The following is a 72,089-nucleotide window of genomic DNA, read 5'->3' as shown; positions in this document are numbered from 1 at the left end:
GCCATTCCTGCCCTATGAAGCCTGAAATACTTAACACACGGATCACGACATCGAATGGTGTAAAGGAGAATTAAAATATGTAATTAAAAGATCTCTAGGAAGCAAGTTTTCAACCATAGAACAACTTTGTGAAGGAATTGTAATATCATGCTAATCATATGAAAATAAGTGGGTAAAGACTTGATAAAACCACTCAATTAAACACAATATAAATCATAAAATAATGGTTTATCAGAATCCAATGCCATTGTACTCGAAGGAGCCCAGGCTCGAGAAGAACTCCGTCCACAACCAGAAGGGGAGACAGAAAAGGTGCAAATCGGAGACTCCCAAGAAAAAATAACAAATATTGGTGCAAACCTAAAAGGAGACCTAAAGGAGTTGTTGACAAAATTCCTAAGGGAGAATTCCGACCTATTCGCATGGAAGGCCGCAGACATGCCCGGCATTGATCCTGGACCAATGTGCCACAAACTAGCAGTGTACCTCGGATCTAGACTAGTGCAACAGAAGCGCAGAAAGCTTGGCCCAGAGAGGTTGCAAGCCATGGAAGAACCGATACAAGCCTTACTAGAGGCAAGGTTCATAAGGGAGGTCAAGTACCCATTATGGCTGGCCAATGTCGTATTGGTCAAAAAGTCAAATTGAAAGTGGCGGGTGTGCACTGATTACACCGACCTCAACAAAGCCTGCCCAAAAGATCCCTATCCACTCCCGAATATAGACACCCTAGTCGACGCCTCATCAGGATATAAGTACCTTTCCTTCATGGATGCCTACTCAGGGTACAACCAAATCCCAATGTATCAACCTGACCAAGAGAAAACCTCGTTTCTAACCCCAAGGGCAAACTACTGCTACATAGTCATGCCATTTGTACTTAAAAATACAGGAGCTACATACCAGATGATTGATGAACAAAGTTTTTGCCAACCACATCAGAAAGCTGATGGAGGTCTATATAGACGACATGTTGATAAAGACACTAAGAGAAGAAGCGCTATTACCCGACCTTGCCGGAGTCTTCGACACCATAAGAAAACACGGGATGAGGTTAAACCCCTTCAAGTGCACTTTCACGGTAGAAGCTGGCAAATTCTGAGGCCTCATGCTCACCTAGAGAGGGATTGAAGCAATCCCAGATAAATGCGAGGCCATATTCAGCATGAAAAGCCCGACCTGTGTCAAAGAGGTACAACAGCTCAATGGAAGACTAGCGGCTCTGTCTAGATTCCTAGCCGGATCAGCCTTAAGATCTCTCCCTTTCTACGCAACACTAAGGAAAGGAAAGAGGTTCAAATGGACCCCAGAATGTGAACAAGCTTTCCAAGACTTCAAGACATTCCTGGGATAACCACCCATCCTAACCCGACCCCGGCAAGGAGAGGAACTGATCCTATACCTCGCCGTGGGAAGCCGGACGATAGCCTCAACCCTAGTCAGGGAAGACAAGAATGGACAATAGCCCATTTACTTTATCAGTAAGGCTTTACGAGGGGCTGAACTAAATTACCAAAAAATAGAGAAGTTCGCCTACGCCCTTATACTCACCTCGTGACGACTCAGGCCCACACCATCCGAATACGGTCCAACCAACTCAAAAAAAGTATCCTGCAGAAAACCGACCTAGCTGGCAGAATCCTACAATGGGTAATTGAGTTGTCCGAATTCAACCTTAAATACGAAGCTCAGACAGCATCAAGTCTTAGTACCTAGCTGACTTCATATCTGAATACACTGATACCCCAGGTACCCCCATTGGCTGGAACCTCTACGTTGACGGCTCATCCAACAAAGCCGGAAGTGGAGCAGGCGTCATCCTAGAAAGTGACCAGAGAACCCAACTCGAACTCTCCTTAAAGTTCAAATTTCCCACCTCAAATAATCAAGCTGAGTACGAAGCCCTACTAGCTGGTTTGAAGCTGGCTAGAGAAGTCGGAGCCCAAAAGCTTACTATCTTCAGTGATTCACAAGTAGTCACCTCACAAATAGAAGGAAGCTACCAGGCAAAGGATCCCACCATAAAAAAATACCTCGACAAGAGCATAAAATAGCTCAGAAACTTCATGGGGTACAAGATCCCACATATACCTCAGGAACAAAACGTCCGAGCCGATGCACTTTCGAATCTAGGCTGCACCAAACCAGGGGGCAACAATAGAAGCCTCATCCAAGAAACATTACAGAACCTGTCAACCTCGAAAGAAGAAAAGGTCCTAAGTATATTGAACCAGGACCAAGGGTGGATGACTCCCATAATCAACTACCTCATGTCCGAAACACTCCCCACAGAAGAGAAGGAGGCAAAAAGGCTAGTACGAGAAGCACAGTACTACACCATAGTGCACGACGTCTTATATAGGAGAGGGATCTCAACACCCCTTGATGAGTCCATATTTGATGACATATTTTGACTCAATTTGGATGGATTCTACCACATAAACTCTCACTTAAGCCCCCAAATAGCATACTTTTGTGTTTTGTCCCTAATTTGAGCCTTATTGTGAAAACATGCTATTTTGTGCTTAATTTAATCAATTTTATCCCACTTTCATCCCATTCGATGCCTTGATGGTTTTGATGAGTAATTTCAGGTGTAATAGGTTGGAATAGTTTGATAAGAGTGGAAGAAAAGCATGCAAGAGGGAGAAAACATGAAGAAATCAAAAGAGAAGCACACACAGACGTGTGCGTACACACAACCTACTGTGCGTACACACAAGAAGGACATCAGCATGCGTGCGTACGCACAACATCCTGTGCGTACGCACATAAGGAAAATCAGCATGTGTGCATACGCACACATACCTATGCGTACACATAGGTCCCAGCGCATGACTCATTTAATGCAAATTGCTGGGGGCGATTTTTGGGCCTCCAGAGCCCAATTTTGGACATTCTGAAGTTGATTGAGTGCTATATCAAAGAGGGCCTCCTTCCATGTGAAGAAGGGAGCAATTAGAGTTAGTTTAGCTTCATGTAGTTCATTTTCTAGAGAGAGAAGCTCTCCCTTCTCTCTAGAGCCTAGGGTTTTTAGTTTAATTTCTTTGTAATTTCTCTTTTTAATTTTTGTTTTCATCTAGTCTCTTCTACCTTTCTTTATTCTATTGTCTTAATTTCCTTATTTTTATCTTGTTAATTTCTCATTTTGTTTACTTTTTATGTTTATGAGCACTCTTGTTATTTTGATTTCCCTTTAATGCCAATTTATGTTTTATGTTCATTTAGTGCTTTCTTTAGTTGTTGTTGTAATTTTCTTACTTTTGGTAGTTAGCTTTTATTTTTAATGCAATTTAATATTATTTTCTTTTAATGCACACCAAGTGTTTGATAAAATGGTTGGCTTAGTTTTTACATAGTTTTTTTTCACTCTTGGCTCGAAATTAATGACTTTGGTGACCCTTGAGCTATTGATGTCTGATAAATGATGAGCGGATAATTTATACGCTTTTTGGCATTGTTTTTATATAGTTTTTAGTAAGTTTGAGCTACTTTTAGGGATGTTTTCATTAGTTTTTATGTTAAATTCACATTTCTGGACTTTACTATGAGTTTGTGTGTTTTTCTGTGATTTCAGGTAAATTCTGGCTGAAATTGAGGGACTTGAGCAAAACTCTGAAGAAGGCTGACAAAAGGACTGCTGATGCTGTTGGAATCTGACCTCCCTTCACTCGAAATGGATTTTCTGGAGCTACAGAACTCCAATTGGCGCGCTCTCAACGGCGTTGGAAAGTACACATCCAGGGCTTTCCAGAAATATATAATAGTCCATACTTTATTCGAAGATTGACGACGTAACTTGGCGTTGAACGCCAAGTTCATGCTGCTGTCTGGAGTTAAACGCCAGAAAAACGTCATGATCCGGAGTTGAACGCCCAAAACACGTCATAACTCGAAGTTCAACTCCAAGAGAAGCCTTAGCTCGTGGATTGATCAAGCTCAGCCCAAACATACACCAAGTGGGCCCCGGAAGTGGATTTATGCATCAAGTACTTACTCATGTAAACCCTAGGAGCTAGTTTATTATAAATAGAACATTTATCTATTGTATTAGACATCTTTTGACAGTTTAATCTTTTGACCACTTTAAGTCTTTGATCATTCGGTCACTTGATCATGGAGAGGGCTGGCCATTCGGCCATGCCTGAACCTTTTACTTATGTATTTTCAACGGTGGAGTTTCTGCACACCATAGATTAAGGGTGTGGAGCTCTGCTGTACCTCAAGTATTAATGCAATTCTATTTTCTTTTATTCAAATCTCTCTTATTCTTATTCCAAGATATTCATTCGTACCCAAGAACATGACGAGTGTAATGATGAAAGTAACCCTCATTATCATTCTCACTTATGAACGCACGTGATTGACAACCACTTCCGTTCTACATGCAACAGAGCTTGAATGTGTATCTCTTAGATTCCCCAACAGAATCTTCGTGGTATAAGCTAGATAGATGGCGGCATTTATGAGGATCCGGAAAGTCTCACCTTGTCTGTGGTATTCCGAGTAGGATCCTGGGAATCCGGAAAGTCTCACCTTGTCTGTGGTATTCCGAGTAGGATTCCGGTAATGAATGACTGTGACGTACTTCAAACTTGCAAGTGCTGGGCGTTAGTGACAGACGTAAAAGAATCAAGGGATTCTATTCCAGTAGGCGCAGGAACCAACCAGTGATTAGCCGTGCTGTGACAGAGTGCGTGAGCGTAGTTTTCACTGCGAGGATGGGATGTAGCCATCAACCATGGGTGATGCCTCCAGACGATTAGCCGTGCGAGTGACAGCCGCATAGGATCATTTTCCCGAGAGGATTGAAAGTAGCCACCGCTGATGGTGAACCCCTATACACAGCTTGCCATGGAAAGGAGTAAGAAAGATTGAGTTGAAGCAGTGGGAGAGCAGGCGTCCTTGAGCCATATAGTATCTCCATTCGCTTATCTGAAATTCTCACCAATGAATCTGCATAAGTATTCTATCCCTTTTATTATTTCTTTTTTTTATTATTAATTTTTGAAACCATAAATCAATTTAATCTGCCTAACTGAGATTTACAAGGTGACCATAGCTTGCTTCATACCAACAATCTCTGTGGGATCGACCCTTACTCACGTAAGGTTTATTACTTGGACGACCCAGTACACTTGCTGGTTAGTTGAACGGAGTTGTGTCCACTCGTGCCAATTTCTAAATTCCATAATTTTACAATGAGTGCAACTCAAAGAATAGTGATCACAATTTCGTCCACCAATAAACCATTATTTTATGGTTTATATTGTGTTTAATTGAGTGGTTTTATCAAGTCTTACCCACTTATTCATATGATTAGCATGATATTATAATTCCTTCCCAAATTTGTTCTATGGTTGAAAACTTGCTTCCTAGAAGTCTTTACATTGTATATTTTACTTCTCCTTTATACCATTGGATGCCGTGATCCGTGAGTTAAGTGTTTCAGGCTTTATAGGGCAGGAATGGCTTAGAGGATGGAAAGGAAGCTTGCAAAAATGGAAGGAGCACAAGAAATAAAGGAGACAATCAGCGAGCAGTGACGCGCACGCATGGCTTACACGTGCGCGTGATTTGGACAAAAGCACAGCGACGCGTGCGTGTGCCTGACGCGAACACGTGGATTGGAGTTCTGCAAGATGATGAATGTGTGTGCTTGACGCGAACGTGTGACACGCCAAAAAGACCAGCAACGCAAACGCGTGACTAACGCGTATGCGTGATGGTGCACGAAATTGTGATCTCTAATAATGGAATTCAACTTGGTATGCGCGTTTATAACTCAGCACTTTCTGCACAACCTCGCACAACTAACCAGCAAGTGCACTGGGTCATCTAAGTAATAAACCTTACGTGAGTAAGGGTCGATCCCACGGAGATTATTGGTATGAAGCAAGCTATGGTCATCTTGAAATTCTCAGTTAGGCGGGTAATAAATGGTTATGGAGTTTTCGAATAATAATAATAAATAAACAGAAAATAAAGATAGAAATACTTATGTAGATCATTGATGGGAATTTCAGATAGGTGTATGAAGATGTTGTGCTCCTTCTGAATCTCTGCTTTCCTACTACCTTCATCCAATCCTTTTTACTCCTTTCCATGGCAAGCTGTATGTAGGGCATCACCGTTGTCAATGGCTACATCCCATTGGTGCACGAAATTGTGATCATCAATGGCGCCATCAACATGGTACGCACAATTGTAATCTCAACTCTTTATCACAACTTCGCACAACTAACCAGTAAGTGCACTGGGTCGTCCAAGTAATAAACCTTACGCGAGTAAGGGTCGATCCCACGGAGATTGTTGGTATGAAGCAAGCTATGGTCACCTTGTAAATCTTAGTCAGGCAGATTCAAATGGTTATGGATGATATATGAATAAAGCATAAAGATAGAGATACTTATGTAATTCATTGGTGAGAATTTTAGATAAGCGAATGGAGATGCTTTGTCCCTTCCGTCTCTCTGCTTTCCTACTGTCTTCATCCAATCCTTCTTACTCCTTTCCATGGCAAGCTGTATGTAGGGTTTCACCGTTGTCAGTGGCTACCTCCCATCCTCTCAGTGAAAATGTTCTACGCACCCTGTCACGGCACGGCTAATCATCTGTCGGTTCTCAATCAGGTTGGAATAGAATCCAGTGATTCTTTTGCGTCTGTCACTAACGCCCAGCCTTCAGGAGTTTGAAGCTCGTCACAGTCATTCAATCATTGAATCCTACTCAGAATACCACAGACAAGGTTTAGACCTTCCGGATTCTCTTGAATGCCGCCATCAATTCTAGCTTATACCACGAAGATTCCGATTAAGGGATCCAAGAGATAAACATTCAAGCCTTGTTTGCTTGTAGAACAGAAGTGGTTGTCAGGCACTCGTTCATAAGTGAGAATGATGATGAGTGTCATATAATCATCACATTCATCATGTTCTTGGGTGCAAATGAATATCTTAGAACAAGAATAAGCTGAATTGAATAGAAGAACAATAGTAATTGCATTAATACTCGAGGTACAGCTGAGCTCCACACCTTAATCTATGGTGTGTAGAAACTCCACCATTGAAAATACATAAGAACAAGGTCTAGGCATTGCTGTGAGGCCAGCCCCCATGATCTAAGATAGCATAAGACTAAAGATAGCTACCAAGATAAGAATACAATAGTAAAAGGTCCTATTTGTAGAGAACTAGTAGCCTAGGGTTTACAAGGATGAGTAAATGACATAAAAATCCACTTTCGGGCCCACTTGGTGTGTGCTTGGGCTGAGCATTGAAGCATTTTCGTGTAGAGACTTCTCTTGGAGTTAAACGCCAGCTTTTGTACCAGTTTGGGCGTTTAACTCCCATTCTTGTGCCAGTTCCGGCGTTTAACGCCGGGCAGTTTTGAGCTGATTTGGAACGCCAGTTTGGGCCATCAAATCTCAGGCAAAGTATAGACTATTATATATTTCTGGAAAGCCCAGGATGTCTACTTCCCAACTCAGGTGAGAGCGCGCCAATTGGGCTTCTTTAGCTCCAGAAAATCTACTTCGAGTGCAGGGAGGTCAGAATCCAACAGCATCTGCGGTCCTTTTCAGCCTCTGAATCAGATTTTTGCTCAGGTCCTTCAATTTCAGCCAGAAAATACACGAAATCACAAAAAAACACACAAACTCATAGTAAAGTCCAGAAAAGTGAATTTTAACTAAAAACTAATAAAACTATACTAAAAACTAGCTAAAACATACTAAAAACATACTAAAAACAATGCCAAAAAGCATATAAATTATCCGCTCATCACAACACCAAACTTAAATTGTTGCTTGTCCCCAAGCAACTGAAAATCAAATAAGATTAAAAGAAGAGAATATGCAATGAACTCCAAAAAAATCTATGAAGATCAGTATTAATTAGATGAGCGGGGCTTTAGCTTTTTGCCTCTGAATAGTTTTGGCATCTCACTCTATCCTTTGAAATTTAGAATGATTGGCTTCTATAGGAACTCAGAATCCAGATAGTGTTATTGATTCTCCTAGTTAAGTATGATGATTCTTGAACACAGCTACTTTATGAGTCTTGGCCGTGGCCCAAAGCACTCTGTCTTCCAGTATTACCACCGGATACATACATGCCACAGACACATAACTGGGTGAACCTTTTCAGATTGTGACTCAGCTTTGCTAGAGTCCCCAGTTAGAGGTGTCCAGGGTTCTTAAGCACACTCTTTTTGCTTTGGATCACAACTTTATTTTTTTTCTCTTTTTTTTGTTTTTCTCTCTCTTTTTTTGTATTCATTGCTTTTTCTTGCTTCAAGAATCATTTTTATGATTTTTCAGATCCTCAGTAACATGTCTCCTTTTTCATCATTCTTTCAAGAGCCAACATTCATGAACAACAAATTCAAAAGATTTATGCACTATTCAAGCATACATTCAGAAACCAAAATATTGCCACCACATCAAAATAATTAATCTGTTATAAAATTTAAAATTCATGCAATTCTTCTCTTTTTCAATTAAGAACATTTTTCATTCAGGAAAGGTGATGGATTCATAGGACATTCATAACTTTAAGGCATAGACACTAAAACACTAATGATCATAAGACACAAACATGAATAGACATAAGCATGATTTTTCGAAAAACAGAAAAATAAAGAACAAGGAGATTAAAGAACGGGTCCACCTTAGTGATAGCGGCTTGTTCTTCCTCTTGAAGATCTTATGGAGTGCTTGAGCTCCTTAATGTCTCTTCCTTGCCTTTGTTGCTCCTCTCTCATGATTCTTTGATCTTCTCTAATTTCATGGAGGAAGATGGAATGTTCTTGGTGCTCCACCCTTAGTTGTCCCATGTTGGAACTCAATTCTCCTAGGGAGGTATTGATTTGCTCCCAATAGTTTTGTGGAGGAAAGTGCATCCCTTGAGGCATCTCAGGGATTTCATGATGAGAGGGGTCTCTTGTTTGCTCCATCCTTTTCTTAGTGATGGGCTTGTCCTCATCAATGAGGGTGTCTCCCTCTATGTCAACTCCAACTGAATAACAAAGGTGACAAATGAGATCAGGAAAGGCTAACCTTGCCAAGGTAGAGGACTTGTCCGCCACCTTATAAAGTTTTTGGGATATAACCTCATGAACTTCTACTTCCTCTCCAATCATGATGCTATGAATCATGATAGCCCGATCTATAGTAACTTCGGACCGGTTGCTAGTCGGAATGATTGAGCGTTGGATAAACTCTAACCATCCTCTAGCCACGGGCTTGAGGTCATGCCTTCTCAGTTGAATCGGCTTCCCTCTTGAATCTCTCTTCCATTGAGTGCCCTCTTCACAGATGTCTATGAGGACATGGTCCAACCTTTGATCAAAGTTGAACCTTCTAGTGTAAGGGTGTTCATCTCCTTGCATCATGGGCAAGTTGAATGCCAACCTTATATTTTCCGGACTAAAATCTAAGTATTTCCCCCGAACCATTGTAAGCCAATTCTTTGGGTCCGGGTTCACACTTTGATCATGGTTCTTGGTGATCTATGCATTGGCATAGAACTCTTGAACCATTAAGATTCCGACTTGTTGAATGGGGTTGGTAAGAACTTCCCAACCTCTTCTTCAGATCTCATGTCGGATCTCCGAATATTCACTCTTTTTGAGTTTGAAAGGGACCTCGGGGATCACCTTCTTCATGGCCACAACTTCATAGAAGTGGTCTTGATGCACCCTTGAGATGAATCTCTCCATCTCCCATGACTCGGAGGTGGAAGCTTTTTCCTTCCCTTTCCTCTTTCTAGAGGTTTCTCCGGCCTTGGATGCCATAAATGGTTATGGAAAAACAAAAAGCAATGCTTTTACCACACCAAACTTAAAAGGTTTGCTCGTCCTCGAGCAAAAGAAGAAAGAAGAGACTAGAAGAAGAAGAAATGAAGGAGATGGATGAAGCTTTGTGGTTCGGCTAAGGGGAAGAAGTAGTGTTTAGGTTGTGTAAAAATGAAGGAGTGAAGATGGGTTTTGATAGGTGAGAGGTTTTTGGAGAAGAGGTATTGAGGTGATTGGTGAATGGGTGAAGAAGAGAGAGAGCGGTGGGGTAGGTGGGGATCCTGTGGGGTCCACAGATCCGGAGGTGTCAAGGAAAATTCATCCCTGCACCAAGTGGCGAGCAAAAATGCTCTTTATGCCAATTCTGGCGTTAAACACCGGGCTAGTGCCCATTTCTGGCATTTAACGCCAGCTTCTTGCCCTTTCCTGGCGTTTAACGCCAGTCTGGTGCCCCTTTCTGGCGTTAAACGCCCAGAATGGTGCCAGACTGGGCGTTAAACGCCCATTTGCTGCCCTTACTAGCGTTTAAACGCCAGCAAGGTCTTCCTCCAGGGTGTGCTGTTTTTCTTTCTGTTTTTCATTCTGTTTTTGCTTTTTCAATTGATTTTGTGACTTCCCATGATCATCAACCTACAGAAAACATAAAATAACAAAGGAAAAATAGATAAATATAACATTGAGTTGCCTCCCAACAAGTGCTTCCTTAATGTCAGTAGCTTGACAGTGGGCTCTCATGGAGCCTCACATATGCTCAGAGCAATGTTGGAACCTCCCAACACCAAACTTAGAGTTTGAATGTGGGGGTTCAACACCAAACTTAGAAGTTGGTTGTGGCCTCCCAACACCAAACTTAGAGTTTGATTGTGGGGGCTCTGTTTGGCTCTGTTTTGAGAGAAGCTCTTCATGCTTCCTCTCCATGGTTACAGAGGGATATCCTTGAGCCTTAAACACAAGGGATTCTTCATTCACTTGAATGATCAATTCTCCTCTGTCAACATCAATCACAGCCTATGCTGTGGCTAGGAAGGGTCTGCCAAGGATGATGGATTCATCCATGCACTTCCCAGTCTCTAGGACTATGAAATCAGCAGGGATGTAATGGTCTTTAACTTTTACCAGAACATCCTCTACAAGTCCATAAGCTTGTTTTCTTGAATTGTCTGCCATCTCTAGTGAGATTCTTGCAGCTTGCACCTCAAAGATCCCTAGCTTCTTCATTACAGAGAGAGGCATGAGGTTTATGCTTGACCCTAGGTCAGACAAAGCCTTCTTAAAGGTCATGGTGCCTATGGTACAAGGTATTGAAAACTTCCCAGGATCTCGTCCCTTTTGAGGTAATTTCTGCCTAGTCAAGTTATCCAGCTCTTTGGTGAGCAAAGGGGGTTCATCCTCCCAAGTCTCATTACCAAATAACTTGTCATTTAGCTTCATGATTGCTCCAAGGTACTTGGCAACTTGCTCTTCAGTGACATCTTCATCCTCTTCAGAGGAAGAATACTCATCAGAGCTCATGAATGGCAGAAGTAAATTCAATGGAATCTCTATAGTCTCAGTGTGAGCCTCAGATTCCCATGGTTCCTCATTAGGGAACTCATTGGAGGCCAGTGAACGTCCATTGAGGTCTTCCTCAGTGGCGATCTCTGCCTCTTCCTCCTCTCCAAGTTTGGCCATGTGGGTCATGTTAATGGCCTTGCATTCTCCTTTTGGATTCTCTTCTGTATTGCTTGGAAGAGTACTAGGAGGGAGTTCAGTAATTTTCTTGCTCAGCTGTCCCACTTGTGCCTCCAAATTTCTAATGGAGGACCTTGTTTCAGTCATGAAACTTTGAGTGGTTTTGATTAGATCAGAGACTATGGTTGCTAAGTCAGAGTTGCTCTGCTTAGAATTCTCTGTCTATTGCTGAGAAGATGATGGAAAAGGCTTGCCATTGCTAAACCTGTTTCTTCCACCATTATTGTTGTTGAAACCTTGTTGAGGTCTCTGTTGATCCTTCCATGAAAGATTTGGATGATTTCTCCATGAAGGATTATAGGTGTTTCCATAGGGTTCTCCCATGTAATTCACCTCTTCCATTGAAGGGTTCTCAGGATCATAAGCTTCTTCTTCAGATGAAGCATCCTTAGTACTGCCTGGTGCAGCTTGCATTCCAGACAGACTTTGAGAAATCATATTGACTTGCTGAGTCAATATTTTGTTCTGAGCCAATATGGCATTCAGAGTATCAATCTCAAGAACTCCTTTCTTCTGATTCGTCCCATTGTTCACAGGATTCCTTTTAGAAGTGTACATGAATTGGTTATTTTCAACCATTTCAATGAGTTCTTGAGTTTCTGTAGGCGTCTTCTTCAAATGAAGAGATCCTCCAGCAGAGCTGTCCAATGACATCTTGGACAGTTCAGACAGACCATCATAGAAGATACCTATGATGCTCCATTCAGAAAGCATGTCAGAAGGACACTTTCTGATCAATTGTTTGTATCTTTCCCAAGCTTCATAGAGGGATTCACCTTCCTTCTGTCTGAAGGTTTGGACTTCCACTCTAAGCTTACTCAATTTTTGAGGTGGAAAGAACTTTGCCAAGAAGGCATTGACTAGCTTTTCCCAAGAGTTCAAGCTTTCTTTAGGTTGTGAGTCCAACCATATCCTAGCTCTGTCTCTTATAGCAAAAGGGAATAGCATAAGTCTGTAGACCTCAGGGTCAACCCCATTGGTCTTGACAGTGTCGCAGATTTGCAAGAATTCAGCTAAAAACTGATGAGGATCTTCTAATGGAAGTGCATGGAACTTGCAATTCTGTTGCATTAGAGAAACTAATTGAGGCTTAAGCTCAAAGTTGTTTGCTCCAATGGCAGGGATAGAGATGCTTCTCCCATAGAAGTCGGGAGTAGGTGCAGTAAAGTCACCCAACACCTTCCTTGTATTGTTGGCATTGTTGTTATTTTCAGCTGCCATGGGTTCTTCTTCTTTGAAGATTTCTGTTAGGTCCTCTACAGAGAGTTGTGCCTTAGCTTCTCTTAGCTTTCGCTTCAAGGTCCTTTCAGGTTTAGGGTCAGCCTCAACAAGAATGCTTTTGTCTTTGCTCCTGCTCATATGAAAGAGAAGAGAACAAGAAAATATGGAATCCTCTATGTCACAGTATAGAGATTCCTTGAGGTGTCAGAAGAAAAGAAAAATAGAAGGAAGAGGTAGAAGAATTCGAACTTATCAAGAAAGATAGAGTTCGAATTGTGCATTAAGGAGGAGTGTTAGTCCATAAATAGAAGGATGTGAGAAGAGGGGAAGAAATTTTTGAAAATTAATTAAAAAGATTTTAAAAATATTTTGAAAAAGATTAATTGATTTTCGAAAACTAAGAGTGGGAAAGAAATCAAGTGATTTTTGAAAAAGATTTTGAAATAAGAAATTAAAAAGATATGATTGAAAACTATTTTGAAAAAGATGTGATTTAAGAAGATATGATTGAAAAAGATATAGTTTTAAAAAGACATGATTGAGAAGATATGATTTGAAAAACAATTTAAAAAGATTTGATTTTGAAAATTAATGACTTGGCTAACAAGAAAAGATATGATTCAAACATTAAACCTTTCTCAACAGAAAAGGCAACATACTTGAAATGTTGAATCAAATCATTAATTGATAGCAAGTATCTTTGAAAATGGAAAGGAATTGATTTTGAAAAAGATTTGATTGAAAAGATTTGATTTGAAAAAGATTTGATTTTGAAAAATTTTGAAAACTTGAAAAAAATTGGCATTAAAAACAAAATCTTCCCTCTTGTGCCGTCCTGGCGTTAAACGCCCAGAATGGTGCACATTCTGGCATTTAACGCCCAAAACTCACCCCTTTTAGGCGTTTAACGCCCAGCCAGGCACCCTGGCTGGCGTTTAAACGCCAGTTTTCCTTCTTCACTGGGCATTTTGGACGCCCAGCTTTTTTCTGTGTAATTCCTCTGTAGTATGTTTTGAATCTTCAATTCTCTGTATTATTGACTTGAAAAGACACAAATTAAAAATTTTTTGGATTTTTAATAATGAGGAATAATCAAAATGCAACTGAAATCAAATAAACAATGCATGCAAGACACCAAACTTATAAGTTTGTATACTATTGACAATAACAAGTTGAGAATGCATATGAGAAACAACAAAACACTCAAGACAAGAGAATTTAAAGATCAGAGCAAGTAAATCATCAAGAACAACTTGAAGATCACTGAAGACACATGATAAATGCAAGAAGAACGGAAACATGCAATTGACACCAAACTTAAAATGAGACTAGTGTCTCAATAAGAAACATAAAATATTTTTGGTTTTTTTTATGATTTTGTAATTTTTTTGGTTTTTTCGAAAATTAAGTGGAAAAGAAAATAAAGATATCAAAATTCTTAATGAGAATTTCAGGAATCATGCAATGTTAGTCTAAAGCTTCAGTCTAAAGGAATTAGACATGGCTAGCCAAGCTTCAGCAGGACATTGCATTCAAGAGCTAAATTGATGAAAATCAATCAGCTTTGGTGATGATAAGAACATCACCTTGAAACACTAGAATTCATTCTTAAGAACTCTGAAGAAAAATACCTAATCTAAGAAAAAAGATGAACCGTCAGTTGTCCAAACTCGAACAATCCCCGGCAACGGCACCAAAAACTTGGTGCACGAAATTGTGATCATCAATGGCGCCATCAACATGGTACGCACAATTGTAATCTCAACTCATTATCACAACTTCGCACAACTAACCAGCAAGTGCACTGGGTCGTCCAAGTAATAAACCTTACGCGAGTAAGGGTCGATCCCACGGAGATTGTTGGTATGAAGCAAGCTATGGTCACCTTGTAAATCTTAGTCAGACAGATTCAAATGGTTATGGATGATATATGAATAAAGCATAAAGATAGAGATACTTATGTAATTCATTGGTGAGAATTTCAGATAAGCGAATGGAGATGCTTTGTCCCTTCCGTCTCTCTACTTTCCTACTGTCTTCATCCAATCCTTCTTACTCCTTTCCATGGAAAGCTATATGTAGGGTTTCACCGTTGTCAGTGGCTACCTCCCATCCTCTCAGTGAAAATGTTCTACGCACCCTGTCACGGCACGGCTAATCATCTGTCGGTTCTCAATCAGGTTGGAATAGAATCCAGTGATTCTTTTGCGTCTGTCACTAACGCCCAGCCTTCAGGAGTTTGAAGCTTGTTACAGTCATTCAATCATTGAATCCTACTCAGAATACCACAAACAAGGTTTAGACCTTCCAGATTCACTTGAATGCCGCCATCAATTCTAGCTTATACCACGAAGATTCCGATCAAGGGATCCAAGAGATAAACATTCAAGCCTTGTTTGCTTGTAGAACAGATGTGGTTGTCAGGCACTCGTTCATAAGTGAGAATGATGATGAGTGTCACATAATCATCACATTCATCATGTTCTTGGGTGCAAATGAATATCTTAGAACAAGAATAAGCTGAATTGAATCGAAGAACAATAGTAATTGCATTAATACTCGAGGTACAGCAGAGCTCCACACCTTAATCTATGGTGTGTAGAAACTCTACCATTGAAAATACATAAAAACAAGGTCTAGGCATGGCCGTGAGGCCAGCCCCCATGATCTAAGATAGCATAAGACTAAAGATAGCTACCAAGATAAGAATACAATAGTAAAAGGTCCTATGTGTAGAGAACTAGTAGCCTAGGGTTTACAAGGATGAGTAAATGACATAAAAATCCACTTCCGGGCCCACTTGGTGTGTGCCTGGGCTGAGCATTGAAGCATTTTCGTGTAGAGACTACTCTTGGAGTTAAACGCCAGCTTTTGTGCCAGTTTGGGCGTTTAACCCCCATTCTTGTGCCAGTTCCGGCGTTTAACGCCGGGCAGTTTTGAGCTGATTTGGAACGCCGGTTTGGGCCATCAAATCTCGGGCAAAGTATGGACTATTATATATTGCTGGAAAGACCAGGATGTCTAATTTCCAACACAATTAAGAGCGCGCCAATTGGGCTTTTGTAGCTCCAGAAAATCTACTTCGAGTGCAGGGAGGTCAGAATCCAACAGCATCTGCGGTCCTTTTCAGCCTCTGAATCAGATTTTTGCTCAGGTCCCTCAATTTCAGCCAGAAAATACCTGAAATCACAGAAAAACACACAAAATCATAGTAAAGTCTAGAAAAGTGAATTTTAACTAAAAACTAATAAAACTATACTAAAAACTAACTAAAACATACTAAAAACAATGCCAAAAAGTGTATAAATTATCCGCTCATCACAACACCAAACTTAAATTGTTACTTGTCCCCAAGCAACTAAAAATCAAATAAGATAAAAAGAAGAGAATATGCAATGAACTCCAAAAACATCTATGAAGATCAGTATTAATTAGATGAGCGGGGCTTTAGCTTTTTGCCTCTGAATAGTTTTGGCATCTCACTCTATCCTTTGAAATTCAGAATGATTGGCTTCTATAGGAACTCAGAATCCAGATAGTGTTATTGATTCTCCTAGTTAAGTATGATGATTCTTGAACACAGCTACTTTATGAGTCTTGGCCGTGGCCCAAAGCACTCTGTCTTCCAGTATTACCACCGGATACATACATGCCACAGACACATAACTGGGTGAACCTTTTCAGATTGTGATTCAGCTTTGCTAGAGTCCCCAATTAGAGGTGTCCAGGGTTCTTAAGCACACTCTTTTTGCTTTGGATCACAACTTTATTTTTTTTCTCTCTTTTTTTTGTTTTTCTCTCTCTTTTTTTTGTATTCATTGCTTTTTATTGCTTCAAGAATCATTTTTATGATTTTTCAGATCCTCAGTAACATGTCTCCTTTTTCATCATTCTTTCAAGAGCCAACATTCATGAACAACAAATTCAAAAGATTTATGCACTGGTCAAGCATACATTCAGAAACCAAAATATTGCCACCACATCAAAATAATTAATCTGTTATAAAATTTAAAATCATGCAATTCTTCTCTTTTTCAATTAAGAACATTTTTCATTCAAGAAAGGTGATGGATTCATAGGACATTCATAACTTTAAGGCATAGACACTAAGACACTAATGATCATAAAACACAAACATGAATAGACATAAGCATGATTTTTCGAAAAACAGAAAAATAAAGAACAAGGAGATTAAAGAACGGGTCCACCTTAGTGATGGCGGCTTGTTCTTCCTCTTGAAGATCTTATGGAGTGCTTGAGCTCCTCAATGTCTCTTCCTTGCCTTTGTTGCTCCTCTCTCATGATTCTTTGATCTTCTCTAATTTCATGGAGGAGGATGGAATGTTCTTGGTGCTCCACCTTTAGTTGTCCCATGTTGGAACTCAATTCTCCTAGGGAGGTATTGATTTGCTCCCAATAGTTTTGTGGAGGAAAGTGCATCCCTTGAGGCATCTCAGGGATTTCATGATGAGAGGGGTCTCTTGTTTGCTCCATCCTTTTCTTAGTGATGGACTTGTCCTCATCAATGAGGGTGTCTCCCTCTATGTCAACTCCAACTGAATAACAGAGGTGACAAATGAGATGAGGAAAGGCTAACCTTGCCAAGGTAGAGGACTTGTCCGCCACCTTATAAAGTTCTTGGGATATAACCTCATGAACTTCTACTTCCTCTCCAATCATGATGCTATGAATCATGATAGCCCGGTCTATAGTAACTTCGGACCGGTTGCTAGTCAGAATGATTGAGCATTGGATAAACTCCAACCATCCTCTAGCCACGGGCTTGAGGTCATGCCTTCTCAGTTGAACCGGCTTCCCTCTTGAATCTCTCTTCCATTGAGTGCCCTCTTCACAGATGTCTATGAGGACATGGTCCAACCTTTGATCAAAGTTGACCCTTCTAGTGTAAGGGTGTTCATCTCCTTGCATCATGGGCAAGTTGAATGCCAACCTTACATTTTCCGGACTAAAATCTAAGTATTTCCCCCGAACCATTGTAAGCCAATTCTTTGGGTCCGGGTTCACACTTTGATCATGGTTCTTGGTGATCCATGCATTGGCATAGAACTCTTGAACCATTAAGATTCCGACTTGTTGAATGGGGTTGGTAAGAACTTCCCAACCTCTTCTTCAGATCTCATGTCGGATCTCCGAATATTCACTCTTTTTGAGTTTGAAAGGGACCTCCGGGATCACCTTCTTCATGGCCACAACTTCATAGAAGTGGTCTTGATGCACCCTTGAGATGAATCTCTCCATCTCCCATGACTCGGAGGTGGAAGCTTTTGCCTTCCCTTTCCTCTTTCTAGAGGTTTCTCCGGCCTTGGATGCCATAAATGGTTATGGAAAAATAAAAAGCAATGCTTTTACCACACCAAACTTAAAAGGTTTGCTCGTCCTCGAGCAAAAGAAGAAAGAAGAGAGTAGAAGAAGAAGAAATGAAGGAGATGGATGAAGCTTTGTGGTTCGGCTAAGGGGAAGAAGTAGTGTTTAGGTTGTGTAAAAATGAAGGAGTGAAGATGGGTTTTGATAGGTGAGAGGTTTTTGGAGAAGAGGTATTGAGGTGATTGGTGAATGGGAGAAGAAGAGAGAGAGTGGTGGGTAGGTGGGGATCCTGTGGGGTCCACAGATCCGGAGGTGTCAAGGAAAATTCGTCCCTGCACCAAGTGGCGAGCAAAAATGCTCTTTATGCCAATTCTGGCGTTAAACACCGGGCTAGTGCCCATTTCTGGCGTTTAACGCCAGCTTCTTGCCCTTTCCTGGCGTTTAACGCCAGTCTGGTGTCCCTTTCCGGCGTTAAACGCCCAGAATGGTGCCAGACTGGGCGTTAAACGCCCATTTGCTGCCCTTACTAGCGTTTAAACGCCAGCAAGGTCTTCTTCCAGGGTGTGCTGTTTTTCTTTCTGTTTTTCATTCTGTTTTATCTTTTTCAATTGATTTTCTGACTTCCCATGATCATCAACCTACAGAAAACATAAAATAACAAAGGAAAAATAGATAAATATAACATTGGGTTGCCTCCCAACAAGCGCTTCTTTAATGTCAGTAGCTTGACAGTGGGCTCTCATGGAGCCTCACATATGCTCAGAGCAATGTTGGAACCTCCCAACACCAAACTTAGAGTTTGAATGTAGGGGTTCAACACCAAACTTAGAAGTTGGTTGTGGCCTCCCAACACCAAACTTAGAGTTTGATTGTGGGGGCTCTGTTTGGCTCTATTTTGAGAGAAGCTCTTCATGCTTCCTCTCCATGGTTACAGAGGGATATCCTTGAGCCTTAAACACAAGGGATTCTTCATTCACTTGAATGATCAATTCTCCTCTGTCAACATCAATCACAGCCTTTGCTGTGGCTAGGAAGGGTCTGCCAAGGATGATGGATTCATCCATGCACTTCCCAGTCTCTAGGACTATGAAATCAGCAGGGATGTAATGGTCTTCAACTTTTACCAGAACATCCTCTACAAGTCCATAAGCTTGTTTTCTTGAATTGTCTACCATTTCTAGTGAGATTCTTGCAGCTTGCACCTCAAAGATCCCTAGCTTCTCCATTACATAGAGAGGCATGAGGTTTATGCTTGACCCTAGGTCACACAAAGCCTTCTTAAAGGTCATGGTGCCTATGGTACAAGGTATTGAAAACTTCCCAGGATCTTGTCTCTTTTGAGGTAATTTCTACCTAGTCAAGTTATCCAGCTCTTTGGTGAGCAAAGGGGGTTCATCCTCCCAAGTCTCATTACCAAATAACTTGTCATTTAGCTTCATGATTGTTCCAAGGTACTTTGCAACTTGCTCTTCAGTGACATCTTCATCCTCTTCAGAGGAAGAATACTCATCAGAGCTCATGAATGCCAGAAGTAAATTCAATGGAATCTCTAAGGTCTCAGTGTGTGCCTCAGATTCCCATGGTTCCTCATTAGGGAACTCATTGGAGGCCAGTGAACGTCCATTGAGGTCTTCCTCAGTGGCGATCTCTGCCTCTTCCTCCTCTCCAAGTTCGGCCATGTGGGTCATGTTAATGGCCTTGTATTCTCCTTTTGGATTCTCTTCTGTATTGCTTGGAAGAGTACTAGGAGGGAGTTCAGTAATTTTCTTGCTCAGCTGTCCCACTTGTGCCTCCAAGTTTCTAATGGAGGACCTTGTTTCAGTCATGAAACTTTGAGTGGTTTGATTAGATCAGAGACCATGGTTGCTAAGTCAGAGTTGCTCTGCTTAGAATTCTCTGTCTGTTGCTGAGAAGATGATGGAAAAGGCTTGCCATTGCTAAACCTGTTTCTTCCACCATTATTGTTGTTGAAACCTTGTTGAGGTCTCTGTTGATCCTTCCATGAAAGATTTGGATGATTTCTCCATGAAGGATTATAGGTGTTTCCATAGGGTTCTCCCATGTAATTCACCTCTTCCATTGAAGGGTTCTCAGGATCATAAGCTTCTTCTTCAGATGAAGCATCCTTAGTACTGCCTGGTGCAGCTTGCATTCCAGACAGACTTTGAGAAATCATATTGACTTGCTGAGTCAATATTTTGTTCTGAGCCAATATCGCATTCAGAGTATCAATCTCAAGAACTCCTTTCTTCTGATTCGTCCCATTGTTCATAGGATTCCTTTTAGAAGTGTACATGAATTGGTTATTGATGAGCGGATAATTTATACGCTTTTTGGCATTGTTTTTAGGTAGTTTTTAGTAAGTTTGAGCTACTTTTAGGGATGTTTTCATTAGTTTTTATGTTAAATTCACATTTCTGGACTTTACTATGAGTTTGTGTGTTTTTCTGTGATTTCAGGTAAATTCTGGCTGAAATTGAGGGACTTGAGCAAAATTCTGAAGAAGGCTGACAAAAGGACTGCTGATGCTGTTGGAATCTGACCTCCCTGCACTCGAAATGGATTTTCTGGAGTTACAGAACTCCAATTGGCGCGCTCTCAACGGCGTTGGAAATTAGACATCCAGGGCTTTCCAGCAATATATAATAGTCCATACTTTATTCGGGAATTGACGACGTAACATGGCGTTGAACGCCAAGTACATGCTGCTGTCTGGAGTTAAACGCCAGAAAAACGTCATGATCCGGAGTTGAACGCCCAAAACACGTCATAACTTGGAGTTCAACTCCAAGAGAAGCCTCAGCTCGTGGATAGATCAAGCTCAGCCCAAGCATACACCAAGTGGGCCCCGGAAGTGGATTTATGCATCAATTACTTACTCATGTAAACCCTAGTAGCTAGTTTATTATAAATAGGACTTTTTATCAGTGTATTAGACATCTTGGGACGATTAGTTCTCAGATCATGGGGGCTGGCCATTCGGCCATGCCTGAACCTTTTACTTATGTATTTTCAACGGTGGAGTTTCTGCACACCATAGATTAAGGGTGTGGAGCTCTGCTGTACCTCAAGTATTAATGCAATTCTATTCTCTTTTATTCAAATCTCTCTTATTCTTATTCCAAGATATTCATTCGTACCCAAGAACATGATGAATGTGATGATTAAGTAACCCTCATTATCATTCTCACTTATGAACGCACGTGATTGACAACCACTTCCGTTCTACATGCAACAGAGCTTGAAGGTGTATCTCTTAGATTCCCCAACAGAATCTTCGTGGTATAAGCTAGATAGATGGCGGCATTTATGAGGATCCGGAAAGTCTCACCTTGTCTGTGGTATTCCGAGTAGGATCCTGGGAATCCGGAAAGTCTCACCTTGTCTGTGGTATTCCGAGTAGGATTCCGGTAATGAATGACTGTGACGTGCTTCAGACTCGCAAGTGCTGGGCGTTAGTGACAGACGCAAAAGAATCAAGGGATTCTATTCCAGTAGGAGCGGGAACCAACCAGTGATTAGCCGTGCTGTGACAGAGCGCGTGAGCGTAGTTTTCACTGCGAGGATGGGATGTAGCTTTCGGCCAGGTGATGCCTCCAAACGATTAGCCATGCGAGTGACAGCCGCAGAGGACCATTTTCCCGAGAGGATTCAAAGTAGCCATCGTCGAACAGTGAACCCCTATACACAGCTTGCCATGGAAAGGAGTAAGAAGGATTGAGTTGAAGCAGTAGGAAAGCAGGCGTCCGTGAGCCATGCAGTATCTCCATATGCTTATCTGAAATTCCCACCAATGAATCTGCATAAGTGCTCTATCCCTTTTATTATTTCTATTTTCTTATTTCTATTTTCAAAAACCCATAAACCAATTTAATCTGCCTAACTGAGATTTACAAGGTGACCATAGTTTGATTCATACCAACAATCTCTGTGGGATCGACCCTTACTCACGTAAGGTTTATTACTTGGACGACCCAGTACACTTGCTGGTTAGTTGAACGGAGTTGTGTCCACTCGTGCCAATTTCAAATTCCATAAAAGTACAACTTAAAGAATAGTGATCACAATTTCGTCCACCAAGTTTTTGGCGCCGTTGCCGGGGATTGTTCGAGTATGGACAACTAACGGTTCATCTTGTTGCTCAGATTAGGTAATTTTCTTTTCAAAAACTTTTTCAAAAATTTTCCTTTTCTTTTTCGTTCTTCCAAAAATGTTTTTCGAAAAAAATTAAAATAAAAATACAAAAAAATTAGAAAATCATAAAAATCAAAAATATTTTGTATTTCTTGTTTGAGTCTTGTGTTAATTTTTAAGTTTGGTGTCAATTGCATGCTTTTAAAATTTTTCTTGCATCTTTTTTTTCGAAAATTCCATGCATTCATAGTGTTCTTCATGATCTTCAAGTTGTTCTTGACAAGTCTTCTTGTTTGATCTTGATGATTTCTTATTTTGTGTTGTTTGTTGTTTTTCATGTGCATTTTTTGTTTGTTAGAGTCCATGCATTAAAGATTTCTAAGTTTGGTGTCTTGCATGTTTTCTTTGCATCAAAATTTTTTCAAAATTATGTTCTTGATGTTCATCATGATCTTCAAAGTGTTCTTGGTGTTCATCTTGACATTCATAGTGTTCTTGCATGCATCTTGTGTTTTGATCCAAAATTTTCATGTTTTGGGTCATTTTTGTGTTTTTCTTTAAAAATTCAAAAAAAAATCAAAAAAATATATTTTCCTTATTTCCCTCCAAGTTTTCGAAATTTTGGGTTGACTTAGTCAAAAATTTTTAAAATTAGTTATTTCTTACAAGTCAAGTCAAAATTTCAATTTTAAAAATCTTATCTTTTCAAAATCTTTTTCAAAAAATCATATCTTTTTCATTTTTTTTATTATTTTCGAAAATTTTAAAAATTAATTTTCAAAACTCTTTTTCTTATCTCTTATATCTAATTTTCGAAATTAGCTAACAATTAATGTGATTGGTTCAAAAATTTGAAGTTTGTTACTTTCTTGTTAAGAAAGGTTCAATCTTTAAGTTCTAGAATCTTATCTTGTGGTTTCTTGTTAGTTAAGTCAATTTTAAAATTAAATCTTTTTATCTTTTATCTTATCTTTTTCAAAATTTTATCTTTTCCAAAATTTGATTTCAAAATTTCTTATCTAAACTCCTATCTTCTTATCTTTTTCAAAATTTGATTTTAAATCTTTTTCAATCAACTAACTAACTTTTTGTTTATTTCTTATCTTTTTCAAAACCAACTAACTACCTATCCCTCTCTAATTTTCGAAAATTCTCCCTCTTTTTTTTTCAAAAATTCTTTTTGTTTTAAAATTTTAATTTTAATTATATTTTGTCTTTGAATTTCGAAAATTACTAACCTCTTTTTCAAAAATTATTTTCGAAATTTCTCTTTTCTTCTCTTATTCTATTTAATTAATTAATTACTAACACTTCTCTTCACCTCTCTTCATCTAAGAATCCGAACTTCTTATATCCCTTGTATTTGGATTCTTCTACCCCTTTTCTCTGTATACTAACAGAAAGGAATCTCTATACTGTGACATAGAGGATTCCTCCTTCTTTTCTTGTTTTCTTCTCTTTCATATGAGCAGGAACAGGGAAAAAGGCACTCTTGTTGAAATTGATCCAGAACCTGAAAGGACTCTGAAGAGAAAATTAAGAGAAGCTAAATTACAACAATCCAGAAATAACCTTTCAGAAATTTTCGAACAAGAGAAGGAGATGGCAGCCGAAAATAATAATAATAATGCAAGGAGAATGCTTGGTGACTTCACAAAGCCAACGTCCAAGTTTGATGGAAGAAGCATCTCCATTCCTGCCATTGGAGCCAATAACTTTGAGCTGAAACCTCAGCTAGTTGCCTTAATGCAACAAAACTGCAAGTTTTATGGGCTTCCATTTGAAGATCCTTATCAGTTTTTAACTGAGTTCTTGCAGATCTGTGAGACTGTAAAGACGAATGGAGTTAATCCTGAAGTCTACAGACTCATGCTTTTCCCTTTTGCTGTAAGAGATAGAGCTAGAATATGGTTGGATTCACAACCTAAGGATAGCCTGGACTCCTGGGATAAGCTGGTCACTGCCTTCTTAGATAAATTCTTTCCTCCTCAAAAGCTGAGCAAGCTGAGAGTGGATGTTCAAACCTTCAAACAAAAAGATGGTGAATCCCTCTATGAAGCTTGGGAAAGATACAAGCAATTGACCAAAAGATGTCCATCTGACATGTTTTCAGAATGGACCCTATTAGATATATTCTATTATGGTCTCTCTGAATTTTCGAAAATGTCATTGGACCATTCTGCAGGTGGATCTATTCACCTGAAGAAGACGCCTGAAGAGGCTCAAGAACTCATTGACATGGTTGCAAACAACCAGTTTATGTACACCTCTGAGAGAAATTTCGTGAATAATGGGATACCTCAGAAGAAAGGAGTTCTTGAAATTGATGCTCTGAATGCCATATTGGCTCAGAACAAAGTGTTGACTCAACAGGTCAACATGATCTCTCAAAATCTGAATGGATTGCAACATGCATCCAACAGTACTAGAGAGGCTGCTTCTGAAGAAGCTTATGATCCTGAGAACCCTGCCATGGTAGAGGTTAATTACATGGGTGAACCATATGGAAACACCTATAACCCATCATGGAGAAATCATCCAAATTTCTCCTGGAAGGATCAACAAAAGCCTCAACAAGGCTTTAACAATGGTGGACGCAATAGGCTGAGCAATAGTAAGCCATATCCATCATCTTCTCAGCAACAAACAGAGAATTCTGAACAAAACACTTCTAATTTAGCCAATATAGTCTCTGATCTGTCAAAGGCCACTTTCAGTTTCATGAATGAAACAAGATTCTCCATCAGAAATCTGGAGGCACAAGTGGGCCAGCTGAGTAAGAAAGTCATTGAAACTCCTCCTAGTATTCTCCCAAGTAATACAGAAGAGAATCCAAAAGGAGAGTGCAAGGCCATTGATTTAGTCAATGTGGTCGAATGCACAAGGGAGGAGGAGGACGAAAATCCTAGTGAGGAAGACCTCCTAGGACGTCCCTCAAGCAAGAAGGAGTTTCCTATTAAGGATCCAAAGGAATCTGAGGCTCATAAAGAGACCATAGAGATTCCATTAAATCTCCTTCTGCCATTCATGAGCTCTGAAGACTATTCATCCTCTGAAGAGGATGAAGATGTGACTGGAGAGCAAATTGCTCAATACTTAGGAGCTATCATGAAGCTGAATGCCAAGTTGTTTGGTAATGAGACTTGGGAAAGTGAACCTCCCTTGCTCATTAGTGAACTAGATACTTGGATTCAGAAAACTCTACCTCAAAAGAAACAAGATCCTGGCAAGTTCTTAATACCTTGTACCATTGGCACCATGAGCTTTGAAAAAGCTCTATGTGATCTAGGGTCAGGGATAAATCTTATGCCACTCTCTGTAATGGAGAAGCTGGGGATCATAGAGGTACAACCTGCCTTGTTCTCATTGCAATTGGCAGATAAGTCATTGAGACAAGCTTATGGAATAGTAGAGGACATGCTAGTAAAGGTTGAAGGCCTTTACATTCCTGCTGATTTCATAATCTTAGACACTAGGAAGGAAGAGGATGATTGCATCATCCTTGGAAGACCTTTCCTAGCCACAGCAGAAGCTATGATAGATGTCAACAGAGGTGAGTTAGTCCTTCAATTGAATGGGGACTACCTTGTGTTTAAGGCACATGGCCATCCCTCTGTGACAGAAGAGAGTAAGCATGCAGAGCTTCTCTCAGTTCAGAGTCAAGAAGAACCCACACAGTCAAACTCTAAGTTTGGTGTTGTGAGGCCACAACCAAACTCTAAGTTTGGTGTTAAGACCCCATATCCAAACTCTAAGTTTGGTGTTGGAACTACACTAACATTGACCTGATCACCTTGTGGCTCCATGAGAGCCACTGTCAAGCTATTGACATTAAAGAAGCGCTTGTTGGGAGGCAACCCAATTTTATTTATCTAATTTTTATTTTATTGTTATTTTGTGTTTTATTAGGTACATGATCATGAGGAGTCACGAAAAAAAAAATCAAAAAAATTAAAAACAGAGTCAAAAACAGAAGAAAAAAATTTTTCACCCTGGAGGACGCACAGGCTGGCGTTCAACGCCAGTAAGATGCATTTGGCTGGCGTTCAACGCCATAACAGAGCACCATTCTGGCGCTGAACGCCAGAAACAAGCAACATCCTGGCGCTGAATGCCAGGAATGTGCCTAGAGGAGACAAACTGGCGCTGAACGCCAGTAACAAGCATGAAACTGGCGTTCAACGCCAGAAACATGCTTTACATGGGCATTGAACGCCCAGAATGTGCACCAATGGGCGTTTAAACGCCAGAATGGTGTGCAAAGGCATTTTACATGCCTATTTGGTGCAGGGATGGAATTCCTTGACACCTCACGATCTGTGGACCTCACAGGATCCCCACCTACCTCGCCCTCTCTCTTTTCATGGTCATCCCTTCTGTTTTTCATTCACCACCTACATCTATCCACTCTTCCCCATACACCCCACCTACCTTTCCAATTCAACTTCTCTTTCCCACCCAATCCCACCCATATAGCCGAATCCATCTCCCCTCACTCACCTCCATTTTCTTCTTCTTCTTCTTCCTCTCTTCTTTCTTCTCTTGCTCGAGGGCGAGCAATATTTTATGTTTGGTGTGGTAAAAGCATAGCTTTTTTGCTTTTCCATTACCATTAATGGCACCTAAGGCCAGAGAAACCTCAAAGGGAAGACAAAAGCTTCCACCTCTGAGTCTTGGGAGATGGAAAGACTCATATAAAGCCGTCATAGCTCAGTGGTAGAACATGTGGCTGCAAATCAAGAAATCCCTGAGATACCTCAGGGGATAAGTTGTCCTCCACACAAATATTGAAGCAACTAAGGGTAGAAACACCAAAATTACTAGGAACCATGATCAAAGTATGAACCCGAATCCAAAGAACTATATCACAATGGTTTGGGGGAAATACTTAGATTTTAGTCCGGGAAATGTGAGGTTGGCGTTTCATTTGCCCATGATGCAAGGAGATGAACGCCCCTACACTAGAAGGGTCAACTTTAATCAAAGGTTGGACCAAGTCCTAATGGACATATGTGTGGAAGGAGCTCAGTGGAGAATAGATTCCAAAGGCAAGCCAGTTCAACTAAGAAGACTGGATCTCAAGCCTGTGGCTAGAGGATGGTTGGAGTTCATTCAGCGCTCCATCATTCCTACTAGCAACCGATCTGAAGTTACTGTGGATCGGGCCATCATGATCCATAGCATCATGATTGGAGAGGAAGTAGAAGTTCATGAGGTCATCTCCAATGAACTCTACAAAATAGCCGATAAGTCCTCCACCATGGCAAGGCTAGCTTTTCCTCACCTTATATGCCATCTATGTTACTCAGCTGGAGTTATCATAGAAGGAGATACCCCCATTGAAGAGGATAAGCCCATCACCAAGAAGAGGATGGAGCAAGCAAGAGAAACCATGCACGGTTCTCAAGAAGTGCATGAGGAAGCTCATCATCAACAAATTCCTAAGATGCCTCAAGGGATGCACTTTCCTCCCAACAACTATTGGGAGCAACTCAACACCTCCTTAGAAGATTTGAGCCACAATGTGGAACAATTAAGGGTGGAACATCATGAGCACTCCATCATTCTCCAAGAAATAAGAGAAGATCAAAGAGCAATGAGGAAGGAGCAACAAAGGCAAGGAAGGGACATAGAAGAGCTTAAGGACATTGTTGGTCCTTCAAGAAGAAGACGCCACTAAAGGTGGATTCATTCCTTGTTCTTTATTTCTTTCTGTTTTCGGTTTTTAATTATTGTGTTTATCTATGTTTTGTGTCTCTACTTCATGATCATTAGTATGTAACCATGCCTTAAAGCTATGAATAAAATCCATTAATCCTTCACCTCTCTTAAATGAAAAATGTTTTAATTCAAAAGAACAAGAAGTACATAAATTTCGAATTTATCATTGAATTTAATTTAATTATATTGATGTGGTGACAATACTTTTTGTTTTCTGAATGAATGATTGAACAGTGCATATGTCTTTTGATATTGTTGTTTATGAGTGTTAAAATTGTTGGCTCTTGAAAGAATGATGAACAAAGAGAAATGTTATTGATGATCTGAAAAATCATGAAATTGATTCTTGAAGCAAGAAAAAGCAGTGAAAAAGCAAAAGCTTATTCGAAAAAAAAAAAGAAGGAGAAGTAGAAAAAGCCAATAGCCCTTAAAACCAAAAGGCAAGGGTAAAAAGGATCCAAGGCTTTGAGCATCAATGGATAGGAGGGCCCAAGGAAATTAAAATCCAGGCCTAAGCGGCTAAATCAAAGCTGTCCCTAACCATGTGCTTGTGTCATGAAGGTCCAAGTCAAAAGCTTGAGACTGAGTGGTTAAAGTCGTGATCCAAAGCAAAAGAGTGTGCTTAAGAGCTCTGGACACCACTAACTGGGGACTCTAGCAAAGCTAAGTCACAATCTGAAAAGGTTCACCCAGTTATGTGTCTGTGGCATTTATGTATCCGGTGGTAATACTGGAAAACAAAATGCTTAGGGCCACAGCCAAGACTCAAAAAGTAGCTGTGTTCAAGAATCAACATGCTTAACTAGGAAAGTCAATAACACTATCTAAAAATCTGAGTTCCCAGAGATGCCAATCACTCTGAACTACAAAGGAAAAAGTGAGATGCCAAAACTATTCAGAAGCAAAAAGCTACAAGTCCCGCTCATCTAATTAAATTAATATTCATTGATATTTTAAAATTTATAGTATATTCTCTTCTTTTTATCCTATTTAATTTTCAGTTGCTTGGGGACAAGCAACAATTTAAGTTTGGTGTTGTGATGAGCGGATAATTTATACGCTTTTTGGCATTGTTTTTAGGTAGTTTTTAGTAAGTTTGAGCTACCTTTAGGGATGTTTTCATTAGTTTTTATGTTAAATTCACATTTTTGGACTTTACTATGAGTTTGTGTGTTTTTCTGTGATTTCAGATAAATTCTGGCTAAAATTGAGGGACTTGAGCAAAATTCTGAAGAAGGCTGACAAAAGGACTGCTGATGCTGTTGGAATCTGACCTCCCTGCACTCGAAATGGATTTTCTGGAGCTACAGAACTCCAATTGGCGCGCTCTCAACGGCGTTGGAAATTAGACATCCAGGGCTTTCCAGCAATATATAATAGTCCATACTTTATTCGGGAATTGACGACGTAACATGGCGTTGAACGCCAAGTACATGCTGCTGTCTGGAGTTAAACGCCAGAAAAACGTCATGATCCGGAGTTGAACGCCCAAAACACGTCATAACTTGGAGTTCAACTCCAAGAGAAGCCTCAGCTCGTGGATAGATCAAGCTCAGCCCAAGCATACACCAAGTGGGCCCCGGAAGTGGATTTATGCATTAATTACTTACTCATGTAAACCCTAGTAGCTAGTTTATTATAAATAGGACTTTTTATCAGTGTATTAGACATCTTGGGACGATTAGTTCTCAGATCATGGGGGCTGGCCATTCGGCCATGCCTGAACCTTTTACTTATGTATTTTCAACGGTGGAGTTTTTGCACACCATAGATTAAGGGTGTGGAGCTCTACTGTACCTCAAGTATTAATGCAATTCTATTCTCTTTTATTCAAATCTCTCTTATTCTTATTCCAAGATATTCATTCGTACCCAAGAACATGATGAATGTGATGATTAAGTAACCCTCATTATCATTCTCACTTATGAACGCACGTGATTGACAACCACTTCCGTTCTACATGCAACAGAGGTAGGATTCCGGTAATGAATGACTGTGACGTGCTTCAGACTCGCAAGTGCTGGGCGTTAGTGACAGACGCAAAAGAATCAAGGGATTCTATTCCAGTAGGAGCGGGAACCAACCAGTGATTAGCCGTGCTGTGACAGAGCGCGTGAGCGTAGTTTTCACTGCGAGGATGGGATGTAGCTTTCGGCCAGGTGATGCCTCCAGACGATTAGCCATGCGAGTGACAGCCGCAGAGGACCATTTTCCCGAGAGGATTCAAAGTAGCCATCGTCGAACAGTGAACCCCTATACACAGCTTGCCATGGAAAGGAGTAAGAAGGATTGAGTTGAAGCAGTAGGAAAGCAGGCGTCCGTGAGCCATGCAGTATCTCCATATGCTTATCTGAAATTCCCACCAATGAATCTGCATAAGTGCTCTATCCCTTTTATTATTTCTATTTTCTTATTTCTATTTTCAAAAACCCATAAACCAATTTAATCTGCCTAACTGAGATTTACAAGGTGACCATAGTTTGATTCATACCAACAATCTCTGTGGGATCGACCCTTACTCACGTAAGGTTTATTACTTGGACGACCCAGTACACTTGCTGGTTAGTTGAACGGAGTTGTGTCCACTCGTGCCAATTTCAAATTCCATAAAAGTACAACTTAAAGAATAGTGATCACAATTTCGTCCACCAGTTATTTGCAACCATTTCAATGAGTTCTTGAGTTTCTGCAGGCGTCTTCTTCAGATAAAGAGATCCTCCAGCAGAGCTGTCCAATGACATCTTGGACAGTTCAGACAGACCATCATAGAAGATACCTATGATGCTCCATTCAGAAAGCATGTCAGAAGGACACTTTCTGATCAATTGTTTGTATCTTTCCCAAGCTTCATAGAGGGATTCACCTTCCTTCTGTCTGAAGGTTTGGACTTCCACTCTAAGCTTACCCAATTTTTGAGGTGGTAAGAACTTTGCCAAGAAGGCATTGACTAGCTTTTCCCAAGAGTTCAGGCTTTCTTTAGGTTGTGAGTCCAACCATATCCTAGCTCTGTCTCTTACAGCAAAAGGGAATAGCATAAGTCTGTAGACCTCAAGGTCAACCCCATTGGTCTTGACAGTGTCGCAGATTTGCAAGAATTCAGCTAAAAACTGATGAGGATCTTCTAATGGAAGTCCATGGAACTTGCAATTCTGTTGCATTAGAGAAACTAATTGAGGCTTAAGCTCAAAGTTGTTTGCTCCAATGGCAGGGATAGAGATGCTTCTCCCATAGAAGTCGGGAGTAGGTGCAGTAAAGTCACCCAGCACCTTCCTTGTATTGTTGGCATTGTTGTTATTTTCAGCTGCCATGGGTTCTTCTTCTTTGAAGATTTCTGTTAGGTCCTCTACAGAGAGTTGTGCCTTAGCTTCTCTTAGCTTTCGCTTCAAGGTCCTTTCAGGTTCAGGGTCAGCCTCAACAAGAATGCTTTTATCTTTGCTCCTGCTCATATGAAAGAGAAGAGAACAAGAAAATATGGAATCCTCTATGTAACAGTATAGAGATTCCTTGAGGTGTCAGAAGAAAAGAAAAATAGAAGGAAGAGGTAGAAGAATTCGAACTTATCAAGAAAGATAGAGTTCGAATTGTGCATTAAGGAGGAGTGTTAGTCCATAAATAGAAGGATGTGAGAAGAGGGGAAGAAATTTTTGAAAATTAATTAAAAAGATTTTAAAAATATTTTGAAAAAGATTAATTGATTTTCGAAAACTAAGAGTGGGAAAGAAATCAAGTGATTTTTGAAAAAGATTTTGAAATAAGAAATTAAAAAGATATGATTGAAAACTATTTTGAAAAAGATGTGATTTAAGAAGATATGATTGAAAAAGATATAGTTTTAAAAAGACATGATTGAGAAGATATGATTTGAAAAACAATTTAAAAAGATTTGATTTTGAAAATTAATGACTTGGCTAACAAGAAAAGATATGATTCAAACATTAAACCTTTCTCAACAGAAAAGGCAACATACTTGAAATGTTGAATCAAATCATTAATTGATAGCAAGTATCTTTGAAAATGGAAAGGAATTGATTTTGAAAAAGATTTGATTGAAAAGATTTGATTTGAGAAAGATTTGATTTTGAAAAATTTTGAAAACTTGAAAAAAATTGGCATTAAAAACAAAATCTTCCCTCTTGTGCCGTCCTGGCGTTAAACGCCCAGAATGGTGCACATTCTGGCATTTAACGCCCAAAACTCACCCCTTTTGGGCGTTAAACGCCCAGCCAGGCACCCTGGCTGGCGTTTAAACGCCAGTTTTCCTTCTTCACTGGGCATTTTGAACGCCCAGCTTTTTTCTGTGTAATTCCTCTGCAGTATGTTTTGAATCTTCAATTCTCTGTATTATTGACTTGGAAAGACACAAATTAAAAATTTTTTGGATTTTTAAAAATGAGGAATAATCAAAATGCAACTGAAATGAAATAAACAATGCATGCAAGACACCAAACTTATAAGTTTGTATACTATTGACACTAACAAGTTGAGAATGCATATGAGAAACAACAAAACACTCAAGACAAGAGAATTTAAAGATCAGAGCAAGTAAATCATCAAGAACAACTTGAAGATCACTGAAGACACATGATAAATGCAAGAAGAACGGAAACATGCAATTGACACCAAACTTAAAATGAGACTAGTGTCTTAATAAGAAACATAAAATATTTTTGGTTTTTTTTTATGATTTTGTAATTTTTTTGGTTTTTTCGAAAATTAAGTGGAAAAGAAAATAAAGATATCAAAATTCTTAATGAGAATTTCAGGAATCATGCAATGTTAGTCTAAAGCTTCAGTCTAAAGGAATTAGACATGGCTAGCCAAGCTTCAGCAGGACATTGCATTCAAGAGCTAAATTGATGAAAATCAATCAGCTTTGGTGATGATAAGAACATCACCTTGAAACACTAGAATTCATTCTTAAGAACTCTGAAGAAAAATACCTAATCTAAGCAACAAGATGAACCGTCAGTTGTCCAAACTCGAACAATCCCCAGCAACGGCGCCAAAAACTTGGTGCACAAAATTGTGATTATCAATGGCGCCATCAACATGGTACGCACAATTGTAATCTCAACTCTTTATCACAACTTCGCACAACTAACCAGCAAGTGCACTGGGTCGTCCAAGTAATAAACCTTACGCGAGTAAGGGTCGATCCCACGGAGATTGTTGGTATGAAGCAAGCTATGGTCACCTTGTAAATCTTAGTCAGGCAGATTCAAATGGTTATGGATGATATATGAATAAAGCATAAAGATAGAGATACTTATGTAATTCATTGGTGATAATTTCAGATAAGCGAATGGAGATGCTTTGTCCCTTCCGTCTCTCTGCTTTCCTACTGTCTTCATCCAATCCTTCTTACTCCTTTCCATGGAAAGCTATATGTACGGTTTCACTGTTGTTTGTGGCTACCTCCCATCCTCTCAGTGAAAATGTTCTACGCACCCTGTCACGGCACGGCTAATCATCTGTCAGTTCTCAATCAGGTTGGAATAGAATCCAGTGATTCTTTTGCGTCTGTCACTAACGCCCAGCCTTCAAGAGTTTGAAGCTCGTTACAGTCATTCAATCATTGAATCCTACTCAGAATACCACAAACAAGGTTTAGACCTTCCAGATTCACTTGAATGCCGCCATCAATTCTAGCTTATACCATGAAGATTCCGATCAAGGGATCCAAGAGATAAACATTCAAGCCTTGTTTGCTTGTAGAACAGAAGTGGTTGTCAGGCACTCGTTCATAAGTGAGAATGATGATGAGCGTCACATAATCATCACATTCATCATGTTCTTGGGTGCAAATGAATATCTTAGAACAAGAATAAGCTGAATTGAATCGAAGAACAATAGTAATTGCATTAATACTCGAGGTACAGCAGAGCTCCACACCTTAATCTATGGTGTGTAGAAACTCTACCATTGAAAATACATAAAAACAAGGTCTAGGCATGGCCGTGAGGCCAGCCCCCATGATCTAAGATAGCATAAGACTAAAGATAGCTACCAAGATAAGAATACAACAGCATCTGCGGTCCTTTTCAGCCTCTGAATCAGATTTTTGCTCAGGTCCCTCAATTTCAGCCAGAAAATACCTGAAATCACAGAAAAACACACAAAATCATAGTAAAGTCCAGAAAAGTGAATTTTAACTAAAAACTAATAAAACTATGCCAAAAAGTGTATAAATTATCCGCTCATCACAACACCAAACCTAAATTGTTGCTTGTCCCCAAGCAACTGAAAATCAAATAAGATAAAAAGAAGAGAATATGCAATGAACTCCAAAAACATCTATGAAGATCAGTATTAATTAGATGAGCGGGGCTTTAGATTTTTGCCTCTGAATAGTTTTGGCATCTCACTCTATCCTTTGAAATTCAGAATGATTGGCTTCTATAGGAACTCAGAATCCAGATAGTGTTATTGATTCTCCTAGTTAAGTATGATGATTCTTGAACACAGCTACTTTATGAGTCTTGGCCGTGGCCCAAAGCACTCTGTCTTCCAGTATTGCCACCGGATACATACATGCCACAGACACATAACTGGGTGAACCTTTTTAGATTGTGACTCAGCTTTGCTAGAGTCCCCAATTAGAGGTGTCCAGGGTTCTTAAGCACACTATTTTTGCTTTGGATCACAACTTTATTTTTTTCTCTCTTTTTTTTTGTTTTTCTCTCTCTTTTTTTGTGTTAACTGCTTTTTCTTGCTTCAAGATTCATTTTTATGATTTTTCAGATCCTCAGTAACATGTCTCCTTTTTCATCATTCTTTCAAGAGCCAACATTCATGAATAACAAATTCAAAATATTTATGCACTGTTCAAGCATACATTCAGAAACCAAAATATTGCCACCACATCAAAATAATTAATCTGTTATAAAATTTAAAATTCATGCAATTCTTCTCTTTTTCAATTAAGAACATTTTTCATTCAAGAAAGGTGATGGATTTATAGGACATTCATAACTTTAAGGCATAGACACTAAGACACTAATGATCATAAGACACAAACATGAACAGACATAAGCATGATTTTTCGAAAAACAAAAAAATAAAGAACAAGGAGATTAAAGAACGGGTCCACCTTAGTGATGGCGGCTTGTTCTTCCTCTTGAAGATCTTATGGAGTGCTTGAGCTCCTCAATGTCTCTTCCTTGCCTTTGTTGCTCCTCTCTCATGATTCTTTGATCTTCTCTAATTTCATGGAGGATGATGGAATGTTCTTGGTGCTCCACCCTTAGTTGTCCCATGTTGGAACTCAATTCTCCTAGGGAGGTATTGATTTGCTCCCAATAGTTTTATGGAGGAAATTGCATCCCTTGAGGCATCTCAGGGATTTCATGATGAGAGGGGTCTCTTGTTTGCTCCATCCTTTTCTTAGTGATGGGCTTGTCCTCATCAATGAGGGTGTCTCCCTCTATGTCAACTCCAACTGAATAACAGAGGTGACCACTGAGATGAGGAAAGGCTAACCTTGCCAAGGTAGAGGACTTGTCCGCCACCTTATAAAGTTCTTGGGATATAACCTCATGAACTTCTACTTCCTCTCCAATCATGATGCTATGAATCATGATAGCCCGGTCTATAGTAACTTCGGACCGGTTGCTAGTCGGAATGATTGGGCGTTGGATAAACTCCAACCATCCTCTAGCCACGGGCTTGAGGTCATGCCTTCTCAGTTGAACTGGCTTCCCTCTTGAATCTATCTTCCATTGAGCGCCTTCTTCACAGATGTCTATGAGGACATGGTCCAACCTTTGATCAAAGTTGACCCTTCTAGTGTAAGGGTGTTCATCTCCTTGCATCATGGGCAAGTTGAATGCCAACCTTACATTTTCCGAACTAAAATCTAAGTATTTCCCCCGAACCATTGTAAGCCAATTCTTTGGGTCCGGGTTCACACTTTGATCATGGTTCTTGGTGATCCATGCATTGGCATAGAACTCTTGAACCATTAAGATTCCGACTTGTTGAATGGGGTTGGTAAGAACTTCCCAACCTCTTCTTCGGATCTCATGTCGGATCTCCAGATATTCACTCTTTTTGAGTTTGAAAGGGACCTCGGGGATCACCTTCTTCATGGTCACAACTTCATAGAAGTGGTCTTGATGCACCCTTGAGATGAATCTCTCCATCTCCCATGACTCGGAGGTGGAAGCTTTTGCCTTCCCTTTCCTCTTTCTAGAGGTTTCTCCGGCCTTGAATGCCATAAATGGTTATGGAAAAACAAAAAGCAATGCTTTTACCACACCAAACTTAAAAGGTTTGCTCGTCCTCGAGCAAAAGAAGAAAGAAGAGAGTAGAAGAAGAAGAAATGAAGGAGATGGATGAGGCTTTGTAGTTCGGCTAAGGGGAATAAGTAGTGTTTAGGTTGTGTAAAAATGAAGGAGTGAAGATGGGTTTTGATTGGTGAGAGGTTTTTGGGGAAGAGGTATTGAGGTGATTGGTGAATGGGTGAACAAGAGAGAGTGTGGTGGGGTAGGTGGGGATCCTGTGGGGTCCACAGAACTGGAGGTGTCAAGGAAAATTCATCCCTGCACCAAGTGGCGAGCAAAAATGCTCTTTATGCCAATTCTGGCGTTAAACACCGGGATAGTGCCCATTTCTGGCATTTAACGCCAGCTTCTTGCCCTTTCCTGGCGTTTAACGCCAGTCTGGTGCCCTTTTCTGGCGTTAAACGCCCAAAATGGTGCCAGACTGGGCGTTAAACGCCCATTTGCTGCCCTTACTGTCGTTTAAACACCAGCAAGGTCTTCCTCCAGGGTGTGCTATTTTTCTTTCTGTTTTTCATTCTGTTTTTGCTTTTTCAATTGATTTTGTGACTTTCCATGATCATCAACCTACAGAAAACATAAAATAACAAAGGAAAAATAGATAAATATAACATTGGGTTGCCTCCCAACAAGCGCTTCTTTAATGTCAGTAGCTTGACAGTGGGCTCTCATGGAGCCTCACATATGCTCAGAGCAATGTTGGAACCTCCCAACACCAAACTTAGAGTTTGAATGTGGGGGTTCAACACCAAACTTAGAAGTTGGTTGTGGCTTCCCAACACCAAACTTAGAGTTTGACTGTGGGGGCTCTGTTTGGCTCTATTTTGAGAGAAGCTCTTCATGCTTCCTCTCCATGGTTACAGAGGGATATCCTTGAGCCTTAAACACAAGGGATTCTTCATTCACTTGAATGATCAATTCTCCTCTGTCAACATCAATCACAGCCTTTGCTGTGGCTAGGAAGTGTCTGCCAAGGATGATGGATTCATCCATGCACTTCCCAGTCTCTAGGACTATGAAATCAGCAGGGATGTAATGGTCTTCAACTTTTACCAGAACATCCTCTACAAGTCCATAAGCTTGTTTTCTTGAATTGTCTGCCATCTCTAGTGAGATTCTTGCAGCTTGCACCTCAAAGATCCCTAGCTTCTCCATTACAGAGAGAGGCATGAGGTTTATGCTTGACCCTAGGTCACACAGAGCCTTCTTAAAGGTCATGGTGCCTATGGTACAAGGTATTCAAAACTTCCCATGATCTTGTCTCTTTTGAGGTAATTTCTGCCTACTCAAGTTATCCAGCTCTTTGGTGAGCAAAGGGGGTTCATCCTCCCAAGTCTCATTACCAACTAACCTGTCATTTAGCTTCATGATTTCTCCAAGGTACTTGGCAACTTACTCTTTAGTGACATCTTCATCCTCTTCAGAGGAAGAATACTCATCAGAGCTCATGAATGGCAGAAGTAAATTCAATGGAATCCCTATGGTCTCAGTGTGAGCCTCAGATTCCCATGGTTCCTCATTAGGGAACTCATTGGAGGCCAGTGAACGTCCATTGAGGTCTTCCTCAGTGGTGATCTCTACCTCTTCCTCCTCTCCAAGTTCGGCCATGTGGGTCATGTTAATGGCCTTGCATTCTCCTTTTGGATTCTCTTCTATATTGCTTGGAGGAGTACTAGGAGGGAGTTCAGTAATTTTCTTACTCAGCTGTCCCACTTGTGCCTCCAAGTTTCTAATGGAGGACCTTGTTTCAGTCATGAAACTTTGAGTGGTTTTGATTAGATCAGAGACCATGGTTGCTAAGTCAAAGTTGCTCTGCTAAGAATTCTCTGTCTGTTGCTGAGAAGATGATGGAAAAGGCTTGCCATTGCTAAACCTGTTTCTTCCACCATTATTGTTGTTGAAACCTTGTTGAGGTCTTTGTTGATCCTTCCATGAAAGATTTGGATGATTTCTCCATGAAGGATTATAGGTGTTTCCATAGGGTTCTCCCATGTAATTCACCTCTTCCATTGAAGGGTTCTCATGATCATAAGCTTCTTCTTCAGATGAAGCGTCCTTAGTACTGCCTGGTGCAGCTTGCATTCCAGACAGACTTTGATAAATCATATTGACTTGCCGAGTCAATATTTTGTTCTGAGCCAATATGGCATTCAGAGTATCAATCTCAAGAACTCCTTTCTTCTGATTCGTCCCATTGTTCACAGGATTCCTTTTAGAAATGTACATGAATTGGTTATTTGCAACCATTTCATTCAGTTCTTGAGCTTCTGCAGGCGTCTTCTTCAGATGAAGAGAGCCTCCAGCAGAACTATCCAATGACATCTTGGACAGTTCAGACAGACCATCATAGAAGATACCTATGATGCTCCATTCAGAAAGCATGTCAGAATGACACTTTTTGATCAATTGTTTGTATCTTTCCCAAGCTTCATAGAGTGATTCACCATCCTTTTGTCTGAAGGTTTGGACTTCCACTTCTAAGCTTAGTCAATTTTTGAGGTGGAAAGAACTTTGCCAAGAAGGCATTGACTAGCTTTTCCCAAGAGTTCAGGCTTTCTTTAGGTTGTGAGTCCAACCATATCCTAGCTCTGTCTCTTACAGCAAAAGGGAATAGCATAAGTTTGTAGACCTCAGGGTCAACCCCATTGGTTTTGACAGTGTCACGGATTTGCAAGAGCTCAGCTAGAAACTGATGAGGATCTTCCAATGGAAGTCCATGAAACTTGCAATTCTGTTGCATTAGAGAAACTAATTGAGGCTTAAGCTCAAAGTTGTTTGCTCCAATGGCAGGGATAGAGATGCTTCTCCCATAGAAGTCGGGAGTAGGTGCAGTAAAGTCACCCAGCACCTTCCTTGCATTGTTGGCATTGTTGTTATTTTCGGCTGCCATGGGTTCTTCTTCTTTGAAGATTTTTGTTAGGTCCTCTACAGAGTGTTGTGCCTTAGCTTCTCTTAGCTTTCGCTTCAAGGTCCTTTCAGGTTCAGGGTCAGCCTCAACAAGAATGCTTTTGTCTTTGCTCCTGCTCATATGAAAGAGAAGAGAACAAGAAAATATGGAATCCTCTATGTCACAGTATAGAGATTCCTTGAGGTGTCAGAAGAAAAGAAAAATAGAAGGAAGAGGTAGAAGAATTCGAACTTATCAAGAAAGATAGAGTTCGAATTGTGCATTAAGGAGGAGTGTTAGTCCATAAATAGAAGGATGTGAGAAGAGGGGAAGAAATTTTTGAAAATTAATTAAAAAGATTTTAAAAACATTTTGAAAAAGATTAATTGATTTTCGAAAACTAAGAGTGGAAAAGAAATCAAGTGATTTTTGAAAAAGATTTTGAAATAAGAAATTAAAAAGATATGATTGAAAACTATTTTGAAAAAGATGTGATTTAAGAAGATATGATTGAAAAAGATATAGTTTTAAAAATACATGATTGAGAAGATATGATTTGAAAAACAATTTAAAAAGATTTGATTTTGAAAATTAATGACTTGCCTAACAAGAAAAAAAGATATGATTCAAACATTAAACCTTTCTCAACAGAAAAGGCAACATACTTGAAATGTTGAATCAAATCATTAATTGATAGCAAGTATTTTTGGAAATGGAAAGGAATTGATTTTGAAAAAGATTTGATTGAAAAGATTTGATTTGAAAAAGATTTGATTTTGAAAAATTTTGAAAACTTGAAAAAAATTGGCATTAAAAACAAAATCTTCCCTCTTGTGCCATCCTGGCGTTAAACGCCCAGAATGGTGCACATTCTGGCGTTTAACCCCAAAACTCACCCCTTTTGGCCGTTAAACGCCCAGCCAGGCACCCTGGCTGGTGTTTAAACGCCAGTTTTCCTTCTTCACTGGGCATTTTGAACGCCCAGCTTTTTTCTGTGTAATTCCTCTACAGTATGTTCTGAATCTTCAATTCTCTGTATTATTGACTTGAAAAGACATAAATTAAAATTTTTTTGGATTTTAAATAATGAGGAATAATCAAAATGCAACTGAAATCAAATAAACAATGCATGCAAGACACCAAACTTATAAGTTTGTATACTATTGACACTAACAAGTTGAGAATGCATATGAGAAACAACAAAACACTCAAGACAAGAGAATTTAAAGACCAGAGCAAGTAAATCATCAAGAACAACTTGAAGATCACTGAAGACACATGATAAATGCATGAAGAACGGAAACATGCAATTGACACCAAACTTAAAATGAGACTAGTGTCTCAATAAGAAGCATAAAATATTTTTGGTTTTTTTTTATGATTTTGTAATTTTTTTGGTTTTTTCGAAAATTAAGTGGAAAAGAAAATAAAGATATCAAAATTCTTAATGAGAATTCCAGGAATCATGCAATGTTAGTCTAAAGCTTCAGTCTAAAGGAATTAGACATGGCTAGCCAAGCTTCAGCAGGACATTGCATTCAAGAGCTAAATTGATGAAAATCAATCAGCTTTGGTGATGATAAGAACATCACCTTGAAACACTAGAATTCATTCTTAAGAACTCTGAAGAAAAATACCTAATCTAAGCAACAAGATGAACCGTCAGTTGTCCAAACTCGAACAATCCCCAGCAACGGCACCAAAAACTTGGTGCACAAAATTGTGATTATCAATGGCGCCATCAACATGGTACGCACAATTGTAATCTCAACTCTTTATCACAACTTCGCACAACTAACCAGCAAGTGCACTGGGTCGTCCAAGTAATAAACCTTACGCGAGTAAGGGTCGATCCCACAGAGATTGTTGGTATGAAGCAAGCTATGGTCACCTTGTAAATCTTAGTCAGGCAGATTCAAATGGTTATGGATGATATATGAATAAAGCATAAAGATAGAGATACTTATGTAATTCATTGGTGAGAATTTCAGATAAGCGAATGGAGATGCTTTGTCCCTTCCGTCTCTCTACTTTCCTACTGTCTTCATCCAATCCTTCTTACTCCTTTCCATGGAAAGATGTATGTAGGGATTCACCGTTGTCAGTGGCTACCTCCCATCCTCTCAGTGAAAATGTTCTACGCACCCTATCACGGCACGGCTAATCATCTGTCGATTCTCAATCAGGTTGGAATAGAATCCAGTGATTCTTTTGGTCTGTCACTAACGCCCAGCCTTCAGGAGTTTGAAGCTCGTCACAGTCATTCAATCATTGAATCCTACTCAGAATACCACAGACAAGGTTTAGACCTTCCGGATTCTCTTGAATGCTGCCATCAATTCTAGCTTATACCACGAAGATTCCGATCAAGGGATCCAAGAGATAAACATTCAAGCCTTGTTTGCTTGTAGAATAGAAGTGGTTGTCAGGCACTCGTTCATAAGTGAGAATGATGATGAGTATACATAATCATCACATTCATCATGTTCTTGGGTGCAAATGAATATCTTAGAACAAGAATAAGCTGAATTGAATAGAAGAACAATAGTAATTGCATTAATACTCGAGGTACAGCAGAGCTCCACACCTTAATCTATGGTGTGTAGAAACTCCACCGTTGAAAATACATAAGAACAAGGTCTAGGCATGGCCGTGAGGCCAGCCCCCATGATCTAAGATAGGATAAGACTAAAGATAGCTACCAAGATAAGAATACAATAGTAAAATGTCCTATTTGTAGAGAACTAGTAGCCTAGGGTTTACAAGGATGAGTAAATGACATAAAAATCCACTTCTGGGCCCACTTGGTGTGTGCTTGGGCTGAGCATTGAAGCATTTTTGTGTAGAAGCTTCTCTTGGAGTTAAACGCCAGCTTTTGTGCCAGTTTGGGCGTTTAACTCCCATTCTTGTGCCAGTTCCGGCGTTTAACGCCGGGCAGTTTTGAGCTGATTTGGAACGCCGGTTTGGGCCATCAAATCTCGGGCAAAGTATAGACTATTATATATTGCTGGAAAGCCCAAGATGTATACTTTCCAACAAAGTTAAGAGCACGCCAATTGGGCTTCTGTAACTCCAGAAAATCCACTTCGAATGCAGGGAGGTTAGAATCCAACAGCATCTGCGGTCCTTTTCAGCCTCTGAATCAAATTTTTGCTCAGGTCCCTCAATTTCAGCCAGAAATACCTGAAATCACAGAAAAACACACAAACTCATAGTAAATTCCAGAAAAGTGAATTTTAACTAAAAACTAATAAAACTATACTAAAAAATAACTAAAACATACTAAAAACAATGCAAAAAAGCGTATAAATTAACCGCTCATCACCCATCCTCTCAGTGAAAAAGGTCCAAATGCTCTATCACAGCACGACTAATCATCTGTCGGTTCTCGATCATGCCAGAATAGAATTCATTGATTCTTTTGCGTTTGTCATCACGCCTAACAATCGCGAGTTTGAAGCTCATCACAATTATTCAATCCCTGAATCCTACTCGGAATACCACAGACAAGGTTTAGACTTTCCAGACTCTCATGAATGCCGCCATCAATTCTAGCTTATACCATGAAGATTCTGATTAAGGAATCTAAGAGATATGCGTTCGGTCTAAGGTAGAACGGAAGTGGTTGTCAGTCACGCGTTCATAGGTGAGAATGATGATGAGTGTCACGAAGCATCACATTCGTCATGGTGAAGTGCAACGAATATCTTAGAACAGGAATAAACTGAATTGCATAGAAAATAGTAGTAATTGCATTAAAACTCGAGGTACAGCAGAGCTCCACATCCTTAATCTATGGTGTGTAGAAACTCCACCGTTGAAAATACATAAGTGATAGAGGTCCAGGCATGGCCGGATGACCAGCCCCAAATGTGATAAAAAAAACCGAATGGTCAAAAGACTAGACTGTCAAAGACGACTAATACAATAGTAAAATGTCTTATTTATACTAGACTAGCTACTAGGGTTTACAGAAGTAAGTAATTGATGCAGAAATCCACTTCCGGGGCCCACTTGGTGTGTGCTTGGGCTGAGCTTGAGCTTTACACGTGCAGAGGCTTCTTTTGGAGTTGAACGCCAAGTTGTAACATGTTTTTGGCGTTCAACTCTGGTTCGTGACGTGTTTCTGGCGTTTGACTCCGGAATGCAGCATAAAACTGGCGTTGAGCGCCAGTTTACATCATCTAATCACGAATAAAGTATGGATTATTATATATTGATGGAAACCTCTGAATGTCTACTTTCCAACGCCATTGAGAGTGCGCCATTTGAAATTCTACAGCTCCAAAAAATCCATTTCGAGTGCAGGGAGGTCAGGATCTAACAGCATCAGCAGTCCTTTGTTAGACTTTTATCAGAGTTTTGCTCAGGTCCCTCAATTTCAGCCAGAAAATACCTGAAATCACAGAAAAACACACAAACTCATAGTAAAGTCCAGAAATGTGAATTTAGCATAAAAAACTAATTAAACCATCCCTAAAAGTAGTTGGATCCTACTAAAAACTACCTAAAAACAATGCCAAAAAGCGTATAAATTATCCGCTCATCACAACACCAAACTTAAATTGTTGCTTGTCCCCAAGCAACTGAAAATCAATTAGGATAAAAAGAAGAGAATATACTATAAAGCTCAGAATATCAATGAATGTTAATTCTAATTAGATGAGCGGGACTTGTAGCTTTTTGCTTCTGAACAGTTTTGGCATCTCACTTTATCCTTTGAAGTTTAGAATGATTGGCATCTCTAGGAACTTAGAATTTCAGATAGTGTTATTAATTCTCCTAGTTAAGTTTGTTGATTCTTGAACACAGCTACTTTCATGAGTCTTGGCCGTGGCCCTAAGCACTTTGTTTTCCAGTATTACCACCGGATACATAAATGCCACAGACACATGACTGGGTGAACCTTTTCAGATTGTGACTCAGCTTTGCTAAAGTCCCCAATTAGAGGTGTCCAGAGCTCTTAAGCACACTCTTTTTGCTTTGGATCACGACTTTAACCACTCAGTCTCAAGCTTTTCACTTGGACCTGCATGCCACAAGCACAGGGTTAGGGACAGCTTAATTTAGCTGCTTAGGCCTGGATTTTTCCTTGGGCCCTCCTATCCATTGATGCTCAAAGCCTTGGATCCTTTTTACCCTTGCCTTTTGGTTTTAAGGGCTATTGGCTTTTTCTGCTTGCTTTTTCTTTTTCTTTCTATTATATTTTTTTGCCACTTTTTTTTCGCAAGCTTTTGCTATTCACTATTTTTCTTGCTTCAAGAATCAATTTCATGATTTTTTAGATTATCAATAGCATTTCTCTTTGTTCATCATTCTTTCAAGAGCCAACAATTTTAACATTCATAAACAACAAGATTAAAAATATGCACTGTTCAAGCATTCATTCAAAAAACAAAAAGTATTGTCACCACATTAATATAATTAAACTAAATTCAAGGATAAATTTGAAACTCATGTACTTCTTGTTCTTTTGTATTAAAAACATGTTTCATTTAAGAAAGGTGAAGGATTCATGGAATTATTCATAGCTTTAAGACATAGTTACTACATACTAATGATCATGAAGTAGAGACACAAACATATATAACATAAAGCTTAAAAATAAAAAAACAGAGAAATAGAACAAGGAATGAGTCCACCTTAGTGGCGTCTTCTTCTTGAAGGACGAATAATGTCCTTGAGCTCTTCTATGTCTCTTCCTTGGCTTTGTTGCTCCTCCCTCATTGCTCTTTGATCTTCTCTAATTTCATGGAGAATGATGGAGTGTTCTTGATGTTCCACCCTAAATTGATCCATATTGTAACTTAAGTCTTCTACAGAAGTGTTGAGCTGTTCCCAATAGTTGTTGGAAGGAAAGTGTATCCCTTGAGGCATCTCCGGGATTCCTTGGTGATGAGCTTCCTCATGCGTCTCTTGGGATCTATGAGTGGGATCTCTTGTCTGCTCCATCCTCTTCTTAGTGATGGGCTTGTCCTCTTCAATGAGGATGTCTCCTTCTATGATAACTCCAGTTGAGTAGCATAGATGGCAAATAAGATGAGGAAAAGCTAGCCTTGCCAAGGTAGAGGGCTTTTCAGCTATTTTGTAGAATTCAAGGGAGATGACTTCATGAACTTCTACTTCCTCTCCAATCATGATGCTATGGATCATGATGGCCTGATCCACAGTAACTTCGGATCGATTGCTAGCGGGGATGATGGAGCGTTGGATGAACTCCAACCATCCTCTAGCCACAGGCTTGAGGTCCAGTCTTCTTAATTGAACCGGCTTGCCTTTGGAGTCTCTTTTCCATTGAGCTCCTTCAACACATATGTCCATAAGGACTTGGTCCAACCTTTGATCAAAGTTGACCCTTCTTGTGTAGGGGCGTGCATCTCCTTGTATCATGGGCAAGTTAAATGCCAACCTTACATTTTCCGGACTGAAATCTAAGTATTTCTCCCGAACCATTGTAAGATAATTCTTTGGATTCGGGTTCACACTTTGATTATGGTTCCTAGTGAGCCATGCATTGGCATAGAACTCTTGAACCATTAAGATTCTGACTTGTTGAATGGGGTTGGTCAGAACTTCCCAACTTCTTCTTTGGATCTCATGTCGGATCTCTGGATACTCATTTTTCTTGAGTTTGAAAAGGACCTCAGGGATCTCCTTCTTCTTGGCCACAACATCATAGAAGTAGTCTTGATGGGCTTTAGAGATGAATCTCTCCATCTCCCATAACTCAAAGGTGGAAGCTTTTGTCTTCCCTTTTCCTTTTCTAGAGGTTTCTCCGGCCTTAGGTGCCATAGGTGGTTATGGAAAAACAAAAAAAGCTATGCTTTTACCATACCAAACTTAGAATATTGCTTGCCCTCGAGCAAGAGAAGAAAGAATAGATGAAAAAGAAGAAAATATGGAGGAGAGGGAGAGTGGGTTGTGTTTCGGCCAAGGAGGAGAAAAGGGGGCTGTGTTGTGTGAAAATAAAGAAGAATGGAGGGGTTTATATAGTAGAGGGAGAGGGGATAAGGTTCGGCCATATTGGGTGGGTTGGGTGGGAAAAGGGGTTTTGAATTTTGAAGGTAGGTGGGGTTTATGGGGAAGAGTGGAAGGATGTGAATGGTGAAGAGGTGATGGGGAAGAGAGATTGAGGTGATTGGTGAAGGGTTTTGGAAAAGAGTGTTATTGGATTGTGTGAAGAGGAGAGAAGGTGAGTTGAGGTAGGTGGGGATCCTGTGGGGTCCACAGATCCTGAGATGATCCTGTGGGATCCACAGATCCTGAGGTGTCAAGGATTTACATCCCTGCACCAATGAGGCTTGTAAAATAACCTTTTCATGCAATCCTGGCATTCAACGCCAGATTGATGCTTGTTTCTGGCGTTGAACGCCAGCTTCATGCTTGTTTTGGGCGTTCAGCGCCCATTTGCAGCATGTTTCTGGCGTTGAACGCCAGTTGCATGTTTGTTTCTGGCGTTAAGCACCAGCTCTCCTCATGGTGTTTTCCTGGCATTTAAACGCCAGGATGTTGCTTGTTTCTGGCATTCAACGCCAGATTCATGCTCTGTTCTGGCATTGAACGCCAGCCAGATGCTCCTTACTGGCATTTAAACGCCAGTAAAACCTTCCTCCAGGGTGTGCTTTTTCTTCTGCTATTTTTTTTATTCTGTTTTTAATTTTAGTATTTATTTTGTGACTCCACATGATCATGAACCTAATAAAACATAAAAGAAAAATAAAAATAAAAATAGAATTAGATAAATAAAAATTGGGTTGCCTCCCAATAAGCACTTCTTTAATGTCAATAGCTTGATAGTGGGCTCTTATGGAGCCTCACAGGTGATCAGGTCAATATTGTAGACTCCAAACACCAAACTTAGAGTTTGAATGTGGGGATTCAACACCAAACTTAGAGTTTGGCTGTGGCCTCCCGACACCAAACTTAGAGTTTGGCTGTGGCCTCCCAACACCAAACTTAGAGTTTGATTGTGGGGGCTCTGTTTGACTCTGTATTGAGAGAAGCTTTTCATGCTTCCTCTCCATTGTTAGAGAAGAACACCCTTGGGTCTCAAACACAAGGTAGTCCCCATTCAATTGAATGACTAATTCTCCTCTGTTAACATCTATCACAGCTCCTGCTGTGGCTAGGAAAGGTCTTCCAAGGATGATGCATTCATCCTCTTCCTTCCTAGTGTCTAAGATTATGAAATCAGTAGGGATGTAAAGGCCTTCAACCTTTACCAACACATCCTCTACCAATCCATACGCCTGTCTTACTGACTTATCTGCCATTTGTAATGAGAATATGGCAGGCGGTACCTCAATGATCCCCAGCTTCTCCATTACAGAGAGTGGCATAAGATTTATGCTTGACCCCAGGTCACACAGAGCTTTCTCAAAGGTCATGGTGCCTATGTTACAGGGTATTAAGAATTTACCAGGATCTTGTTTCTTTTGAGGTAAAGTTTGCTGAACCCATGTATCTAGTTCACCAATGAGCAAGGGAGGTTCACCTTCCCAAGTCTCATTACCAAACAACTTGGCATTCAGCTTCATGATAGCTCCTAGATATTGAGCAACTTGCTCTCCAGCTACATCTTCATCCTCTTGAGAGGAAGAACAGTTTTTAGAGCTCATGAGTGGCAGAAGGAGGTTTAATGGGATCTCTATGGTCTCTATATGACTGATAAACCCCGATTTTGTGGTTTATCTTGTGCTTATTTTAGGGGATTTTATCACCTTTTCTCACATTTATTCAATGAAATAGTATGGTTTTGTAAGTCTCCCTTAATTTGTGCTTAAATATGAAAACATGCTTTTTAGGCCCTAAAATTGGTGATTTTAATTCACTTTAATTCCATTCGATACCTTGATATGTTTGTTGAGTGATTTCAGGTTCATAAGGTAAGTATTAGATGAAAGAAATGAGGAGAAAAGCATGCAAAGTGGGAAAACTCATGAAGAAATGAAGGAATCGTAAAGCTTGAGCTACAGAGGTCCAAATGAGGCGGTTCTAGTTGCGTTGGAAAGCTAACATCCGGGGCTTTAAAATGATATAAAATTTGCCATATGTTGCTTCGCGTTAAGGGGCGCGCACGCGCCATGTACGCGCGCACGCCGATTTTGTCCGTGGGTCTACTTTAATGAAATGGTCCCCAGCGATTTTGCAGCTCATTTTGGGCCCAATCCAACCCATTTCTGATGCTATTGAACCCAAGGATTGAGGGGGGAATGAAGGAAGTAGTCATAGTTTAGTTTTCATCATGTTTTAGGGTAGAATTCTAGAGAGAGAAGCTCTCTCTTCTCTCTAGAATTTAGGGTAGTTTAGGTTTAATTTTCTTAAATCCAACTTTTAATTCTTGTTTTGATTTAGTTTCTCCTTTTAATTTCTTGTTGTTACATCTCTACTCTTTTAGTTTTTACTTGTTCATTTCTTTTATTTTGTTGCTTTTATGTTCATGAACCTTGTTTGATCTTAATTTTCCTTTAATGTAATTTTATGTTTGATGTTATTTTTATTGTTGATTTGAGTTATTGATTTTACTTTTCTTGCTATTGGTAGTTGGTAGATTTTATTATTCTTGCACATTTACTATACTTTCCTTTTGTGCCCACCAAGTGTTTGACAAAATGCTTGGTTGGATGTTAGAGTAGATTTTGAGCATTCTTGGCTTGGAAAGAGTAATTAGGCAATCTTGAGTCATGAAAACCCAACTTATGTTGGTGATCTAGAGTTGTTAGCTAATATTGTTTCCATTGATGCTAATCTTTTGCTAATTTAATTAGTGAGTTGATTAGGATATGGAATATTGTTTCCATTAACGCTAATCTTTTGATAGTTTAATTAGTAAGTCGGTTAGGACTTTTGGATTGAGATTAGCTAGTCTCGTTAGACTTTCTCCCTATTTGTTGGAGTTGACGTAATGAGATAAATTCTTGTTTATATTTGTAACATGATTGATTAATCTTGTTTGACTTTCTCCCTATTTATTGGAGTTGACTAAATAAGATGAATTAATCATGCATGACTAGGATAGAAAGCCTATGATCTCAATCCATTGCCATGAATGTCTCTCTTTCTTTAATTGCTTCCTTTAATTGCTTGTTTGATTTGCTTTTCGTATCATTTACTTTCTTGCTTTTACATTTCCTTGCCCAATATCAAATCAAACCCCCCTTGATCCCCATAGCCAATAATTGACCACTTCATTTCAACTCTTCGTGAGACGACCCAGAGTCTAAATACTCCGGTTATTTCTTATTTGGGGTTTGTACATGTGACAACCAAAATTTTTTGCATGTGAGGACTCTTTGTTGGTGTAGAACTATACTTTGCAACGAGAATTCATTCACTTGAGGAAAATTCTATACCACACAAGAGTCTGATCATCAATGACCTTCAGATTCCTTTAAGTCCTCAATAAAGAACTCCTTCTTGCTTGAGAGACATCCCTTGAGGTCTTCCTCATTGGGATTCATGTCCTCTCCTTCCTTCTAGGTTCGGCCATGTTGATTATGTCAATGGCCTTGCACTCTCTTTCTGGATTCTCTTCAGTATTGCTTGGGAGAGTACTAGGAGGAGTTTCAGTGACTTTCTTACTCAGCTGGCCCACTTGTGCCTCCAAATTTCTGATGGAGGACCTTGTTTCACTCATGAAACTTAAAGTGGCCTTAGACAGATCAGAGACTATATTTGCTAAGTTAGAGGGGCTCTGCTCAGAAGTCTCTGTCTGTTGCTGAGAAGATGATGGAAAAGGTTTGCTATTGCTAAACCTGTTTCTTCCACCATTATTAAAGCCTTGTTGAGGCTTTTGTTGATCATTCCATGAGAAATTTGGATGATTTCTCCATGAGGGATTATAGGTGTTGCCAAAGGCTTCTCCCATGTAATTTACCTCTACCATTGCAGGATTTTCAGGATCATAGGCCTCTTCTTCAGAAGATGCCTCTTTAGTACTGTTGGATGCATTTTGCCATCCATTCAGACTTTGAGAAATCATGTTGACTTGCTGAGTCAACATTTTGTTCTGAGCCAATATGGCATTTAGAGCATCAATTTCAAAAACTCCCTTCCTCTGAGGCGTCCCATTATTCACAGAATTCCTCTCAGAAGTGTACATGAATTGGTTATTTGCAACCATTTCAATAAGTTCCTGAGCTTCTGCAGGCGTTTTCTTTAGGTGAATGGATCCACCTGCAGAATGGTCCAGTGACATCTTAGAGAACTCAGATAGACCATAATAGAATATATCTATCATGGTCCACTCTGAAAACATGTCAGAAGGACACTTTTTTGGTCATTTGCTTGTATCTTTCCCAAGCTTCATAGAGGGATTCACCATCTTTTTTCTTGAAGGTCTGAACATCCACTCTAAGCTTGCTCAGCTTTTGAGGAGGAAAGAATTTAACCAAGAAGGTCGTGACCAGCTTATCCCAAGAGTCCAGGCTATCCTTAGACTTCAAGATCTACTCCATTAGTCTTAACAGTCTCACAGATCTGCAAGAACTCAGTTAAAAACTGGTAGGGATCTTCTGATGGAAGTCCATGAAACTTGCAGTTTTGTTGCATTAGAGCAACTAGTTGAGGTTTCAGCTCAAAATTGTTTGCTCCAATGACAGGAATTGAGATGTTTCTTCCATCAAACATGGAAGTAGGTGTAGTATAATCACCAAGCATCCTCCTTGCATTATTGTTGTTGGGTTCGGCTGCCATATCCTTTTCTTGTTCGAAAATTTCAGTAAGGTTGTCTCTGGATTGTTGTAATTTAGCTTCTCTTAGTTTTCTCTTCAGAGTCCTTTCAGGTTCAGGGTCAGCTTCAACAAGAATGCCTTTTTCCTTATTCCTGGTCATATGAGAAAGAAGAGAACAGAAAAGGAAGAGGAATCCTCTATGTCACAGTATAGATATTCCTTTATGTTAGTTAAAGAAGAAAGGGAATAAGAGTGAAGAAGAATGAAGAATCCAAACACAAAGGTGAAGATAGGTTCAGATTCTTGAGATGAAGAGAAGTGTTAGTAAATAAATAAATAAATAAATAGAAGAAGATGAGAGGGAGAGAATTCGAAAATAAATTTTGAAAAGGAGTTAAGGATTTTTGGAAATTAAAGGAAGAAATAAAATTAAAATTAAAATTTGAAACAATTAATTAATTACGAGAATTTTGAAAAAGAGAGAGATGATTTTCGAAAATTAAAGAGGGAAAGGTAGTTAGGTGATTTTGAAAAAGATAAGAAATAAACAAAAAGTCAAATAGTTAGTTGAAAAAGATTTGAAAGTTAATTTTGAAAAGATAAGAAGTTAGAAAAGATTTTTTTTGAAATCAAATTTTTGCTAAAGATATAATTTTAAAAGATATGATAAAAAGATATGATAAAAAGATATGATTAAAAATATTTAATTTTTTTTAAATTAAAATTGATTAGTTGACTATCAAGAAACTAAAAGATATGATTCTAGAATTTAAAGATTGAACCTTTCTTAACAAGAAAGTAACAAACTTCAAATTTTGAATCAATCATATTACTTGTTAGCATAATTTTCGAAAATAAAGATAAAATTAAGAAAAAGATTTTTGAAAAATATTTTAAAAATTTTTCGAAAACTAATAAGAAAAATGAAAAAGGTTTGATTTTTGAAAAAGTTTTGAAAAGATAAGATTTTTAAAATTGAAAATTTGACTTGACTTACAAGAAACAACTAATTTTTAAAAATTGTTTACTAAATCAACTCAAATTTTCGAAATTTTGAGAGAAAAAAGGAAAAGATATTTTTTTATTTTTAAATTTTTAATGATGAGTGAGAAAAACACAATTATGACCCAAAACATGAAAATTTTGGATCAAAACACATTATGCATGCAAGAACACTATGAATGTCAAGATGAACACCAAGAACAATTTGAAGATCATGATGAACATGAAGAACATATTTTTGAAAATTTTTGATGCAAAGAAAACATGCAAGACACCAAACTTAGAAATCTTTAATGCTTAGACACTATGAATGCAAAAATGCACATGAAAAACATCATATAATACAAAACAAGAAAATTTAAAGATCAAACAAGAAGACTTACCAAGAATAACTTGAAGATCATGAAGAACACTATGAATGCATGAATTTTCGAAAAATGCAAGAACAAGATGAATATGCAATTGACACCAAACTTAAAACATGACACAAGACTCAAACAAGAAACACAAAATATTTTTGATTTTTTTCGATTTTATAAATTTTTTGGATTTTATTTTATATTTTTCGAAAAACATATAGGAAAAAGAAAATAAGAAATTCAAAATTTTTAAGAAGAATTCCAGGAATCTTTCAATGTTAGCCTAAAGCTCCAATCCAAGGGTTGGACAAGGCTTAATAGCCAGCCAGCTTTAGGATATAAATCAGACATACAACAGATGATATTTCAATTAACTTGCCTCTATGCTGATGGTTGGAAGCCTCAGTACAAAAGAATTAAACATGGCTTTACAGCCAGCCAGGCTTCAACATGCTTCATGAAACACTAGAATTCATTCTTTAAAAATTTAGAATAATTTTCGAAAACAGAAGAGAAATTTTTGAAAGATTTTTGAAAAATACTTGAAAATAAAACAAAAAGAAAATTATCTAATCTAAGCAACAAGATGAACCGTCAGTTGTCCAAACTCGAACAATCCCCGTCAACGGCGCCAAAAACTTGGTGCACGAAATTGTGATCTCTAATAATGGCATTCAACTTGGTATGCGCATTTATAACTCAGCACTTTCTTCACAACCTCGCACAACTAACCAGTAAATGCACTGGGTCGTCCAAGTAATAAACCTTACGTGAGTAAGGGTCGATCCCACAGAGATTGTTGGTATGAAGCAAGCTATGGTCATCTTGAAATTCTCAGTTAGGCGGATAATAAATGGTTATGGAGTTTTCGAATAATAATAATAAAGAAACAGAAAATAAAGATAGAAATACTTATGTAGATCATTGATGGGAATTTCAGATAGGCGTATGAAGATGTTGTGCTCCTTCTGAATCTCTTCTTTCCTACTACCTTCATCCAATCCTTCTTACTCCTTTCCATGTCAAGCTGTATGTAAGGTATCACTGTTGTCAATGGCTACATCCCATCCTCTCAGTGAAAAAGGTCCAAATGCTCTGTCACAGCACGGCTAATCATCTGTCGGTTCTCGATCATGCCAGAATAGAATTCATTGATTCTTTTGCGTTTGTCATCACGCCCAACAATCGCGAGTTTGAAGCTCGTCACAATCATTCAATCCCTGATGAATACTTGGAATACCACAGACAAGGTTTAGACTTTCCGGACTCTCATGAATGCCGCCATCAATTCTAGCTTATACCATGAAGATTCTGATTAAGGAATCTAAGAGATATGCGTTCGGTCTAAGGTAGAACGGAAGTGGTTGTCAGTCACGCGTTCATAGGTGAGAATGATGATGAATGTCACGAATCATCACATTCGTCATGGTGAAGTGCAACGAATATCTTAGAACAGGAATAAACTGAATTGCATAGAAAATAGTAGTAATTGCATTAAAACTCGAGGTACAGCAGAGCTCCACATCCTTAATATATGGTGTGTAGAAACTCCACCGTTGAAAATACATAAGTGATAGAGGTCCAGGCATGGCCGGATGACCAGCCCCAAATGTGATCAAAAGACCAAATGGTCAAAAGACTATACTGTCAAAGACGACTAATACAATAGTAAAATGTCTTATTTATACTAGACTAGCTACTAGGATTTACAAAAGTAAGTAATTGATGCAGAAATCCACTTCCGGGACCCACTTGGTGTGTGCTTGGGCTGAGCTTGAGCTTTACACATGCAGATGCTTCTTTTGGAGTTGAACGCCAAGTTGTAACGTGTTTTTGGCGTTCAACTCTGGTTCGTGACGTGTTTCTGGCGTTTGACTCCAGAATGCACCATAGAACTGGCGTTGAGCGCCAGTTTACGTCATCTAATCACGAATAAAGTATGAACTATTATATATTGCTGGAAAGCTCTGGATGTCTAATTTTCAACGCCTTTAAGAGCGCGCCATTTGGAGTTCTGTAGCTCCAAAAAATCCATTTTGAGTGCAGGGAGGTCAGGATCCAACAGCATGGCAGTCCTTTGTTAGCCTTTTATCAAAGTTTTGCTCAGGTCCCTCAATTTCAGCCAGAAAATACCTGAAATCACAGAAAAACACACAAACTCATAGTAAAGTCCAGAAATGTGAATTTAGCATAAAAACTAATGAAAATATCCCTAAAAGTAGCTGGATCCTACTAAAAACTACCTAAAAACAATGCCAAAAAGCGTATAAATTATCCGCTCATCACGTGACATGCACGATCTGCAGAATTAACAAAAATGCTAGGGGCAATTTTGGGCCGTGTTTTGACCCAGTTTCTGGCCCAGAAAATAGAATAAAGCCAAGGAACATGCATAGACTCAATTCAGACTAAATACAACATTCATTATTCACAATTTTAGGATTAGATGTAGTTCTCTAGAGAGAGAGAGAGAGGCTCTCTCCTCTCTCTTAGGTTTTAGGATTAGGATTTAGGATTAGGATTTCTTCGTCTTTTCAATTCCAGGTTTAATATTCCTTTACTTTACTTTATGTTTTCTTCTACTTTTATTTATTAATGACTTATGTTGCCAAATTGGCTTATGAACTTTCCATATTAGAATTGATTTTCTTATTTAATATAAATTGAGGTATTTTAGATATAAGATTTTTATTTAGTTTTCAATATTATTGGCTTTGATTGAGTAATTAGAGACTCTTGAGTTATCAAACTCTTTTGTTGATTGATAATTAGAAGTTGCTAATTGACTTGAATTCCACTAACTCTAGTCTTTCTTTGGGAATTGACTAGGACTTGAGGATTCATATTGATTTATCCACTTGACTTACCTTCATAGTTAGAGGTTGACTAAGTGGGAGCAACGAGCAATTCTCATCACAATTGATAAGGATAACTAGGATAGGACTTCTAATTTTCATACCTTGTCAAGAGTTTTCTTAGCTATTGATTTATTAATTCCTGCAATTTATTTCTCTTGTTCAAACCTTTCAAAAACCCAAAAATACTATTTTCCATAACCAATAATAAAACACACCTCCCAGCAATTCCTTGAGAAGGCGACCCGAGGTTTAAATACTTCGGTTATAAATTTTATTGGGTTTGCTTAAGTGACAACCAAAACTTTTGTACGAAAGGATTCTCTGTTGGTTTAGAAACTATACTTACAATGCGATTACTTTTATGAAATTCTTTACTAGCAGGATTCCGATCGTCAAAATGGCACCGTGCTGGGAAATTGCAAACGTGTGCCTTATTATTGGTTATTGTAAATATTTTATTTTGCTTGTTTATTTGTTTTTATTTTTTGTTTTTAATTTTTATTAGTTACTATGAGTTCTCACCCCCATCGCTTTGAGTTTGGTTCTAATATTGTTGAAAGGAATGGAAGCTATAACAGGAACATGCATCAAGGTCAAAACAATCAGTGATGGACGGAGCCACGAGGATCTGATCAGCCCTTTAGGCAACAACACCTTCCAAAATACCATGGACAATGACCATTTTACAATGCATACCAAGACAATAGTTATGGTGGAACTCTTCGTGACAACCAACCTCCAGCAAATTACTATAGTCAAGAGCCATTCCAGGGAGCATACCAAGATGATGAATATGGTGGACCCCCTTGTAATTACCAGCAAGTCCCACCATATGCTTATGAATCACCTCTCCAACACACCTTTGAACCACCATACTCACAAACCCCCTACTACCAAACACCCTCATCTGATCCTAACCCTTATCCACCATATCAACCACCCTATGAGCCATATAAGCCATACATAGATCCACCCCAATTCCAACCCAATTACTCCCAAGAACCACCACCTCCATATACACCACATCCATATCCATCAATCCAAGAGCCTTATGGTCCTACTTATGATATCCAAGCAGAACAAGAGTTAAGGGATCGTCTCAAGGAAATAGTGGATCAATTTCAAGAAACCCTTCGTTAATTGGACCGAGCGGTAAGCCGAATGGCACCCGAAGCTCTCACGGCTAAAGAACCTCAATTTGAGAACAAGGAACTGAAGTGTGTGGTGCAACAAGTGGAAAAGATGGAGAGTGATGAACCACCACATCCTTATCATGAGGAACCATCCTCTTATCATGAACCCTTCCTCCCAAGTAATGACCCTCATATCCACCACAATCTCCAATGGATGACATCCTTCGTGGTCTTCTTCAAGGGCAAGCGAATATGAAAAGGGATGTACTAGAATTCGTGACTGCTTTGACCAAGGTAGTAAATCAATTAGCTTCCCAACATCTGAGCACTCAAAGTACTCCCATGGCTACATGTGGAGAATCAAAAAAAGAGAGTAGCATGAAGGAGACACTAGAAACTCCGGTGGACAATGAGGAACATAGGTTTGTATTGGAACAAGTGGAGGAAGCCATAATAGTTGAAGAGGAATAAGTGGTTGAAGACTTAGGAGATGCTGAACCTCCATGGGAATCCAGAATTGTAGAGTATTCCTCCAAGAAGATTGATGAGCGGATAATTTATACGCTTTTTGGCATTGTTTTTAGGTAGTTTTTAGTAAGTTCAAGCTACTTTTAGGGATGTTTTCATTAGTTTTTATGTTAAATTCACATTTCTGGACTTCACTATGAGTTTTTGTGTTTTTCTGTGATTTCAGGTAATTTCTGGCTGAAATTGAGGGACCTGAGCAAAACTCTGATAAGGAGGCTGACAAAGGACTGCTGATGCTGTTGGAATCTGACCTCCCTGCACTCGAAATGGATTTTCTGGAGCTATAGAACTCCAAATGGCGGGCTCTCAACGGCGTTGGAAAGTAGACATCTAGAGCTTTCCAGCAATATATAATAGTTCATACTTTATTAGGGAATTGACGACGTAAAGTGGCGCTCAACGCCAAGTACATGCTGTTGTCTGTACGCCAGAAACACGTCACAACCCGGAGTTGAACGCCAGAAACATGCTATAACTCGGTGTTCAACTCCAATAAAAGCCTCAGCTCGTAGATAGATCAAGCTCGGCCCAAACATACACCAAGTGGGCCCCGGAAGTGGATTTATGCATCAATTACTTACTCATGTAAACCCTAGTAGCTAGTCTAGTATAAATAGGATAATTTACTATTGTATTTGACATCTTTGGTCTCAGTTTTGTTTTATTCCTCATCTTAGGAGAATATTGATCACGTTTTGGGGGCTGGCCATTCGGCCATGCCTGAACCTTTCACTTATGTATTTTCAACGGTGGAGTTTCTACACACTATAGATTGAGGGTGTGGAGCTCTGCTGTACCTCAAGTTTCAATACAATTACTATTATTTTCCATTTAATTCTCCTTATTCGTATTCCAAGATATACGTTACACTTCAACTTGATGAATGTGATGATCCGTGACACTCATCATCAATCTCACCTATGAACGTGCGTGACTGACAACCACTCCCGTTCTACCTTAGGCCGGGCGCATATCTCTTAGATTCCCCAACAGAATCTTCGTGGTATAATCTAGATAGATGGCAGCATTCATGGGAATCCGAAAAGTCTAACCTTGTCTGTGGTATTCCGAGTAGGATTCCGGGAATCTGGAAAGTCTAACCTTGTCTGTGGTATTCCGAGTAAGATTCCGGTATTGAATGATTGTGACGAGCTTCAAACTCCTGAAGGCTGGGCGTTAGTGACAGACGCAAAAGAATCAAGGGATTCTATTCCAACCTGATTGAGAACCGACAGATGATTAGCCGTGCTGTGACAGAGCATAGGACCATTTTCACTGAGAGGATGGGATGTAGCCATCGACAAGGGTGATGCCTCCAAACGATTAGCCATGCAGTGACAGCGCATAGGACCATTTTCCCGAGAGGATGAAAAGTAGCCATTGATGATGGTGATGCCCTACATACAGCTTGTGTGGAGGACAATTTATCCCCTGAGGTATCTCAGGGATCTCTTGATTTGCAGTCAAATGTTCTACCACTGAGCTATAAACCCTTTACATGAGTCTTTCCATCTCCCATGACTCAGAGGTGGAAGCTTTTGTCTTCCCTTTTTTCTCTTCTTCTTCTTTTTTTTTTTTGAGGTTTCTCTGGCCTTAGGTGCCATCAGTGGTTATGAAAAAACAAAAAAAGATTATGCTTTGACCACACCAAACTTAAAATATTGCTCGTCCTCGAGCAATAGAAGAACGAAGAGAAGAAGAAGAAAAAGAAAATATGGTAGAGAGGGAGAGATGGTGGTTCGGCCAAGGTATAGTAGAGGGGGTAGTGTTGTGTGAAAATGAAGTAGAATGGAAGGATATATATAGGGAAAGGGGAGAGTGAAGTTTCGGCCATATAGGGTGGGAATGGGTGGGAAAGTGTTTTTGAATTTTGAAGGTGGGTGGGGTTTATGGGGAAGAGTGGATGGATGTGAGTGGTGAAGGGGGTGATTGGGAAGAGGGTTTGAGGTGATTGGTGAAGGGTTTTAGGAAGTGTGACATGGGGAAGAGTAAAATAGGATTAGGAGGTAAGGTGGGAATAGAGTAGGTGGGGATCCTCTGGGGTCCACCGATCCTGAGGTGATCATGTGGGGTCCACAGATCCTGAGGTGTCAAGGAATTCCATCCCTGCACCAATTAGGCATGTAAAATGCCTTTGCACACCATTCTGGCATTTAAACGCTGAGTGGTGCACATTCTGGGCGTTCAACGCCCACATGTAACATGTTTCTGGCGTTGAACGCCAGTTTCATGCTTGTTACTGGCGTTCAGCGCCAGCTTTTCCTCTAGGCACATTCTTGGCGTTCAGCGCCAGAATGTTGCTTGTTTCTGGTGTTCAGCGCCAGTTTCATGCTCTGTTCTGGCGTTGAACGCCAGCCAGATGCTCCTTACTAGCATTGAACGCCAGTCTGTGCTTCCTCCTGGGTGTGATTTTTTTCTGCTGTTTTTGATTTTATTTTTAATTTTTATATTTTTTTCGTGACTCTACATGATCATGTACCTAATAAAACCCAAAATAAAAATAAAATAAAATAAAATAAAAATTAGATAAATAAAATTGGGTTGCCTCCCAACAAGCGCTTCTTTAATGTCAATAGCATGACAGTGGCTCTCATGGAGCCACAGGGTGATCAGGTCAATGTTGTATAGTCCCAACACCAAACTTAGAGTTTGGATATGGGATCTTAACACCAAACTTAGAGTTTGGTTGTGGCCTCACAACACCAAACTTAGAGTTTGACTGTGGGGGCCCTTCTTGACTGTGAACTGAGAGAAGCTCTTCATGCTTACTCTCTTTTGTCACAGAGGGATGTCCTTGTGCCTTAAACACAAGGTAGTCCCCATTCAATTGAAGGACTAATTCACCTCTGTTGACATCTATCACAGCTCCTGCTGTGGCTAGGAAAGGTCTTCCAAGGATGATGCATTCATCCTCTTCCTTCCTAGTGCTAAGATTATGAAATCAGCAGGGATGTAAAGGCCTTCAACCTTTACTAACACGTCCTCTACTATTCCATGAGCTTGTCTCAATGACTTGTCTGCCATTTGTAATGAGAACAAGGCAGGTTGTACCTCAATGATCCCCAGCTTCTCCATTACAGAGAGTGGCATAAGATTTATCCCTGACCTCAGATCACATAGAGCCTTTTCAAAGGTCATGGTGCCTATGGTACAAGGTATTAAGAACTTGCCAGGATCTTGTCTCTTTTGAGGTAAAATTTGCTGAATCTAGGTATCTAGTTCACTAATGAGCAAGGGAGGTTCACTTTCCCAAGTCTCATTACCAAACAACTTGGCATTCAGGTTCATGATAGCTCCTAAGTATTGAGCAACTTGCTCTCCAGTTACATCTTCATCCTCTTTAGAGGAAGAATAGTCTTCAGAGCTCATGAATGGCAGAAGGAGACTTAATGGAATCTCTATGTTCTTTATATGAGCCTCAGATTCCTTTGGATCCTTAATAGGAAACTCCTTCTTGCTTGAAGGATGTCTTAGGAGGTCTTCCTCACTAGGATTTTCGTCCTCCTCCTCCCTTGTGCATTCGGCCATATTGATTAAATCAATGGTCTTGTACTCTCCTTTTGGATTCTCTTCTATATTACTTGGGAGAATACTGGGAGGAGTTTCAATGACTTTCTTACTCAGCTGGCCCACTTGTGCCTCCAGATTTCTGATGGAGGATCTTGTTTCACTCATGAAACTGAAAGTGGCCTTTGACAGATCAGAGACTAGATTGGCTAAATTAGAAGTGTTTTGTTTAGAATTCTCTGTCTGTTGCTGAGAAGATGATGGATAAGGCTTGCTATTGCTCAGCCTATTGCGTCCACCATTGTTAAAGCCTTGTTGAGGCTTTTGTTGATCCTTCCATGAGAAATTTGGATAATTTCTCCATGATGAATTATAGGTGTTTCCATAAGGTTCACCCATGTAATTGACCTCTGCCATTGCAGGGTTCTCAGGATCATAAGCTTCTTCAGAAGCTGCCTCTTTAGTACTGTTGGATGCATTTTGCCATCCATTCAGACTTTGAGAGATCATGTTGACTTGCTGAGTCAACACTTTGTTCTGAGCCAATATGGCATTCAGAGCATCAATTTCAAGAACTCCTTTCTTCTGAGGTATTCCATTATTCACGGAATTCCTCTCAGAAGTGTACATGAATTGGTTGTTTGCAATCATGTCAATGAGTTCTTGAGCCTCTTCAGGCGTTTTCTTTAGGTGAATAGATCCTCCTGCAGAATGGTCCAATGACATTTTCGAAAATTTAGACAGGCCATAATAGAATATATCTAATATGGTCCATTCTGAAAACATGTCAGATGGACATCTTTTGGTCAGCTACTTGTATCTTTCCCAAGCTTCATAGAGGGATTCACCATCTTTTTGTTTGAAGTTTTGAACATCCACTCTCAGCTTGCTCAGCTTTTGAGGAGGAAAGAATTTATCCAAGAAGGCGGTGACTAGCTTATCCCAGGAGTCCAGGCTATCCTTAGGTTGTGAATCCAACCATATTCTAGCTCTGTCTCTTACAGCAAAAGGGAAAAGCATGAGTCTGTAGACTTCAGGATCAACTCCATTCGTCTTTACATTCTCACAAATCTGCAAGAACTCAGTTAAAAACTGGTAAGGATCTTCAGATGGAAGTCCATAAAACTTGCAGTTTTGTTGCATTAAGGCAACTAGCTGAGGTTTCAGCTCAAAGTTGTTGGCTCCAATGGCAGGAATGGAGATGCTTCTTCCATCAAATTTGGATGTTGTCTTTGTGAAGTCACCAAGCATTCTCCTTGCATTATTATTATTTTCGGCTGCCATCTCCTTCTCTTGTTCTAATATTTCTGAAAGGTTACCTTTAGATTGTTGTAACTTAGCTTCTCTTTAATTTTCTCTTCAGAGTCCTTTCAGGTTCTGGATCAATTTCAACAAGAGTGCCTTTTTCCTTGTTCCTGCTCTATAAAAGAGAAGAAAACAAGAAAAGAAGAGGAATCCTCTATGTCACAGTATAGAGATTCCTTTATGTTAGTAGAAAAAGAAAGGGGAGAAGAATGAAGAAGAGTGGGTTCGGATATTTAAGTGAAGAGAGGTGAAGAGAAGTGTTAGTAATTAAATAATTAAATAGAATAAGAGAGAAGAGATAGAAAATTCGAAAATAATTTTAAAAAAAAGGGGTTAGTAATTTTTGAAAATTAGAAATAAGATAAGATTAAAATTAAAATTTAAAACAAAAAGAATTTTTGAAAAAGAGATGAGATATTTTCGAAAATTAGAGAGGAAAGAGTAGTTAGGTGGTTTTGAAAAAGATAAGAAACAAACAAAAAGTCAAAGAGTTAGTTGAAAAAGATATTAAAATCAAATTTGAAAAGATAAGAAGATAAGAGGTTAGATAAGATATTTTGAAATCAAATTTTGAAAAAGATAAAATTTTTGAAAAAGATAAGATAAAAGATAAAAAGATTTAATTTTTAAATTTAAAATTAATTACTTAACTAACAAGTAACTACAAGATATGATTCTAGAATTTAAAGATTGATCCTTTCTTAACAAGCAAGTAACAAACTTCAAATTTTTGAATCAATCACATTAATTGTTAGCTAATTTTCAAAAACTTGATATAAAGGTAAGAAAAAGATTTTGAAAATATTTTGAAAAATATTTTTGAAATTTTTGAAAAAAATAAAAAAAATAAAAAAGATATAATTTTTGAAAAAGATTTTAAAAAGATAAGATTTTTAAAATTGAAAATTTGACTTGACTTGTAAGAAACAACTAATTTTGAAAATTTTTGACTAAGTCAACTCAAATTTTCGAAAATTATGAGAAAAATAAGGAAAAGATATTTTTTGATTTTTAAATTTTAAAGATGAGAGGGAAAAACATGAAAAAGACCCAAAATATGAAAATTTTGGATCAAACACATAATACATGCAAGAACACTATGAATGTCAAGATGAACACCAAGAACACTTTGAAGATCATGATGAACATCAAGAACATATTTTTGAAAAATTTTTGATGCAAAGAAAACATGCAAGATACCAAACTTAGAAATCTTTAATGCTTGGAAAATATGAATGCAAAAATGCACATGAAAAAAACAAACAACACAAAACAAGAAAACATCAAGATCAAACAAGAAGACTTGTCAAGAACAGCTTGAAGATCATGAAGAACACTATGAATGCATGGAATTTTCGAAAAATGCAAGAAAATTTTTTAAAAACATGCAATTGACACCAAACTTAAAAATTGACTCAAGACTCAAACAAGAAACACAAAATATTTTTTATTTTTATGATTTTATGAATTTTTTTTGTATTTTTATTATATTTTTCGAAAATATTCTTTAGAAAAGCGAAAAAGAAAAGAAAAATTTTTGAAAAAGATTTTTGAAAAGAAAATTACCTAATCTGAGCAACAAGATGAACCGTCAGTTGTCCATACTCGAACAATCCCCGGCAACGGCGCCAAAAACTTGGTGGACGAAATTGTGATCAACAATAATGGCTCTTTGGCATGTGTATAAAAACATTAACTCAGCACTTTCTTTCCACAATCTCGTTCAACTAACCAGCAAGTGTACTGGGTCATCCAAGTAATACCTTACGTGAGTAAGGGTCGATCCCACAGAGATTGTTGGTATGAAGCAAGCTATGGTCACCTTGTAAATCTCAGTTAGGCAGATTAAATGCTTTTGGGTTTCGAAAATTAATAATAAATAGAAAATAAAAAGGGATAGAAATACTTATGTAAATCAATAGTGGGAATTTCAGATAGGCGTGTGGAGATGCTAGAATCCTTTCGAATCTCTACTTTCTTATTGCTTTCATCCAATTCTTCTTACTCCTTTCCATGGCAAGCTGTATGTAGGGCATCACCATCATCAATGGCTACTTTTAATCCTCTCGGGAAAATGGTCCTATGCGCTGTCACTGCACGGCTAATCGTCTCGAGGCATCACCCTTGTTGATAGCTACATCCCATCCTCTCAGTGAAAATGGTCCAAATGCTCTGTCACAGCACGGCTAATCATCTGTCGGTTCTCAATCAGGTTGGAATAGAATCCATTGATTCTTTTGCGTTTGTCATCACGCCCAGCCTTCAGGAGTTTGAAGCTCGTCACAGTCATTCAATACCGGAATCCTACTCGGAATACCACAGACAAGGTTAGACTTTCCGAATTCCCGGGATCCTACTCGGAATACCACAGACAAGGTTAGACTTTCCGGATCCCCATGAATGCCGCCATCTATCTAGCTTATACCACGAAGATTCTGTTGGGGAATCTAAGAGATATGCGCCCGGCCTAAAGTAGAACAGAAGTGGTTGTCAGTCACGCGCGTTCATAGGTGAGAATAATGATGAGTGTCACGGATCATCACATTCATCAAGTTGAAGTGCAACGTATATCTTGGAATAAGAATAAGATAGAATTGAATAAAAAGTAATAGTAATTGTATTGAAGCTTGAGGTACAGCAGAGCTCCACACCCTTAATCTATGGTGTGCAGAAACTCTATCGTTGAATATACATAAGTGAAAGGTTCAGGCATGACCGAATGGCCAGCCCCCTAAAACGTGCTCAATGGCCTCCTAAGATGAAGAATAAAACAAAATTGAGACCAAAGATGAAACGTGGTCAAAAGACGACTAATACACTAGTAAAAAGTCTTATTTATACTAAACTAGCTACTAGGGTTTACATGAGTAAGTAATTGATGCATAAATCCACTTCCGGGGCCCACTTGGTGTATGTTTGGGCTGAGCTTGATCTATCCACGAGCTGAGGCTTTTCTTGGAGTTGAACTCCAAGTTATAACATGTTTTGGGCGTTCAACTCCGGATCATGACGTGTTTCTGGCGTTTAACTCTAGACAGCAGCATGTACTTGGCGTTCAACGCCAAGTTACGTCATCAATTTCCGAATAACGTATGGACTATTATATATTGCTGGAAAGCTCTGGATGTCTACTTTCCAACGCCGTTGAGAGCGCGCCAATTGGAGTTCTGTAGCTCCAAAAAATCCATTTCGAGTGCAGGGAGGTCAGATTCCAATAGCATCAGCAGTCCTTTTGTCAGCCTTTTTCAGAGTTTTGCTCAAGTCCCTCAATTTCAGCCAGAAATTACCTGATATCACAGAAAAACACACAAACTCATATTAAAGTCTAGAAATGTGAATTTAGCATAAAAACTAATGAAAACATCCCTAAAAGTAGCTTGAACTTACTAAAAACTACCTAAAAACAATGCCAAAAAGCGTATAAATTATCCGCTCATCAGCGAGTAAGGGTCGATCCCATGAAGATTGTTGGTATAAAGCAAGCTATGGTCACCTTGTAAATCTTAGTCAGGCAGACTCAAATGGTTATGGATGATGTATGAATAAAACATAAAGATAAAGATAGAGATACTTATGTAATTCATTGGTGAGAATTTCAGATAAGCGTATGGAGATGCTTTGTCCCTTCCGTCTCTCTGCTTTCCTACTGTCTTCATCCAATCCTTCTTACTCCTTTCCATGGTAAGCTATATGTAGGGTTTCACCGTTGTCAGTGGCTACCTCCCATCCTCTCAGTGAAAATGTTCAACGCACCCTGTCACGGCACGGCTAATCATCTGTCGGTTCTCAATCAGGTTGGAATAGAATCCATTGATTCTTTTGCGTCTGTCACTAACGCCCAGCCTTCAGGAGTTTGAAGCTCGTCACAGTCATTCAATCATTGAATCCTACTCAGAAAATCACAGACAAGGTTTAGACCTTCCGGATTCTCTTGAATGCCGCCAATTCTAGCTTATACCACGAAGATTCCGATTAAGGGATCCAAGAGATAAACATTCAAGCCTTATTTGCTTGTAGAACGGGAGTGGTTGTCAGGCACGCGTTCATAAGTGAGAATGATGATGAGCGTCACATAATCATCACATTTATCATGTTCTTGGGTGCAAATGAATATCTTAGAACAAGAATAGGCTGAATTGAATAGAAGAATAATAGTAATTGCATTAATACTCGAGGTACAGAAGAGCTCCACACCTTAATCTATGGTGTGTAGAAACTCCACTGTTGAAAATACATAAGAACAAAAGTGATCATTGGCTTCGGCCCCAGAGAGGGAACCAGAAGAACCAAGATGAAAATACAATAGCAAAAGGTCCTATTTGTAGAGAACTAGTAGCCTAGGGTTTACAAAGATGAGTAAATGACATAACAATCCACTTCCGGGCCCACTTGGTGTGTGCTTGGGCTGAGCATTGAAGCATTTTCGTGTAGAGACCTCTCTTGGAGTTAAACGCCAGCTTTTGTGCCAGTTTGGGCGTTTAACTCCCGTTCTTGTGCCAGTTCCGGCGTTTAACGCCGGGCAGTTTTGAGCTAATTTGGAACGCCGGTTTGGGCCATCAAATCTCGAGCAAAGTATGGACTATTATATATTTCTGGAAATCCCAAGATGTCTACTTTCCAACGCCGTTGAGAGCGCGCCAATTGGGCTTCTATAGCTCCAGAAAATCCACTTCGAGTGCAGGGAGGTCAGAATCCAACAGCATCTGCAGTCCTTTTTAGTCTCTGAATCAGATTTTTGTTCAAGTCCCTCAATTTCAGCCAGAAAATACCTGAAATCACAGAAAAACACACAAACTCATAGTAAAGTCCAGAAAAGTGAATTTTAACTAAAAACTAATAAAAATATAATAAAAACTAACTAAAACATACTAAAAACATACTAAAAACAATGCCAAAAAGCGTATAAATTATCCGCTCATCACAACACCAAACTTAAATTGTTGCTTGTCCCCAAGCAACTGAAAATCAAATAAGATAAAAAGAAGAGAATATGCAATGAATTCCAAAAACATCTATGAAGATCAGTATTAATTAGATGAGCGGGGCTTTTAGCTTTTTGCCTCTGAACAGTTTTGGCATCTCACTTTATCCTTTGAAATTCAGAATGATTGGCTTCCATAGGAACTCCGAATCCAGATAGTGTTATTGATTCTCCTAGTTAAGTATGATGATTCTTGAACACAGCTACTTTATGAGTCTTGGCCGTGACCCAAAGCACTCTGTCTTCCAGTATTACCATTGGATACATACATGCCACAGACACATAATTGGGTGAACCTTTTCAGATTGTGACTCAGCTTTGCTAGAGTCCCCAATTAGAGGTGTCCAGGGTTCTTAAGCACACTCTTTTTGCCTTGGATCACAACTTTCTTTTTCTTTCTTCTCTCTCTTTTTTTTTCGTTTTTCTCCTTCTCTTTTTTTTTGTATTCACTGCTTTTTCTTGCTTCAAGAATCATTTTTATGATTTTTCAGATCCTCAGTAACATGTCTCCTTTTTCATCATTCTTTCAAGAGCCAACATTCATGAACAACAAATTCAAAAGACATATACACTGTTTAAGCATACATTCAGAAAACAAAAGTATTGCCACCACATCAAAATAATTAATCTGTTATAAAATTTAAAATTCATGCAATTCTTCTCTTTTCAATTAAGAACATTTTTCATTCAAGAAAGGTGATGGATTCATAGGACATTCATAACTTTAAGGCATAGACACTAAGACACTAATGATCATGTAATAAGACACAAACATAGATAAACATAAGCATAAAATTCAAAAAACATGAAAATAAAGAACAAGGAAATTAAAGAACGGGTCCACCTTAGTGATGGCGGCTTGTTCTTCCTCTTGAAGATCTTATGGAGTGCTTGAGCTCCTCAATGTCTCTTCCTTGCCTTTGTTGCTCCTCTCTCATGATTCTTTGATCTTCTCTAATCTCATGGAGGAGGATGGAATGTTCTTGGTGCTCCACCCTTAATTGTCCCATGTTGGAACTTAATTCTCCTAGGGAGGTGTTGATTTGCTCCCAATAGTTTTGTGGAGGAAAGTGCATCCCTTGAGGCATCTCAGGGATTTCATGATGAGTGGGATCTCTTGTTTGCTCCATCCTTTTCTTAGTGATGGGCTTGTCCTCATCAATGGGGATGTCTCCCTCTATGTCAACTCTAACTGAATAACAGAGGTGACAAATAAGATGAGGAAAGGCTAACCTTGCCAAGGTAGAGGACTTGTCCACCACCTTATAAAGTTTTTGGGCTATAACCTCATGAACTTCTACTTCCTCTCCAATCATGATGCTATGAATCATGATGGCCCGGTCTAGAGTAACTTCGGACCGGTTGCTAGTGGAAATGATTGAGCGTTGGATAAACTCCAACCATCCCCTAGCCACGGGTTTGAGGTCATGCCTTCTCAGTTGAACCAACTTCCCTCTTGAATCTCTCTTCCATTGGGCGCCCTCTTCACAGATATCTATGAGGACTTGGTCCAACCTTTGATCAAAGTTGACCCTTCTAGTGTAAGGGTGTTCATCTCCTTGCATCATGGGCAAGTTGAATGCCAACCTTACATTTTCCGGAATAAAATCTAAGTATTTCCCCCGAACCATTGTAAGCCAATTCTTTGGGTCCGGGTTCACACTTTGATCATGGTTCTTGGTGATCCATGCATTGGCATAGAACTCTTGAACCATTAAGATTCCGACTTGTTGAATGGGGTTGGTAAGAACTTTCCAGCCTCTTCTTCGGATCTCATGTTGGATCTCCGGATATTCACTCTTTTTGAGTTTGAAAGGGACCTCGGGGATCACCTTCTTCAAGGCCACAACTTTATAGAAGTGGTCTTGATGCACCCTTGAGATGAATCTCTCCATCTCCCATGACTCGGAGGAGGAGGCTTTTGCCTTCCCTTTCCTCTTTCTAGAGGTTTCTCCGGCCTTGGATGCCATAAATGGTTATGGAAAAACAAAAAGCAATGCTTTTACCACACCAAACTTAAAAGGTTTGCCCGTCCTCGAGCAAAAGAAGAAAGAAGAGAGCAGAAGAAGAAGAAATAGAGGAAATGGAAATGGCGTTGTGGTTCGGCCAAAGGGGAAGAAGTAGTGTTTAGGTTGTGTGAAAATGAATGAGTGAAGATGGGTTTATATAGGAGTGGAGAGGGGGTGTATGGTTCGGCTATGAGAGGGTGGGTTTGGGAGGGAAAGTGGTTTGAATTTGAATGGTGAGGTAGGTGGGGTTTTATGAAGGATGGATGTGAGTGGTGAAGAGAAAGATGGGATTTAATAGGTGAAGGGTTTTTGGGGAAGAGGTGTTGAGGTGATTGGTGAATGGGTGAAGAAGAAGAAAGAGAGTGGTGGTGTAGGTGGGGATCCTGTGGGGTCCACAGATCCTGAGGTGTCAAGGAAAAGTCATCCCTGCACCAAGTGACGAGCAAAAATGCCCTTCATGCCAATTCTGGCGTTAAACGCTGGGCTGGTGCCCATTTCTGGCATTTAACGCCAAGTTCTTGCCCTTTTCTGGCGTTTAACGCCAGTCTGGTGCCCCTTTCTGGCGTTAAACGCCCAGAATGGTGACAGACTGGGCGTTAAACGCCCATTTGCTACCCTTACTGGCGTTTAAACGCCAGCAAGATCTTCCTCCAGGGTGTGCTATTTTTCTTTCTGTTTTTCATTCTGTTTTTGATTTTTCAATTGATTTTGTGACTTTCCATGATCATTAACCTACAGAAAACATAAAATAACAAAAGAAAATAGATAAAATATAACATTGGGTTGCCTCCCAACAAGCGCTTCTTTAATGTCAGTAGCTTGACAGTGGGCTCTCATGGAGCCTCACAGATGCTCAGAGCAATGTTGGAACCTCCCAACACCAAACTTAGAGTTTGAATGTGGCTGTTCAACACCAAACTTAGAAGTTGGTTGTGGCCTCCCAACACCAAACTTAGAGTTTGACTGTGGGGGCTCTATTTGACTCCGTTTTGAGAGAAGCTCTTCATGCTTCCTCTCCATGGTGACAGAGGGATATCCTTGAGCCTTAAACACAAAGGATTCTTCATTCACTTGAATGATCAATTCTCCTTTGTCCACATCAATCACAGCCTTTGCTGTGGCTAGGAAGGGTCTGCCAAGGATGATGGATTCATCCATGCACTTCCCAGTCTCTAGGACTATGAAATCAGCAGGGATGTAACGGTTTTCAACTTTCACCAAAACATCCAGTACAAGTCCATAAGCTTGTTTTCTTGAGTTATCTGCCATCTCTAGTGAGATTCTTGCAGCTTGTACCTCAAAGATCCCTAGCTTCTCCATTACAGAGAGAGGCATGAGGTTTACACTTGACCCTAAGTCACACAGAGCTTTCTTGAAAACTTCCCAGGATCTTGTCTCTTTTGAGGTAATCTCTGCCTAGACAAGTCATCCAGTTCTTTGGTGAGCAAAGGGGGTACATCCTCCCAAGTCTCATTACCAAATAACTTGTCATTTAGCTTCATGATTGCTCCAAGGTATTTAGCAACTTGCTCTTCAGTGACATACTCATCCTCTTCAGAGGAAGAATACTCATCAGAGCTCATGAATGGCAGAAGTAAATCCAATGGGATCTCTATGGTCTCAGTGTGAGCCTCAGATTCCCATGGTTCCTCATTAGGGAACTTATTGGAGGCCAGTGGACGTCCATTGAGGTCTTCCTCAGTGGCGTTCACTGCCTCTCCCTCCTCTCCAAATTCGGCCATGTTGATGGCCTTGCACTCTCCTTTTGGATTTTCTTCTGTATTGCTTGGAAGAGCACTAGGAGGGAGTTCAGTAATTTTCTTGCTCAGCTGACCCACTTGTGCCTCCAAATTTCTAATGGAGGATGATGAGCAGATAATTTATACGCTTTTTGGCATTATTTTTAGGTAGTTTTTAGTAAGTTCAAGCTACTTTTAGGGATGTTTTCATTAGTTTTTATGTTAAATTCACATTTCTGGACTTTACTATGAGTTTGTGTGTTTTTTCTGTAATTTCAAGTAATTTCTGGCTGAAATTGAGGGACTTGAGCAAAACTCTGAAAAAGGCTGACAAAAGGACTGCTGATGCTGTTGGAATCTGACCTCCCTGCACTCGAAATGGATTTTCTGGAGATACAGAACTCCAAATGCTGCGCTCTCAACGGCGTTGGAAAGTAGACATCCAGAGCTTTTCAGAAATATATAATAGTCCATACTTTATTCGGAAATTGACGACGTAATTTGGTGTTGAACGCTAAGTACATGCTGCTGTCTGGAGTTAAACGCCAGAAACACGTCATGATCCGGAGTTGAACGCCCAAAACACGTTATAACTTGGCGTTCAACTCCAAGAAAAGCCTCAGTTCGTGGATAGATCAAGCTCAGCCCAAACATACACCAAGTGGGCCCCGGAAGTGGATTTTTGCATCAATTACTTACTCATGTAAACCCTAGTAGCTAGTTTAGTATAAATAAGACTTTTTACTAGTGTATTAGTCGTCTTTGACCACGTTTCATCTTTAGTCTCAGTTTTGTTTTATTCTTCATCTTAGGAGGCTATTGATCACGTTTTAGGGGGCTGGCCATTCGGCCATGCCTGAACCTTTCACTTATGTATTTTCAACAGTGGAGTTTCTGCACACCATAGATTAAGGGTGTGGAGCTCTGCTGTACCTCAAAGTTTCAATACAATTATTATTACTTTCTATTCAATTCTCTTTGATTTTTATTCCAAGATATACGTTGCACAACACTTTGATGAATGTGATGATCCGTGACACTCATCATCATTCTCACCTATGAACGTGCGTGACTGACAACCACTTCCGTTCTACTCTAGGCCGGGCGCATATCTCTTAGATTCCCCAACAGAATCTTCGTGGTATAAGCTAGATAGATGGCGGCATTCATGGGGATCCGAAAAGTCTAACCTTGTCTGTGGTATTCCGAGTAGGATCCTGGGAATCCGGAAAGTCTAACCTTGTCTGTGGTATTCCGAGTAGGATTCCGGTATTGAATGATTGTGACGAGCTTCAGACTCCTGAAGGATGGGCGTGATGACAAACACAAAAGAATCAATGGATTCTACTCCAACCTGATTGAGAACCGACAGATGATTAACCGTGCTGTGACAGAGCATTTGGACCATTTTGACTGAGAGGATGGGATGTAGCTATCAACAAGGGTGATGCTTCCAGACGATTAGCCGTGCAGTGAAAGCGCATAGGACCATTTTCCCGAGAGGATTAAAAGTAGCCATTGATGATGGTGATGCCCTACATACAGCTTGCCATGGAAAGGAGTAAGAAGGATTGGATGAATGTAATAAAAAAGTAGAGATTCGAGAGGAGCACAGCATCTCCATACGCCTATCTGAAATTCCCACTATTGATTTACATAAGTATTTCTATCTTATTTTATTTTCTATTTATTATTAATTTTCGAAACCCATAACCATTTAATCTGCTTAACTAAGATTTACAAGGTGACCATAGCTCGCTTCATACAAACAATCTCTGTGGGATCGACCCTTACTCACGTAAGGTATTACTTGGATGACCCAGTACACTTGCTGGTTAAGTTGAATGAAGTTGTGATCATAAATTCCAATAGAGCCAATTTTTAAATCTCATGCAAATACAAA

The 72,089-nt window shown here is 39.4% G+C and overlaps 4 non-coding genes across 4 annotated transcripts; 3 read left to right on the top strand and 1 right to left on the bottom strand.

The window, feature by feature from the left end:
- Positions 1-12,234: 12,234 nt before the first annotated feature.
- LOC112804153 (small nucleolar RNA R71) lies at positions 12,235-12,342 on the top strand. The gene has a single exon (XR_003202771.1). It is a non-coding gene; the product is annotated as a small nucleolar RNA R71 (small nucleolar RNA).
- An 11,865-nt stretch (positions 12,343-24,207) lies between these two features.
- On the bottom strand, positions 24,208-24,311 carry LOC112804956 (small nucleolar RNA R71). The gene has a single exon (XR_003203572.1). It is a non-coding gene; the product is annotated as a small nucleolar RNA R71 (small nucleolar RNA).
- A 6,411-nt stretch (positions 24,312-30,722) lies between these two features.
- Positions 30,723-30,830, top strand: LOC112804152 (small nucleolar RNA R71). Its single transcript, XR_003202770.1, has one exon. It is a non-coding gene; the product is annotated as a small nucleolar RNA R71 (small nucleolar RNA).
- Positions 30,831-60,936: 30,106 nt separating this feature from the next.
- Positions 60,937-61,040, top strand: LOC112805126 (small nucleolar RNA R71). The gene has a single exon (XR_003203735.1). It is a non-coding gene; the product is annotated as a small nucleolar RNA R71 (small nucleolar RNA).
- Positions 61,041-72,089: the final 11,049 nt, after the last annotated feature.

Source organism: Arachis hypogaea, chromosome 5 (genome assembly GCF_003086295.3).
Source record: "Arachis hypogaea cultivar Tifrunner chromosome 5, arahy.Tifrunner.gnm2.J5K5, whole genome shotgun sequence".
Lineage (NCBI taxonomy): Eukaryota > Viridiplantae > Streptophyta > Magnoliopsida > Fabales > Fabaceae > Arachis > Arachis hypogaea.
The sequence above is the reverse complement of the archived record's forward strand: the minus strand, read 5'-3'. Positions and strand labels throughout refer to the sequence as shown.